This window comes from Triticum aestivum, chromosome 7B, assembly GCF_018294505.1.
Source record: "Triticum aestivum cultivar Chinese Spring chromosome 7B, IWGSC CS RefSeq v2.1, whole genome shotgun sequence".
NCBI classification, from domain to species: domain Eukaryota; kingdom Viridiplantae; phylum Streptophyta; class Magnoliopsida; order Poales; family Poaceae; genus Triticum; species Triticum aestivum.
Genome location: NC_057813.1, coordinates 484,331,078 through 484,402,674, shown reverse-complemented (window position 1 = coordinate 484,402,674; position 71,597 = coordinate 484,331,078). Strand labels below are relative to the sequence as shown.

Genomic DNA, 71,597 nt, shown 5'->3' with positions numbered 1-71,597 from the left:
TTGGACGAGACTTTATGAGGATTTTTTTGAAATATATAAAAAATACAAGCACAAAGAACTATCAATGGGGAACCACCAGGGAGCCACAAGCTCAGGTGGTGCCCCCCGGGGGTGCGCCGTGTGAGCTTGTGGGCTCCGCAAACCTTTGTTTTGATCTGAACCCAAGTCCATAAGTACCATTTTCTCGAAAAAAAATTAGAGAGAAAGTTTCATCGCGTTTCACGACACGAAGCTGCCGTCGCACCTCCTGTTCTTCGTCGGGAGGCTTGATCGAGAGTCTGTTCGAGGCTTCGAGGAGGGGAATTCATCACCGTCATCATCAACAACCCTTCTTCATCAACAACCTCATGTTTCTTAGCACCGGGAGTCAGTAATTTCATTGTAGGCATATTTGTCATGGTGGGCGCACCGCAGATGCCAAGGGATGGCTAAAGAGAGGAGGAGGCTCGAGGGCGCAGGTGGGATCCAGAGGCGAGGTTGGCATGAGCGGGCGCGGGAAGCCGGACATACCTAGGTTTGGGGCTCTCCGGAGAGATAATACCCTTAGTCCTGCCGAGTGTAGTTTCATGTTCGATAGTATAATGTCGCTCCTGGAGCTGTATGGAGAGGAAGGGAGCTGGCCAAGGCATGGGCAGCCCCTTCTCTCTGGGGTGGCTATTTCGGTGGCTAGTTGCTTACTTGTTCCTGTTCTCTACATACATCACATGCCCGTATATGTGTGGGCTCCTGGGGGGTTTTATAGACCAACCCCCCTAGGGATACAATGGTAATATTGCGAGTCAGTGGGTCTGGGTTGTCGGTGTCCAGGAACCCGGGCTGGGTCCCGCCGGGGGCCTGTGGTTCGCCGGGTTCCCTAGTTGCGGGCCCCGCATGCCTAGGGGGACTGTGCACCGTCTTGTCGATCGTCAGGGTGAGGCCGAGTCGAGTCGTGTACAGTGATGCCCCGTCAGGTTGCCGCTTGCTGTCGTCAGCAGCGAGGGTGGGAGCACTGTTGCCACGCCAGCCCTGGTTAGCGGGCAGGTGAGGGGCACTGTTGCCACGCTCCGGCTGACCATAGGCATGGGTGGGGGCATTGTTGTCTTGGTCATCGGTGATTGAAGTCTCGTCCCATCGTACGGCCCGGATGAGACGGGAGCTGACCCGTGGCTAGATTGCGGAGCACGCCACGGGTGAGGCCGGCTTGTTGGGGAAGCCTTGGTTACGTTGGGTTTGGCTGTCTCATGCCAGTTGTTGAGGCCGGGTCGACGTGCCTTCACTGGTCGGAGAGCTTGGCCGGGCCGCGGGCCTTGCCGGGTCGAGTGACCCGGCCAGGCACGGGCCAGTTTGAGGGGTGATGCGGGCCCCACTATTTTTGAAAAGGATCCGGGTTCCGTTGCCTGCCAGGGGTTCATCCCCCTGACAGTAGTCCCCGAAGCTGCGAAGGTCCGCTGTCTTCGGATGAGTGGGCCTTCGCAGTTTCCCCCTTGAGCAAGGCAAATTCTACGAGCGCCGGGTCCGGCAACACCCACTGTGTGCTGGTTTTATCGGAATCCGGATCGCGGCACCCCAGCGGTGACGGGAACCGAGGAGTCCGTCGAATCTTGGGGCAGTCTCTCGGTCTTCACGCGGGCGCCACGTGGTGCCCGGGAGTCGGAGGGGCCTGATGGGCCACGTGCATGACGGGACTGGGCGACGGGCTGGGGCCCGCCGCCACGTGCCCTCGGCCCACGCGTGCGGATTTATTGCAGCGTCCGGGGGCCGGTTGCCCTTCCCCAGACAGTTATTGCGTGTGTTCGTGCACACTTATTGCGGGGTAGTGGAAAGGGTGCATGCAAACGATCCCACTCCCCCATGTTCAAACCGAGGGCTATAAGTTGGGGGGACAGGGGCGGCGGACATCATTCTTGCTCGCGCCTTCCTGCCCCTTGCTCTCGCCCTGCTCTTTGCAACCGATGCACTGCGGTGCCTCCTGCCCCAAGTAGAACTTCTCCGTCGTCCATCTTATTTCTTCTTCTTATGCTCATGGCCCTAACGTCGGGCTCTTGGATGGGCTCCAATGTCACTGTCGAGGATATCGCCCATATTCGAGCGTCGCGGCGCCTGCCGCGGGAGACGGATGTCGCCGTTCGTCCGCTGCGCGGCGAGCAGAGGCTGCAGCCCGAGGAGTCGCAGCGCGTGGTCTTCCTCATGCACTTTGAGCGCGGGTTTGGGCTGCCGGCGAGCACCTTCTTCCGCACGTTCCTGGAGTTCTTCGGGCTTCAGCCGCATCATCTTGGCGTTGGCGCCATCGTCTAGCTCTCTAGCTTCATCACCCTCTACAAGGGAAACCTGGGGGTCGAGCCAATGATCGACCTCTAGGCGCGCTTCTTCTCCCTGAAGCAGCAGGGCCCGTCGGCCGGAGAGTTCGCCGACTGCAGCGCCGCCGTCATCTAGAAGCGGTCGGGGGCGGACTTCCCCAAGATCCCGCTTGAGGATTCTACCAAGAATGGCAGAACTACTTCTTCTACGTCCGCAACCTGGGTGCAGACCGCATCAACCTTCCGCCCTTCGCCATCGCACCGCCGCGGGCGAAGATGAACTGGGGCTACTCGCTTAGGTGCCCGTCGCAGGAGATTCTCAATCTCTACAAGCGGGTGACGGTGATGAGGACGCGAGAGGGGCTCTCCGGCAACGACCTCATCACCGCATTCATCATGCGCCGGGTCCTCCCGCTGCAGAGGCGCTCCTGCCTCATCGGCGAGATGGTGGGCCTTCAAGACCCCAACCGCATGGGGTTGGCGCGGATGTCGGCGGAGCAGATCACGCGCTGCGTGAACGACATCTCCAAGGACAACCTTAGGAAGGACTGGTGGTTTGGCAAGGTGTCGTACAGCGAGTCGAACCCGGCGCCGCAGGTGAGTGTCTGGTCGCCTTACTTTGCTGTTGCGCACCTTTCTCGTCCATCCTGACGAGAAGCGGGAGGTGCTTCTGAATGTGAGAGGGCATCCTTACGCCCGGGCTCCATCGCAGGTGGCACCGGTGGCATCAGAGGGGCCCGCGGCACAAGGCGGGGAGGAGGAAGCCGAAGCCGACGCCGGTATTGGGCGTCGCGTGGGTAAGTCTTGTATTTTTCTTCATGTATCTTGAGTTGTTGACCGAGGTACGCTATAGGCTATGTTGACGCTGGTTGTTGGAGCAGTGGCATTGGGCGGGGGAGGCAGCGATGTGGGCGGAGCCGGGTTGTTGCGTGGCACGGGAAGGACAGCGTCGCGCTACGGCCCCGTGCCCCGAAGCACACAGCGGACCCGGCCGAGGCCGAGAGGCCGGCTAAGAGGAGGCGCGGCGGGAGGCCAATTCCGGTCCCGGTCCTGTCGGGGTAAGCTTCATATCTTGTGCACGTCCGGACTTGTCACGCTGGCCTTGTTTCTTTTTGCTCATTCTGTCTTCTTCTTTTTCAGGTCGCCAATCGCGTTGGCGAGGGCGGCGTCGGCCGCCGCGACCGCCGATGGGACCGCTTTTCGCAGGAGCCGGTCCGACCTTGTCGACCAGGGCGAGGTGGAGGGGTGGGCCGACTCGGACCTCGGCCTTGACCCGAACAACACTGAGGGCTTGGCCTGGCGTGACAGGAACAGGGCCGAGGCGGAGCTGGAGGCGGCGTCGATCCGGGCTTGGACCGACGCGGCGGCGGCATGGGCGCGAGGCGACGCAGAGCCGGCCTGGCGCGAGATGCTGGAGGGCATGTTGGTGGCGGCGACGGTCTTCGAGCCATCGTTGGTGAGGGAGCACGACCGCGAGGGCCGGCTGAGGTGGCAGTCCTTGACCGGGAGGTCGTGGACGTGGAGGATGACACCCCACCGCGGGTCGACGTTGTCGAGCGAGCGGGGGCTGATGGTTGTGGAGGCGGCGCCGTCTTGGAGGAGGCGCTGCGGATGGCGGCGCGCGAGGCGCCGCTAGTGCTGGAGGAAACACCGCGAGGCGCCGCCGGATCGGAGGCGGCGACGCAGGGAGTCCCGGCGTCCGAGTCACTGACAGCACCCGAGCGGGCATCGGTGGAGGTGTCGGCCGCGTCGGGAGCGGCCAGCGAGGAGCCCGCCTTGGCGATCTGGCAGGAAGGACGCCGGGCTACCGCGTCAGGAGCGGCCAGCGGGGAGCCCGCCTTGGCGATCTGGCAGGAAGGACGCCGGGCAGCCGCGCCGCAGCCGGCGCGGAGCGGCGGCGCTGCGGTCTTCGGGCCTCAGACCCAGGACGAGGCGGCGATGGACGCCGTTAGCCGCCGCCTGCGCGGCCGAACGGACTGGCTCGAGGCCTTTGCCCAGGCCGAGGTGGAGCGGACGCGCGACCTGGAGCACGCCGTTCTGGTAAGCTTCTTCTTTTTCGTGATTTCTCCTTTGTGGGGGCGCGCTAGCGCACCCATTGGGTGTAGCCTCCCAGATTCGGGCCAACTACGCAGTAGTTGGGTCGAATATTTCGAGCGTTGACCTTGTATTGATTTCTGCTCTCTTCAGCAACTCAATGCCTACCGGGTCGGCGCCTTCAACCGTCTCCTGGGCAATTACCATGCGCTCAAGGAGTAGCTTGCCGCCAAGGAGGAGGAGCTTCGCGTTGCCGTAGGTATCTTCGTGCTCTCTTCTAGTGGGCGCGTGCTAGCTCACCCACTGGGTGTAGGTCCCGAGATTTGGGCCAACTGTGTAACAGTTGGGCCAAATCTTAAGTCTTGCTTTCTTGTTTGCTGAACTCTTCTTTTTCGCAGCTGAGATGTTGTCCTGGCGGATTCGTCTGCTTCGGGCTGGTCACCACTATGACCGGCTTGTTGTCGACACCGACCGCCTTGGCGTCAAGGTGGCAAAGGCGAGGGCGGAGGTGGCCGCGGCCCGACGGTCTCTTGACGAGGCTAACCAGCTGCACGGGCAGCTGGCGGGTCACAAGAGCCGCCTCGAGGCCGAGGTGGAGCTTCTTAAGGCGGAAGCCGCCAAGGCGATGGAGGCACGGCAGGCCTTGGTCGAGGCAAACAAGCAGCACGGCCGGCTGGCCGACGACAAGGGCCGGCTCTAGGCTGACGTGGGTCGCTTGCGGGAGCAGGCCACCGCAGCTGAGGAGGCCCGGCAGAACAAGGCCCGTCGTCGCGAGGCGGCCGAGAAGGCGGCCGACGACAAGGACGCCGAACTGAAGGCGGCCATTACCAGGGCGGCTGATCTGGAGAAGGCGCTCCAGGAGCGCGACTGCGCCTTTGAACGGGAGCGGCGTGGTACATAGCTCGAAGCGCAGCACCTGGAAGAGACCTTCTCCAGTAAGTGCTTTTCTTGTGTATGGTCGGGTGAGGGTCCGGTCATTCGTCCTTGTTCTTCTTCTTTTGATATGCTTCGTCTTTTGTGTCAGGGACCTTTCCGGAGAGGCAGCGGCTGTCGGAGGAAGCTGTCTGCTTTCAGCGTAACCCGACCGGGGCCGTTGGATCCGGAACGGACCTGCGGGTGGCGTGGACCTTCCCAGAGATCATCGCCGCCACTAAGGTCCGCCTACGGGTCTTGGGGACGCAGATGGAGCGGCTGTCGCAGGCCGGAACCGTGATGACGGCGGCCCTCTGGCCGGACTCTGTTCAGCTGAGCAGCTTTACGCGCCTGGCGCGTTGGTTGGAGATGGGGCCGGACCGTCTTGGCGAGTGGTGCATCTCCGCCGCTCGTGCCAGCGGTGATATGGCGCTCCAGTTCACGCTGTCTTGGCATCCGGGCCTTCAGCTGGACGCGCTGATGGGCCAGCGGGCCGGCTCGGAGCAGTTGCTGCAGGAGCAAGCCGGCCGGATTGCCTCCCGGGCCAACTACATCGCCGAGTTCGCCTTCCATGACGAGTTCCATCCGGAGCGGACGGAAGACGGCAGGGTCATGGATGGCGACGACTACGGCTTGCTTCTCCATGATCCGGAGGGGAGCTCGGAGGAGACGGGCGTCTACCACGACGAGGATGCCGAGGGAGACACCGGTGCCTCGCTGGACCCGGAGGCCGCCAGGGGAGAGCCGTCGACGCTGCGACGTGCTGCTGGAGATGCTTGAGACATTCTTAGTAGAATTTGTTAAGCAGCAGGTCCACCCACCCACTGGGGGTTTTAGGGTGTAATGAACTCGGGTCGTGGGCCTTTTAAATATTTATGTGCAAATGTCATGAGTGTTTTTGCTTTTGCCTTCCGTTTTTTTGACCGTTTTCTTGCGTTTCTCCTTTCTTCAAACCTCCCCCCGACGAGTCAGATGGTCGAGGCTCCGGTGCGTGACAAGGAGTTTGATTCTTCGAGAGGAGCGTGCAGGACTTGGGCCTTTCAAAATGTTGAGCGCGAGCGAAACACCCACTGGGCCGGCTTGCGGCAACCCGGCGAAACCTGTTGGCGAGCAGCCGGTTGTGCACTTGTTTATTTTCTGTGTGACGGGCCGGGTTGATCGACCAGGTGGCCTTTGACTTGGTGTTTGAAGCATGAAGGAGCTTTGGCCCGTTGTGCTTGCCGGCCGACAGCTGAAGCCGGATCTGTGGCTTTTAGGCGAAGTGGGGGACCGCGGCAACCTTACTGTATCAGGAATCACCAAGTGAGGCGGTGGAGTGGCGATCGAGCCGGCTAGCCCCCGGGTCGAGCTGGTCAGACCGGTGGCCGGGTTCAATGGCATGGTGATGCGAGAAAGTAGGGACGCAATAAATTGGTCGACAAAAGGTGCCCCCGAGCCTCATTCGGGACCCCCATAGTTTCATGCGTTTACAAAAGGCGATGATACATAGACTCGTGTGGATAATTGTAAAACGGACGGAGGAGTTCCGCGTTCCATGGCCGAGTCGTTTCTTCGCCGGCGGTGTCTCTCTTGCGCTTCTTTGATCTTCGTGCATCGATGAGGTAGTAGGTGTTGCGATCGCGCAAGGCTCTGCTCACGATGAATAAGCCATCCCATGAAGGGGACAGCTTGTGCTGGCGTGCTTGCTCTTGGACGAGTCGGAGGACGAGGTCGCCCTTGCGGAATGCGAGGGGCTTGATGTTCTTGTTGTGGTAGTGCATCAGGCCTTGCTGGTAGATGGCCGAACGGCTGAGCGCCACGAGGCGTGCTTCTTCGAGCAGGTCGGCGCCATCTTCGCAGGCTTCTCTGGCTTCGGCTTCGGTGTACATCACGACGCGCGGTGAGTCGAACTCGACATCGGTCGGGATGACGGATTCGGCTCCATAAACAAGGAAGAACGGGGTGAACCCAGTCGACCGATTCGGCGTGGTGCGGAGACTCCAGAGGACGGCCGGCAACTCGTCGAGCCAGCTGCCGGGCGATCGGATAAGTGGCTCGACGAGTCGCGGCTTGACGCCGGACAGGATGAGTCCATTGGCCCACTCGACTTGCCCGTTGGACTGCAGATGCACAATGGAGGCCAGGTCGAGGCGGATGCCGGAGACGGAGCAGTATTGCTCGAGCGCGCTGATACGTCTCCAACGTATCTATAATTTATGAAGCATTCATGCTATTTTATTATCTGTTTTGCATGATTACGGGCTTTATTATACACTTTTATATTACTTTTGGGACTAACCTATTAACCGGAGGCCCAACCCATATTGTTGTTTTATTGCTTTTTTCAGTATTTCGAAGAAAAGGAATATCAAATGGAGTCCAAATGGAATGAAACCTTCGGCAACGTGATTTTTTAGAAGATTATCATCCTCGAGACTTGGAGTGCACGTCAGAAGATACTAGGAGCCCAAGAGATAGGGGGCGCGCCCCCCGTCTCGTGGACCCCTCGAGCACCTCCCGACCGACTTCTTTCGCCTATATATTCCCTCGTACCCTAAAAACATCGAATATCAAGATAGATCAGGAGTTCAGCCGCCGCAAGCCTCTGTAGCCACCAAAAACCTCTCGGGAGTACGTTCCGGCACCCTGCCGGAGGGGGAACCCATCACCGGTGGCCATCTTCATCATCCTGGCGCTATCCAAGTAGTTCACCCTCGGGGCTGAGGGTAGGTAGCAGTAGCTATGTGTTTGATCTCTCTCTCTCTCTCTCTCTCGTGTTCTCGACTCCACACGATCTTGATGTATCGCGAGCTTTGCTATTATAGTTGGATCTTATGATGTTTCTTCCCCTCTACTCTCTTGTGATGAATTGAGTTTCCCTCTTGAAGTTATCTTATCGGACTGAGTCTTTATTTGAGAACACTTGATGTATGTATTGTCGTGTTTATCTGTGGTGACAATGGGATATCACGCGCCACTTGATGTATGTTTTGGTGACCAACTTGCGGGTTCCGCCCATGAACCTATGCATAGGGGTTGGCACATGTTTTCTTGACTCTCTGGTAGAAACTTTTGGGCACTCTTTGAAGTACTTTGTGTTGGTTGGATGAACCTGAGATTGTGTGATGCATATTATATAATCATGCCCACGGATACTTGAGGTGACAATGGAGTATCTAGGTGACATTAGGGTTTTGGTTGATTTGTGTCTTAAGGTGTTATTCTAGTACGAACTCTTTAATAGATTGATCCGAAAGAATAACTTTGAGGTGGTTTCGTACCCTACCATCATCTCTACGTTTGTTCTCCGCTATTAGTGGCTTTGGAGTGACTCTTTGTTGCATGTTGAGGGATTGTTATATGATCTATCTATGTTATTATTGTTGAGAGAACTTGCACTAGTGAAAGTATGAACCCTAGGTCTTGTTTGCTATCATTGCAATACCGTTTATGCTCACGTTTATCATTAGTTACCTTGCTGTTTTTATAATTTCAGATTACAAATACCTTTATCTACTATCCATTTTTCACTTGTATCACCATCTCTTCGCCGAACTAGTGCACCTATACAATTTGCCATTGTATTGGGTGTGTTGGGGACTGAAGAGACTCTTTGTTATTTGGTTGCAGGGTTGTTTGAGAGAGACCATCTTCATCCTACGCCTCCTACGGATTGATAAACCTTAGGTCATCCACTTGAGGGAAATTTGCTACTGTCCTACAAACATGTGCACTTGCAGGCCCAACAATGTCTACAAGAAGAAGGTTGTGTAGTAGACATCAAGCTCTTTTCTGCCGCCGTTGCCGGGGAGGTTAGGCTTGAAGGTATATCTTTAGATCTTGCAATCGAATCTTTTTGTTTCTTGTTTTATCACTAGTTTAGTTTATAAAAGAAAAATACAAAAAAATGGAGTTAAGTTTGTCTCATACGCTTCGTCTTTTTAATATCTTTCGTGAGAATGATGAAAAGGAAAATTGTGCTCAAGTGCTAGAAGAAGAAATCTATAAAATGCTTGATACTAAATCTTTGAATGATGAGCATGATTGCAATGTTGTTAGTATGAACTCTTTGAATATCCATAGTACTAATGATGATTGCTCTAGTCATGATGAAAATATATCTTATGAGCATGTCAACTTTTGTGGAGTGCATGTTTGCATGAACACACCAAATAGAGAAGATATATATTGCAAGAAGCATAAGTATTTAGAAACTAAGAGGTTGCAAGAAAAGCTAGATAAGAGTGCGAAGAATTTAAGATATCTTTCCCGATGTGAATTTTGCAATGAACAAGATCATTTACATCTCCAATTCAAATTGTTTCATGATCGGATCGTGTCCAAAAATTGTGATGATTTGATCTCCCTTTCTCATTACAATGAACTTAGATTGCTTTTGGGTTATGAAGAATTGAAACGTGCAACTAAGCTTATTCCAAAATTTAATCTTGAGCATTTCCTTGATATTGATCTAGAGAAGATTTATCTGTATTGTATGGTGAATTGCATTGAAAATACTTATATTGCCAAGTACATAAAGAAAAGAAAGCAAATAGAAGATGATGAGAATACTAATGAAAGTGAAGAGACTTCCCAATATCCTCCTATTATTTCTTATGATGAATCAGGTAATGAGGAGGAGCTTTCTATTGAACCAATCTCATCAATAAGGAGCTCAAAGAGGAAGGTTGAACCCACACATAATGTGAAGAAGAAAAAGAAAAGAAGGAGCAACAAAGGTAGAAAGGTATCCCTCCCAAATGATGTTGCTCCTACTACTCATTGTGATGATGATAATTGTTTTACTATTGGTGCTATCCATATTTTTAACGATGAGAGTGATTATGCTTATGATATGAAAGGGCCCAGGCTTGGGGAAGCTATGCTTTATGAGAATGACATATTTGAGAATATATTTGCTGAAATTAATGTGTGTCCCAAGCTTGGGGATGCTACGTTTAGTGAAGATTATATTTTTAGCATCCCAAGTTTTGATATGCAAAGTTGTTATGATGATAGCATGCCTCCTACCTATGATGATTATATTGATGAAAGTGGGTTCGGAAGAGTATCAACTTTAGGAAGTAGTGATCCCACTATTTTGGAGGATGTTGAATTTTATTGTGATGAATATGAAAGTGGATTTGGAAGAGTGTCAACTTTATTTAGTGATTCCACTATCTTGGGAGAGGTTTCAATCGATTATGATGAGAACAAAGTTGCTACTTATGATGATTATTGTGATGAAACTTATGCTATAAAAAGTAGTGATGATTATATTTACAAATCTTGTCATGGTTATGATTACCCTTTTTCTGAACATTACTCTTTTAATGTGGAAACAATTTTTAGTGTTCAAGTCTCTTATGATACTCCCACTATTCCGAATGAGAAGAATTTTGCTTATGAGGAGAGTAGTAAATTTTCTATGCTATTAGATCATGAAAATAATGCTTTAGGTGCTGGTTATATTGTTGAATTCATTCATGATGCTACTGAAAATTATTATGAGGGAGGAACATATGCTTGTAGAAGTTGCAATAATGTCAAGTTTCCTCTCTATGTGCTTCAATTTTTGAACTTATGCTTGTTTTACCTTCCTATGCTAGTTGATCTTTGTTCCCATAAGTGGTTTTCTCACAATCCCTATGCATAGGAAGTGGGTTAGACTTAAATGTTCTAGTCATATGCTTCATGATGCTCCCGTTATGTTTCAATTCTTATCTTTTATGTGAGCATCATTGCCATCATCATGCCTAGCTAGAAAGGCATTAAAGAAAAGCGCTTGTTGGGAGACAACCCAATATTTACCATTACTGTTTTTATGTGTCCACATGATTATGCTACTGTAGTAATCATGTTTTATTGCTTTTGTTTCAATAAAGTGCCAATTAGAACCTTTGGGAAGACTTGGGTGAAGTTTATGTGATCTTGCTGTAAAAAACAGAAACTTTAGCACTCATGAGATTAGCTGCCATTTTTTACTGGAGAGTGCTTTTAGGTTGATTCTTTTTGAAGGTTATTAATAGACTAATTACTCAGGTCTACAAATTTATTTCAGAATTGTTTGAGTTCCATAAGTATACGTTTGATACAGATTACTATAGACTGTTCTGTTTTTGACGGATTCTGTTTTCATTGTGTTATTTGCTTATTTTGATGCATCTATGGCTAGTATTAGGTGGTATGAAACATAGAGAAGTTGGAATACAGTAGGTTTTACACTAATATTAATTTAGAATGAGTTCATTACAGTACCTAAGTGGTGGTTTTATTTTCTTATACTAACGGAGCTTACGAGTTTTGTTTTGAGTTTTGTGTGGCTGAAGTTTTCAAGTTTTGGGTAAAGATTCGATGGACTATGGAATAAGGAGTGGAAAGAGCCTAAGATTGGATATGCCCAAGGCACCCCAAGGTAATATTCAAGGACAACCAAGAGCCTAAGCTTGGGGATGCCCCGGAAGGCATCCCCTCTTTCGTCTTCGTTCATCGGTAACTTTACTTGGAGCTATATTTTTATTCACCACATGATATGTGTTTTGCTTGGAGCGTCATTTTCTTTTGTTAGTATTTGCTTGCTGTTAGTTACAATAATGTTTTTCATCTTTAGTTTCAATAAAAATGTCAAGGATAGCCTTTGCCATGCTTATTTTGCTAGTATACATGTTGCTGTTTGAAAACATAAAGTTTACCGCTGTTGCAAAAATTCCCTAGAAAAGTCAGAGAACGGTATAATGTTGAATCTTTTTTCATATTGAGCTATGATAAATTTATTACAGTGGTAATTTTCTCTCATAATTTTTGGAGTTAGGGAAGTATTATGAATCTTGCATTCTTTACAGACTATACTGTTTTGACAGATTGCTGTTATGGTTGCATTGTTTGCATATGTTTGCTTGTTTAATGGTTCTATTTCAGGACAGGAGTATTAAATATGCAAAGGCATTTAGTATGTAATGTTGAATAATAATTTAAGTGATCTGTTACAGTAGAAAATGATAAGGTTTTGCATTGGTTTATACTAACCTATCTCACGAGTTCTTGTTGAGTTTGGTGTGGATGAAGCTTTTGATAAAAAGAGAAAACATGATATGAGAGGAATTAAGGAGACACAAAAGCTCAAGCTTGGGGATGCCCAAGGCACCCCAAGATAATATTTCAAGAATTCTCAAGCATCTAAGCTTGGGGATGCCCCGGTAGGCATCCCACCTTTCTTCTTCAACAACTATCGGTTAGTATCGGTTGAGCCTAAGTTTTTGCTTCTTCACATGAGTTGTGCTATCCTTGCAATGTCATTTTATTTTTCTTTGCTTGCTGTTTGAATAAAATACCAAGATATGAATTCTTTAATGAGAGAGAGCCTTCATTTAGTTTCATAATTATTTAGCTACTCATTGGTCTTCACTTATATCTTTTTGATTAGTTTGTCATTTACTCGTGTGCTTCACTTATATCCTATGAGTAAATTGTTGAATGAGTTGATTGTCATAAATCTGAAATTATATATGTTTCATTTGCTATCCCATGGGGAGTAATGACTTCGCATCTAAGAAGTAGAGGTTGTAAATTTATTGATGGTTAGCAAGCATTGTATTAGTCATTTGAACAATTCATGAAAGATTATTGAAGGAAGAGAGATTTCACATATAAACATATTATCATAGACATCTTTTATAATTATGAGCACTCATTAAGTATGACATGCTAAAGAGTTGATGTTGGACAAGGAAGACAACATAATGGGTTATGTTTTCTCACATCTCAGTTAAAGTATATTGTCATGGATCATTCAAACATGTTAAGCTTGCCTTTCCCCCTCATGCTAGCCAAAATTCCTTGCACCAAGTAGAGATACTACTTGTGCTTCCAAATATCCTTAAACCCAGTTTTTGCCATGAGAGTCCACCATACCTACCTATGGATTGAGTAAGATCCTTCAAGTAAGTTGTCATCGGTTCAAGCAATAAAAATTGCTCTCTAAATATGCATGACTTATTAGTGCGGAGAAAATAAGCTTTGTACGAACTTGTTATGGAAGCAATAAAAGTGACGGACTGCATAATAAAGGTCCATATACAAGGGGCAATATAAAGTGACGTTCTTTCGCATTAAGATTTTGTGTATCCAACCCTAAAAGTGCATGGCAACCTCTGCTTCCCTCTGTGAAGGGCCTATCTTTTACTTTATGTCTTTTACTTTTATGCAAGAGTCAAGGTGATCTTCACCTTTCCCTTTTTCATTTTATCCTTTGGCAAGCACTTTCGGTTAGGGTGATCCTGATATATATATCCAATTGGATGTACGTTAGCATGAACTATTACTGTTGACATCACTCAAAGGTGAATACGTTTAGAGGCAACATTATAAGCCCCTATCTTTCTCTGTGTCTGATTAAAACTTCATAACCACAAGTATTGCGTGAGTGTTAGCAATTGTAGGAGACTATATGATAGTTGAGTATGTGAAGTTTGCTAAATCAAAGCTCTGACATAGACTCTTCCTGAAAGTAAGATGGATCGCAATTGTTTGATGACTAAGAATGAAGTTTGCTAGTTTTCAAGAATGTTTATGGTCTATGCTTTGACATGTGAATTGCTTGTTACTTTATCGTGAGAAGTTTTATGAGGTGAACTACTGTTATGACATATTATCATGCTAGAAAAGGTGATTGGAATTATCATTGATCAAACTTGTGCACCTTCTAGCATTCACACTTCATAAATTCTTTCTTTTATCATTTACCTACTTGAGGACGAGTAGGAATTAAGCTTGGGGATGCTGATACGTCTCCAACGTATCTATAATTTATGAAGCATTCATGCTATTTTATTATCTGTTTTGCATGATTACGGGCTTTATTATACACTTTTATATTACTTTTGGGACTAACCTATTAACCGGAGGCCCAACCCATATTGTTGTTTTATTGCCTGTTTCAGTATTTCGAAGAAAAGGAATATCTAACGGAGTCCAAACGGAATGAAACCTTCGGCAACGTGATTTTTTGGGAAGATTATCATCCTGGAGACTTGGAGTCCACGTCAGAAGATACTCGAGGAGCCCAGGAGATAGGGGGCGCGCCCCCTACTGGGCACGCCCCCTGTCTCGTGGACCCCTCGAGCACCTCCCGACTGACTTCTTTCGCCTATATATTCGCTCATACCCTAAAAACATCGAATATCAAGACAGATCGGGAGTTCCGCCGCCGCAAGCCTCTGTAGCCACCAAAAACCTCTCGGGAGTCTGTTCCGGCACCCTGCCGGAGGGGAACCCATCACCGGTGGCCATCTTCATCATCCCGGCACTATCCATGACGAGGAGGGAGTAGTTCACCCTCGGGGGTGAGGGTATGTACCAGTAGCTATGTGTTTGATCTCTCTCTCTCTCTCTCTCTCTCTCGTGTTCTCGACTTCACACGATCTTGATGTATCGCGAGCTTTGTTATTATAGTTGGATCTTATGATGTTTCTTCCCCTCTACTCTCTTGTGATGAATTGAGTTTCCATCTTGAAGTTATCTTATCGGATTGAGTCTTTATTTGAGAACACTTGATGTATGTCTTTCCGTGTTTATCTGTGGTGACAATGGGATATCACGTGCCACTTGATGTATGTTTTCGTGACCAACTTGCGGGTTCCGCCCATGAACCTATGCATAGGGGTTGGCACACGTTTTCTTGACTCTCTGGTAGAAACTTTTGGGCACTCTTTGAAGTACTTTGAGTTGGTTGGATGAATCTGAGATTGTGTGATGCATATCATATAATCATGCCCACGGATACTTGAGGTGACAATGGAGTATCTAGGTGACATTAGGGTTTTGGTTGATTTGTGTCTTAAGGTGTTATTCTAGTACGAACTCTTTAATAGATCGATCCAAAAGAATTACTTTGAGGTGGTTTCGTACCCTACCATAATATCTACGTTTGTTCTCTGCTATTAGTGGCTTTGGAGTGACTCTTTGTTGCATGTTGAGGGATTGTTATATGATCTATCTATGTTATTATTGTTGAGAGAACTTGCACTAGTGAAAGTATGAACCCTAGGCCTTGTTTCCTATCATTGCAATACCGTTTACGCTCACGTTTATCATTAGTTACCTTGCTGTTTTTATAATTTCAGATTACAAATACCTTTATCTACTATCCATTTTGCGCTTGTATCACCATCTCTTCGCCGAACTAGTGCACCTATACAATTTGCCATTGTATTGGGTGTGTTGGGGACACAAGAGACTCTTTGTTATTTGGTTGCAGGATTGTTTGAGAGAGACCATCTTCATCCTACACCTCCTACGGATTGATAAACCTTAGGTCATCCACTTGAGGGAAATTTGCTACTGTCCTACAAACCTGTGCACTTGCAGGCCCAACAACGTCTACAAGAAGAAGGTTGTGTAGTAGACATCACGCGTCCTTGGCGAAGTTGGTGCCGTTGTCCATGATGATGCTGTTCGGCATGCCGTAGAAAACTGCTATGTCCTTGATGAACCGGACGGCTGTTGGCCTGTCCAGTTTCTTAATCGGCCGAGCTTCGATCCACTTGGTGAACTTGTCCACTGCCACCAGCAGGTGTGTCATGTCGCCTCGAGCAGTTTTGAAGGGTCCCACCATGTCGAGTCCCCAGACCATGAAGGTCCAGGCGATCGGTATGGTGTGGAGTGCTGACGCCGACTGATGGCTGCATTTGCTGAAGCGCTGGCACCCCTCACACTTGAGAACGAGTGACTCGGCATCTTCGAGGGCCGTGGGCCAGTAAAAAATCGTGGCAGAACGCCTTGGCCACCAGGGATCGCGACGTGGCGTGGTGCCCGCATTCGCCCTAGTGTATGTCGAGGAGGATGTCGATGCCCTGATCCTGCTCGACGCAGCGCTGGAGCACGCCGGTGGAGCTGCGCTTAACGAGCTCATTGTTGATGATGTTGTAGGCGGACGCCTGGCGCTGCACTTGCCGGGCCTTGGTTTAATCCATGGGGAGAACCTCGTTCTCCAGGAACTCTGATATTGGGAGGTCCCACGAGGAAGCCGTAACCACGGCGAAGACGGTCACCAGGGTGGGTTATGGGTCGGCAGCCCCCGAGCCAGGTTGAGCAGCCCCCGGGTTGGGAACGGCGGCGGTCGGGTCCGGGGTGATGTCGGCCGGATTGAGCTGAGCAGCCCCCGAGACGGGTTCAGCAGTCCCCGGGCCGGGTTGCGGCGCGGTGGGGTTGTCTGGAACATGGGTGGACTTGGAGTCCGGTGACGGCTTGCGCAGGTGCTCGAGGGAGACGCCGGACGGGATGGACTGCCGGGACAATGCGATCTTGGCGAGCGTGTCGGCCGCTTCATTCTCCGCGCGCAGGACGTGGAGGAACTCGCAGCCTTCGAAGGACCCGGTCAGCTTTTGGACGAGGAAGCGGTAGCTTGCCATGTTGGAGTCGCGGGCGTCCCACTCACCGGAGCATTGCTGCACGACAAGGTCCGAGTCGCCGTAGCACAGGATGTGTCGGATGCCGAGTTCCTTGACAAGCCGGAGGCCGTGTACAAGGGCTTCATACTCGGCGACGTTGTTGGAGGCGGTGAAGTGGATCTGGAGCATGTAGCGGAGTCGGTCGCCCTTCGGTGATGATAGCACGATGCCGGCCCCCAGGCCAAGTCGCATCTTGGACCCGTCGAAGTGCATGCACCAATGCGTCGAGTCAGGAGGCGGTGCCAAATACTGGGTCTCGGTCCAGTCGACGAGGAAGTTGGCCAGGGCCTGAGACTTGATCGTGGTGCGGGGCTCGTAGAGGATGGTGTGGCCGGCTAGCTGGAGCGCCCACTTGGCGACCCGGCCAGAGGCATCTCGGCACCCGATGATTTCTCCGATAGGCGTCGTGCTGACGACGGTGACGACGTGCTCTTGGAAGTACTGCTTCAGCTTCTTGGCGGTGAGGTACACGCCGTAACACATCTTCTGGTAGTGCGGGTAGTTCTACTTGGAGATGGAGAGCACCTCGCTCAGGTAGTAGACCGGGCGCTGGACGGCTTGGATCTTGCCCTTCTCTGGTCGCTCGACCACCAGCATCATGCTGACCGCCCGCGAGGTCGCGGCTATGTAGAGGAACAGCGGCTCCTTGTCGATCGACGCGGCCAGGACTGGTGCGGTGGAGAGCATGCACTTGAGGTCTTGGAAGGCCTCGTCTGCCTTGTCGTTCCATTCGAACGGGCTCGTCTTCTTCATCAACTGGTACAGGGCAGCGCCCTCTTGCCCAGCCGGCTTAGGAACCGGCTGACCGAGGCCAAGCATCCGGTGAACTTCTGGACATTGTGCAGCCGAGCCGGCTTGCGCATGCGCTCGATGGCCTTGATCTTCTCCGGGTTCGCCTCGATGCAGCGTTCCGAGACGAGGAAGCCGAGTAGCTTTCCGACCGGGACGCTGAAAACGCATTTTTTCGGGTTAAGCTTGACCTTGTATTCGCGGAGGTTGGCGAATGTTTCCTTCAAGTCATCGAGGAGCGTGAGGTGCTGCTTGGTCTTCACCACGATGTCATCCACGTAAACGTGGATATTGCGTCCGAGTTGCGGCAGCAGGCATTTCTGCATGCAGCGTTGGAAGGTGGTGCCGACATTCTTCAAGCCGAACGACATGGTGATGTAAAAGTATGCCCCAAAGGGTGGGATGAAGGACGTCTTCCGGGCGTCGGCCGGGTCCAGCTTGATTTGTTGGTAGCCGGAGTAAGCATCCAGGAAGGGCAGGAGCTTGCACCCGGCGGTCGAGTCGATGACTTGGTCGATCCGCGGGAGGGTAAACGGATCCTTGGGACAGGCCTTGTTGAGGCTAGTGTAGTCGATACACATGCGCCAGGTCTTGTTCTTCTTCAGGACAAGGACTGGGTTGGCCAGCCACTCGAACTAAAACACTTCCATTATGAAGCCGGCCACTAAAAGCTTGGCGACCTCTTCACCGATGGTTCTTCTCTTCTCTTCGGAAAATCGTCATAGGGGCTGATGGACAGGCTTGGCGTCCTTGCGGACGTGAAGTTTGTGCTCGGCGTACTTCCTAGGGATACCCGGCATGTCCTTGGGGGTCCATGCGAAGATATCCCGATTCTCACGTAGGAAGTCAACGAGCTCGCCTTCCTATTTGCTGTCGAGGCGGGCGCCTACGACGACGTACTTGCTGCAGCTAGGGTCTTCCGGGTTCAGCTTCACCTTCTTGGTTTCCTTGGAGGGCCTGAAGGCGGCTTCGTCGGCCGGGTCCTTAACCGGGATCGATGCGGCCGAGGCTTCGCCTGCCATGGCGATGATCCGGTCGAGCTGGCGTTGCTCCTCGGCTATGACCAGCGACTCGGCCAACTTGGCGCCGTCTCGGGCGCACTCCAGGGACTTGCGGTAGTCGCCGGTAACGGTGATGAGGCCCTTGGGACCCGGCATCTTCATCTTCAGGTACGCATAGTGGGGAACCGCCATGAACTTGGCAAGCGCGGGCCGGCCCAGCAACGCGTGGTACGTGCTAGACAGGTCCACCACCTCGAACCAGATTGGTTCGCGCCGGAAGTGGCCGCTGTCACCGAACAGGACGTCGAGCCGGACCCGGGCAATGGGAGAGCAGGAAAGGCTAGGTACGATGCCATGGAAGATCGTCCGGGTCGGCTCCAGGTCCTCGGCCTTGAGGCCAAGCTTGGTCATCGTGTCGCGGTAGAGGATGTTGATGCTGCTGCCGCCGTCAATGAGGACTCGGGAGAACTTGCACATGCGTCGTGCAACGATGGTTGGGTTGAGGATGAGGGCGTAACCACCCGGATTCGGCATCAGTGTCGGGTGATCCTCGCAGGTCCAGGTGATCGGGCGATCCGACCAGTGCATGAATTCCGGCTTGGCCGGGATGACGGTGTTCACCTCCTGCCGAAGGAGACGCTCGCTGCGCTTGTCATCGCCGAGGCTGGTGAAGACGACGTAGGCCGCGTTCTAGTCCGGGAAGGCATCGTCGCGCATCGCGCCGCCAGCTGGAGGCGGCAGTGGAGGCGGAGGCAGCCGCCCCGCGCCTGGAGCCGGAGCCGAAGGAGGCGGGACATCACCCCTCATGATGCGCTTGGTGATGGCGCACTGCCAATGCGTGTGCGTGGACGGTCTTGTGCCGTTGTGCTGCTTGCAGGGAGCGTCGAGCATCTCTTTGAAACTCATGGCGGGCTGCCACGCCATCTTGCCGATCTGCCGACGCTTCGCCGCCGGGTCTGCCGCGGGCTCGGCGGCCGCGACGAGTCGGTTGTCGTGACGCTGCGCCGGCCGGTCGGCCTTGCGCTTGTTATTCTGGTGATGCTGTTGCCGGCTGTTTTCGCCGGCCGGCTTTGGAGGGGGAACCGGCTTCGCCTTGCCGACTTCATCCAGCGCCACCTAGATCTTCATGGCGGAGTCGGTGTTGGCGTATTTGTCCGCCGTTACCATGAGCGTGGCCATGGTGACCGGCTCGGAGCGCAAGAGCTTGTGCTTGAGGAGGGTGCCGTCTCGGCACCCGTTGACGAAGTACTGGATCGCTTGGACTTCATGGACGCCCTCACAGCTGTTTCGGAGCTCGGTCCAGCGTGCGAGGTACTCACGACCGGTCTCCGTTGGCCCCCGTATGCACATGGCGAGCTAGCTGGGGCGGCCGGGTCACTTGTAGGTCCCCGTGAAGTTGCGGACGAAGGCCTCCTCGAAATCGACCCACGTGTTGATGCTGCCCATCGGCAGACTGTTCAACCACGTGCGGGCCGACCCCTGGAGCATGAGCTGTGCGTAGCGCACGGCGAGACAGTGATTGGCACCGATGATGCCAATGGCCGTGGTGTAGTCGGTGAACCAGTCTTCTGGCTTCACTGTCCCATTGTACTTGGGGGTGTCGCGGGGGAGCATGAATCCTTTGGGGAAGGGCTCGTCCCGGACGCGTGGGCCGAAGCACATCAGACCGATAGCACCGCTCTCCTCCACCTCCAGGGAGCGAGCGAGCTGATCGAGGCGGTGGCGAGCGTCAGCGTCGTCGATGGCGCGTGGGCCAAGTCGACTGGCAGGCCAGGCCCTGGGGGCCGGGTCGGTCGGAGCCGGACGTTGGCCATGCTGGCCGGGTCCGCGCTGGGTCTCCAGGGCGGGCTCGTCGCCCAGGACGCCGGCGGCTGTGGCGGCCGGGTCGCGCCGAGTCTGGGCTTGGCCGGAGTGTGCCTCGCATGGAAGCAAGGAAGCCGTGTGCAGAAGTTCGCCGGGTCCGCCAAGGCGGGCGAAGCCGGATCCGGCCGGCTTGGCGAGCTGGTTGACGCGGTCCTGCTGGGTGTTGGCTGTGTTGAGGAGCTCACGCATCCGCCCGATGCGCTCTTGTAGCTCTTCACCCGTGAGCCGGTCCAGGCCGACTGCGGCTGCCTGGGCAGCGCGCATGTTCTTCACTGGGGTCTCGTAGACGGTCCGGACGGCGCCGAGGGCCCGGCCGATCACTCCTCCCCGGGTACGCACAGCGGCGACCCGGCTTGGCTCGGCCGTGGCGGGCGCGAATCCGTGGGCGGCGTCGTGCTCCAGCTGAGCGGCTTCCAGGCGACGCTTGGTGGCGGCGAGCGTCTCGGACAGGTCCAGCATCTGCTGGCGCCTTTCCTCAAGCTGAGTTCGGGCCTCAGCGACTTCGGTGGCGTCGGCACCGGTGCCGATGGGGATGCGGAGGCCTTGTATCGCAGCGCGCAATGGATCGAACGGCTCGGTCTGTTCCGCTGCGGCCCTGGCTTCTGCGGCCTTCCTCGACTTGCTCGATGAGGAGGAGGCGCCATCGCCGGTGACGAAAACCTCCACATGGATGTCCATTGCCCCGGCAGAAATGCCACCGCCGAGGGAGAGGGGGGAGTCGGAGTAGCTGAGCACCTTGCTGGGGTACTCGTCGGCCGCGAATGCATCGGAGATGCGCATCGCGGCGAAGGAGGCGGCGAGCGCGCCGATGATGTCGTCCGCCAGCGCGACAGACTCGTCGGAGTAGGAGAAGGGCCCCGTCTGAAGCATGCTCCCGGCCAGCTCCTCGAGCTGCCCCACGATGGGCGCCAACTGTCGTGGTGGGCGGACGGCAGATGCCAAGAGATGGCTAAAGAGAGGAGGAGGCTCGAGGGCGCTGGTGGGCTCCAGAGGCGAGGTTGGCATGAGCGGGCGCGGGATGCCGGACATACCCAGGTTTGGGGCTCTCAGGAGAGATAATACCCTTAATCTTGCCGAGTGTAGTTTGATGTTCGACAGTACAATGTCGCTCCTGGAGCTGTATGGGAGAGGAAGGGAGCTGGCCAAGGCTTGGGCTGCCCCTTCTCTCTGGGGTGGCTATTTCGGTGGCTAGTTGCTTACTTGTTCTTGTTCTCTACATACATCACATGCCCGTATATGCGTGGGCTCCTGGGGGGTTTTATAGACCAACCCCCAGGGATACAATGGTAATATTGCGAGTCGGTGGGTCAGGGTTGTCGGCGTCCGGGAACCTGGGTTGGGTCCCGCGGGGGCCTGTGGTTCGCCGGGTTCCCCTAGGCGTGGGCCCCGCATGCCTAGGGGGACTGTGCGCCGTCTTGTCGATCGTCAGGGTGAGGCCGAGTCGAGTCGTGTACAGTGACGCCCCGTCAGGTCGCCGCTTGTTGTCGTCAGCGGCGAGGGCGGGAGCACTGTTGCCACGCCAGCCCTAGTCAGCGGGCAGGTGAGGGGCACTGTTGCCACGCTCCGGCTGACCATAGGCATGGGTGGGGGCACTGTTGTCTTGGTCATCGGTGATTGAAGTCTCGTCCCATCATACGGCCTGGATGGGACGGAGCTGACCCGTGACTGGATTGCGGAGCACGCCACAGGTGAGGCCGGCTTGTTGGGGAAGCCTTGGTCGCGCCGGGTTTGGCTGTCTCATGCCACTTGTTGAGGCCGGGTCGACGTGCCTTGCCGGGTCGGAGAGCTTGGCCGGGCTGCGGGCCTTGCCGGGTCGAGCGACCCGGCCAGGCGCGTGCCGGTTTGAGGGGCGATGCAGGCCCCGCTGTTTTTGAAAAGGATCCAGGTTCCGTTGCCTGCCCGGGGTTCATCCCCCCGAAAATATTGGAGGTAGATGGATATGGATGAGATTCTTCATGTAATCGAGTCAATTTGTTAGGGTTTGATCCCTAGTATCCACTATGGTCTGGGATTTATGGTTCTATGACTTTGTTATGCTTAATGCTTGTCACTATGTCCCAAATGCCATGATTTTAGATCTGAACCCTTTATGTCTTTATGAATATAATTAATTGACACATAGACCCCAAAGTGACAATAATTGGGATACTCTCCGGGAATGACTGTAATTTGAGGAGTTCGTATATTTAATACTCCCTCCGTTCCTAAATACTTGTCTTTCTAGGCATTTCAACAAGAGACTACATATGGAGCAAAATGAGTGAATCTACACTCTAAAATATGTCTACATACATCTGTATGTAGTAGTCATTTGAAATGTCTAGAAAGACAAATATTTAGGAACGGAGGGAGTATGTGTTAATTCTTTGTTCTGGTTCTCTATTAAAAGTAGTGTCTTAATTACTTTTAGTTTTCATTAGGACCTCGCTCCCATAAGAGGGTAGGACAAAAGTTGCCATGCAAGTTCTTACCGCAAGCATGTATGACTATATACGGAATACATGCCTATGAAGAATTGATGAATTGGAGCTTGTGTGTACCGCTCTAGGTTGTGACTGTTACATAATAAATTTCATCCAAGTATCCACCGCTACTCCATGCCTACGTTTTTACAATATTTTGTTTGCTCAAGTTACTATTACTACTATTGCTGCTACAAACTGCTATTGTTACTGTTACTACTGTTTCCACTGTTATCATATTATTGTGTTACTAATAATTGTTGCGCGGACATGATTTATCAGGTGCTGTTAAATTGACAACTCAATTGCTAAGGATTATAAATATTTTTTGACTCTCTTTGTGTCGAATCAATAAATTTGGATGAAATACTACCCGCATATATTGTTGTGGTCTCTTATACTCGTGGGTCATCATTTTCTTGTAAATAATTATTATGATGTGCATGCAAGTTAATGGTGGTCTGAAGCAAAACGAATAATTTTATTTAACATATGGCCCTAGGCCCTTTAGCAATAATAAAAACAGAAAAAAAAAATAAGACAGTTAACAAAGGATCCTGAAGTACAAAGCCCAGACTTGATTTGTCCAACGTCTCTATTATTAGACGGGGTTGTGCACGTAGTCCATGTTGCGATGCAACCATTAATACAAACATACGAATTAATTTGGAAATCAAGCTATTAACGCAATTTATTATTAGACAAATAATTACATTTGCAATTACTAACTAGGTCCATTTAAATAGGTATTTTTTGCACATAATCAATTTGAAACTGAGTCACTAATAAAATTAATTAATTAGATGATAATTAATTATGCCTGCAGATAGTTAGCAATAGTGACTTTTTAATTAGAAACACAGTTAATTAGGCTTGCAGATAATAATGATTAATTATTTCTCCAAAATTCATTAATTAGATAGACAATTAGTCTCACCGAATCAATTTTAAAACGCTCGCAGGCGAGGATGGCCAATAAGCTCTCGGTGACATAGCCAACCAGTGCCTGGCAACATGGACCACGACTACCATGCGCTCGTGATATGGGCGACCAAGCGGTCCTCAAGATAGATGGCGACCATACTCACAGGATATCCACACACTGACGATTGCCGAAGTGTTCTCGGGGGAGGACAACAAGCGCTCGAGGACGAGGTCAATGGGCGTGCGCTCGAGGACGACCAAGCGCTAGCGGTTGAGGGCTCGACAACGCTTTCATGAACGACGATGACAATCGAGGCCAGTCGGTCACATGCCATCACTCTTCAAATAATTTTTATCCCGTAGCAACGCACGAGTATTTAGGTGGTAGGCCTAGTTAAGCAATTATATATCTAATTATTAGCTGCAAATTGCAATCAGGGCAGCTAATTATTAAGTGGCAAATAGCATCATGTCGCACATCGAATACCAACAACTCTATGGGAATTAACTCCACCCAACCGTTAAATAGTGTGCCAAATCGAATAAGATCTGGCATTGCATACTAGAGAGTAGGCTCCTAGCGTGAGTAGACCGATAATATATACTAGAGTACGTGCATTCATTTAGCGTATTTGTAGTCTAGCACCACGATGACACCATACATCTCACGGGTTGTGCAGCGCCAAGGGGACGATCGGACGGAGCTGTTACGCGCGTTAGCAGCTGAGAGATGTGTGCTGGCCGCGCGGATGGCTACGGGCAGGTAACGATTCACTTTTCCTTATATAAACAAAGAGCAACCCCTCGCCATTGTCTTCACTCCACGGTCCACTCTCCACACACATCCACTCCGCTAGAGCCGACACCGGTCTCAGTCCGAGAGAAGAGGGCAAGAGGCCATGGCGAGCGAGCGCAATGGCGACGGGGGCAAGGAGCGCGCCGGGGAGAACGGCAACGGCGGCGGCGTGTCCTTGGAGCTGCCGGAGATCAGGTACACAAAGCTCTTCATCAACGGGGCCTTCGTCGACGCCGTCTCCGGTACGTGCCTGCGCATCTCTTCTCTCCTTTGTCGTGCGTAGACATCAAGTACTTGATTGAACTTAGTTTTTAGGATTGGTGCGGATTTGTCCATTCTAAATGGACCATTCACCTTCATAGTTTGGGCTTAGTTCGAATTGAGCAGGCTTTGCTCGTGGTTGGCTGAACTTGGAATCCTGAAAAATGAGTACTCTATCAAGTATTTGAGGTCAGCTCTGGCGCGGAGCCGCATGTTGTTGACCCTGTTCACGACGCACAGCTCTTGGGGACACATGGCATGACAAAGACCAACAAGCGATAAGATTCATTTTGTCTAAGCGGAATTCACGGAAGTAACATGGTTAACTTGTTGTAAACTACTCCGGAGTATAAGAGAGAAGAAGCCACAAGCTAGCTAGCGTGACGGGGTGCTTAGCTTAGCTAAAAATAATGTCCCCTAGTTTTACAAAGCATAATGGAGGGTGGGAAGTACGACAAAGCATAGCTAAGACAGCGATGAGCATGTAGGCGATCTGATCTCCATACCCAGATGCATGGGACTGATGAACTTGTAGGAGCGCATTGCGTGGGGTAGAGAGAGGCACCGATGAAATTCTCCGGATGGCGAGAGCAACACATGTGTTCTTCTAGAAGCGGCCTGGGGGAATCTGCTTGGCACTGCTGTGCTACACGTCCTTGTTGTCAGGTCCTCCCGTGCCCCCCACGGCCACTCCCGCGTGTGTCCTTCCTTTCCTCCTCCTTGTCATCTGGTCCCGGTCTGAGACGGCCGTTTCTCGTTTGTACGAGCATGCCCGCCCGTGAGATGCCACTGAAATCAGATTCGAATGACCGTAGCGCCTGTCGCCGTCTAAGCCCGTCCGTCACCTTCTAGAAGCGAGCGGATGGCTACGTCCACCCACTGTTTTAAATAGCCCGCTATACCTCCGCTATAGCACGCTATAGCATTTACAGAAAGTCTTGCGCTAGAGACTTTGATCCAAACAAATGAATAAACATGTTAAATAGCTCGCTATAGCTTCGCTATAGCACGCTATAGCATTTAGAAAAGGTCCGCTGCTAAGAAGCTTAGCGCGCTATTTAAAACTTTGCGTCCACGTCGCTGGCTCCCATGCTTGCCTGCATGCTCCAGCCTTCCAGGCTGCTCGGCCGGATGCCAGTGCCGACGAACGTTACCAGACGCAATAGGCCCTTCCCAGTGCTTCACCGTGGACAGATGCTAAGCATGTCATATAAGTAAAAAAAATGACACGGCACAACATTTAAGGAGTCTAGAGAGTACTTTGGTGATCCTAGAAAGAACCAATGCCAAGCACGAGAACCTAGCAAACCACATAAATGAAACAATTTGACCAATGCATGAAAGACTTTAGGTGCTAACTCATTAAATAAAGTGTGCTTAGCAACAACAAGTTAAGCACCTATGCATTGGGGACTTGAGTTGCTAAGGTATTTAATGCACTTAGCACCTCATCTAAGCACATTTGCATTGAGAGAGGTCTAATCTGACAAGGACACAAGGTTGCTTGCCGTGAGGACTGAGCTCGGAACAAAAGCATGGTCCACGCATGGGTTGTAAGGCCGACTCCAACGGGCGATCCTATTTGGTTTGGTAATTTTTTTGGATCCAAACAGACAAATGGTACAGCCCAACGCAAGAGAGCGAGACCAAATCTTGTCCGTATCGTGTCCGTCTCAACCCAAATCCGAAGCAAATCTGGGTCGGATTTGCATCAAACAAAACAATTGACGGACACGCACGCGGATCTCGTCGTCCGCCTCGGTCCCGCATGCCGACCCCCAAACCACTTCCCACCGCCCATATTTAAGCTGCACGCGTGGGACGGGCCCGCCTGTCAACCACCGAGTCGGCCCCAAAACGTCCCTTTTAATGCCGAAGCTATGGACCGGCCGTCCACATCCTCTTCCCCACTTCATTTTCGTCGCTTCCACACTCTTCTCTTCCCCCTCGAGCCCCAACCAACCCTAGAGCACGCTTTCAGCCACCATCGCCAAGTCCGGGAAGTACGACCGCGATGACGGGTCTTCTTCAGGCCCGCGCGCCGCCGCCGGCTTCACCATTGCCCAACGCGCCGCCACGACTCGGACCTGCCCGTGCATGAAGGTGGACGTGTGCTAGCACTACTAGTACACCCCCACCCCGCTGCCGTGCTCGGATGCCCACCTACCGACCGGGTGGCATATGAGCCTAGATCGGGTGCCAGTGCCGGCCATTTCGCTGAGCGGCCACGCGTGGCTTCTCGAGATCAACCCCGCGCGGGCCTCGTCGATGATCCCAGGTACGCCTCACATGCTCGCTTTGGGACACTTGGTTCCGGGATGAGCACGATGTGCGCCGGCAAACATTTTCTGCTGATCATGCTAGCCCAGCAACCGCGCGCTCTAGAACACCTCATCTTCCCAGCCCTCCACGTTCGCGCTCTAGGGCACGAGTGAGCGGACATACACCCTTGTCGTCCCCGCCACCACCAGATTCACATCAGTCCATGACGGCCAAAGAGGAGGGAGCTGGTGAGGAATGTGATCGCAGACTCATAGATCGAGTTTGAGAACACCAAGTGGGACGGTCTGGAGGTGCGGATGGCACTTTTGGCCGCCGAGGACGATGACATCCCCGAGCTCAAGGAGATGGAGGAGCCAGACGACGCAGAGCCTCGGTGGAACCCTGTGGCGGTGGGCCAGTCGTGGTCGTGGACTTCGACCCTGTCGTGTGTGTCAGTGTTGGTGTCTGTGTTGGCCGTGTGGTTTGGCGCCGATACATGGTCACCGCCCCGAGTGCCATGCTGCCCCTTGCGATGCAGACGCCACAAGCCCACCCGTGGCAACCGCCTTCCTTCGTCGACCTTAGCACCGGCGAGGAAGATGGGGACTACGACATGCAGTGTAGACGGCGGCGAAGGCTTGTTTTCTTTTTTGAAGTTTCAAGTTTAAGTTTAATGCATGTCGAACAGTTTGGCGGCGACTTTTGAACGTTTAATGTAATATGTAGTCATCTTTTTACATTACTTTTGATGCCTTTTTTATTCTAAATTGTAGTTAAAAGCCGGACGCTCTTGCCAATTGCGTCGGGCTGTTGGGTGCAATCATGCACGGACGACCGCAAATGGATACTCGTGTCTGCTTTGTCGACCCAAACATACAAAATTTGAACAAAACGAACGTTTGTTTACGGTTGTGCGTTGGAATTGGCCAAATAAAAGGGTAAAAAGATGCCTTTTTCAATTGTAAAAGAACTTCCCTCTTGTATTTTTTTTCGAAGAGGGCCCTAGATTTATATTCAAGGCCTCTAATAATACAAGTACATCCAAGAAATAACGAAATTAAACCCAATCTCAGAGAGTCAAGCAAACTCAGTTTAGAAACATACATATGCAAGTTGTACTTAATTTTCTTCAGCAAATATCAAAGAACAAGCAGTACAAATTCCCATCAATTTTGAACGATAAGTACACAATATACTTGACACATGCGAGTACTTTTAATGATTATCCAGTTACACATGATGTTTTAATCAAATAATACATCCTCATTACATCTATTTTCGTCTATAAGAGATGAAATCTCCATCCAAGATGGACAGGTGCGGCAATGCGTGCCATAATAATATAGTGTGTTAACAACTGGCACGGAAGTATGCTTAAACTTGGAGGCGGTCATTCCTTTCAGATTTTACTGATTAGTACTAGTAGTTTAGGTAAAAAAAATATCTATTGGTAAAAAAACTATTAGCTGGATTTATACAAGTTTGTGTCACTTAGATTGTAAACCTGGCAAGTATTCTTTTTGCGGGATCAAGCCAAGGCAAGCTGATCTTTAATTTTCAGTAGGAAGGAATTTAGCTTCACGCGAACACTTGATGACATGACACCGTATTTTGCATGTGAAACAACACAAATAGTTGCGTAAAATAAAAAAATAAAAATAATGAAAACAAATAATTTTTGAGGCAGTCAAAAAGACGAAAGAATTCGGAACACGACTTTTTTTACTAGAACGAATCTAGAAAAGCTGACACAAAAGTGCAAAATTTATATTTTTATTATGAAATTCATAATATTTTATTTTTTTGATAAAGGGCGATTTTATTAACTCAAAATGTAGTATCAAGTGGATACGAAGCATTATGAGCAACACCCAGCCTTTGCATAATTAAGATGCACACAGCCGAACATCAAAAGTCTGACAACCAGAAGAAAACAAAAACCGATAAATCGGCAATAGTAGAGTCCTATAGACCGACTATGTCCTATGTCGAAAGGTGAGATGGATGGATCCGGAGGTTATGCTGCCACCCATGTTGGGTAAAAACTACCGTAGCCACCTGCTCCAACCGCGTACACACCGTCTTGAACAACGGTTGGACCTCCGGTCGTTGTAGCATAGACCACATACAAAACGAGTGCGTACAATCGAAAATAGCCTGCAAAGAAGAAGCATTTTTGTCACTAAAAACAAAATCATTTCTACATAGCGAAAGCGACCATAGTAAGGCATACACTCCCACCCTTAATAGCGTTTTGAACCTATTTGAAATACCGTCCAACCAATGATCAAAAATATTGGCAACACTTGTGGGCGGATATAAACTTGACGCTATTTGGATGACTGGCCACGTAGAACGTGCAAAGTTGCATTGGAAAAAGAGGTGTCTGATTGTCTCATCATGAGTACAAAAACAACACTTCTTACTCCCTTGCCAATTGCGCCGTGCAAGGTTGTCTTTGGTTAGAACAACTCCCATACGAAGATACCACATGAAGACTTTAACTTTTAGTGGTATCTTCGACCTCCAAATTTTCTTATGATTACTCACCGGTACCTCAAAATGCGTGAGCGCATAATACATAGAGTCTACGGTGAAAGACCTTGATGTAGTAAGGTTCCAGCGAAACACATACCGGCCTTCTGTCAGGCTAATCGCATCTAGACGGGACAAAAGATTATGCCATGACATTAGTCGGGGGCCGGTCAAATCCCGCCTGAATGAAATATTCGGGAGGGGGGGGGAGGGGGGATGAACTGAGCACCCGCGCAATAGTATTATTCTTATCGCGAGCAATGTTGTACAAGGCTGGATATTGTTCTCGGAGAGTGGCACTGCCTAGCCAGATGTCTTCCCAAAAACGAATCTCCGACCCGTCCTTTATCGTGAAAGACCCAAAGCGAAAGAGATATTTCTTTGCCGCCATTAGGCCAGCCCAAAAGTGCGAGTTGCCAGGTTTCCAATGTGCCTGAGACACCGCCTTGTGACCTAAATACTTGTTGCGCAGTATGATTTGCCAAACATCATCCTCAGTAAGAGGTTTGAACAACCATTTACTAAAGAGAGCCTCATTCTTGACTTGCAGGTCATGAATTCCAAGGCCACCTTGGTCTTTCGGCCTACAAACCACACTCCACTTGGCTAGTCTGTATTTTTTATTTTCCCCGTCTCCTTGCCAAAAGAATCTGGATCTGAAATAGTCCAGCCTTTGCAGGACCCCTTTTGGGAGTTGGAAGAAAGAAAGCATATAGAGAACCATATTTATGAGGACAGAGTTACTATTAATGTGAAAACTGTAAAACTGGATTTTTAATACTCCCTCCGTCCCAAAATGTAAGACGGTTTTTAACACTATATTAGAGTCAAAAAACGCCGTATATTATGGGACGGAGGGAATACAAAAACATAGGAAAATAGAATGGCTCATAATTATTTTCGAAAAATCAAAAATGATTTGTGGCATTCATAAAAATCACCATAGTTCTATATCTTTTGTAATGCTCACGATTTTGTCTCTCTTTCTAATAAAATTTCTGGTTCGTTTCATTTTAACACTGGTTGGATTTTCTATACTTCTCGCGAAATATTTCTTGTTTTGTCAATATTCAGATATTTGGAAGAACTCCTCTTAGATATTTTAAACAGTTATGATCTTCTTTCCAACATTCTCCCCTGATGGTGGTGCTGTATTCAGTAGTTTTTCTCCCCTTCTGATCTGAACTTCACGGCCGTTATGTTGGTTTTCTGCTTGATCAGGTAAGACATTCGAGACCAGGGATCCGCGGACCGGGGATGTGATCGCCAGTATCGCCGAAGGTGACAAGGAGGATGTGGACCTGGCCGTCAAAGCCGCAAGAGAAGCCTTCGATCATGGCAAATGGCCTCGCATGCCCGGATCCGTACGATTCTTTCCTCTATCAATTCTTCATCATACACACAAAAATGAAAGAATTACAGTTCAATCTGAAAAAGCAACTGCCGCGCAGGAAAGAGGAAGGATTATGATGAAGTACGCGGACCTGGTGGAGCAGCACGCGGAGGAGCTGACCCTGCTGGAGAGCCTGGACGCCGGCAAGCCGCGCACGGTGACCAGGGTGGTCGACATTGGGACCTCCGCCACGTCCCTGCGCTACTTCGCCGGAGCGGCCGACAAGATCCACGGCGAGACGCTCAAGATGTCGACGCAGTTCCAGGGGCACACCTTGCGCGAACCCATGGGCGTCGCCGGGCTCATCATCCCCTGGAACTTCCCCGCCATCATGTTCTTCTGCAAGGTCGCCCCCGCGCTTGCCGCCGGCTGCACCATGGTCGTCAAGCCTGCCGAGCAGACCCCCCTCAGCGCGCTCTACTTTGCTCACTTGGCCAAGCAGGTCAGGATGTCAGATCGGTCACCTGACTGGAGACACACACTGCCTCCGCAGTTCTGAACTTTTGGCGTTGTGTTCTTGTGCAGGCAGGAGTCCCAGATGGGGTGATCAATGTGATCACCGGCTTCGGCCCAACAGCGGGAGCAGCGATCGCGTGTCACATGGACGTCGACATGGTAATCTCACAACATCCATCATTTAGTACATGAGCAAATAGTTACCGTATCATTTCTTGCTCGTCCAGGTCAGTTTCACGGGATCAACAGCAGTTGGGCGGCTCATAATGGAGGCCTCGGCGAGGAGCAACCTGAAGCCGGTGTCCCTCGAGCTGGGCGGCAAATCTCCGCTCATCATCTTCGACGACGCGGACGTGGACCTGGCCGTGGATCTCTCCATCAGCGCCAACTTCTTCAACAAGGTGAACACCATCTTGATTAGAGATGGCATAGCCATAGGAGTTAGAGTAGCTGAGATCAGCCATCGATGTTGCAGGGAGAAGCTTGCCTCGCGGCGAGCCGTGTCTACCTGCAAGAGGGTATCTACGGTCGATTCGTGAAGAAGTTGGCGGAGCGCATGGAGAGTTGGGTTGTCGGGGATCCTTTCGATCCGCGCGTCAATCAAGGGCCGCAGGTAAAGAACAATCGATCATTCCCATTGTTTCTGCGACACAGATTGATTTCTATTGAATCTGAAAGTTGGACGTTATTACTCGTGCCCAGGTGGACAAGGAACAATATGAGAAGGTGCTGAGCTACATCGACCTTGGCAAGCGAGAAGGGGCCAACGTACTGACAGGAGGAAAGCCCTGTGGACAGAGAGGTTACTACATCGAGCCCACGGTTTTCACCGATGTTAAGGTCGAAATTCATCGACAGAACAGTAAATATAATGCCGTTACATGATCACTTCACTCTCGGTCCAGTATATCTGACATCGTGGTAGGGAATCCCTGAACAGGATGACATGATCATAGCGAAGGAGGAGATCTTCGGACCCGTCATGTGCCTGATGAAGTTCAGGTAAGTGACCGACAGAGATACAACTAGTGCACTCTCAAATCTCAATCTGTGATGACAAGAATCTTTTCATGGTTCTAGGACGGTGGAGGAGGTGATCGCCAAGGCCAACGACACGAGGTACGGGCTGGCGGCGGGGGTGGTGACTAAGGACATCGACGTGGCCAACAGGATGACGCGGTCGATCCGCGCCGGGGTGGTGTGGGTCAACTGCTACTTCGCCATGGACGCCGACTGCCCGTTTGGGGGCCGCAAGATGAGCGGGTTCGGTAAGGACGCCAGCATGCACGCGCTCGACAAGTTCCTCGCCGTCAAGGCCGTCGTCACCCCTGTGTACGACTCGCCCTGGCTCTAGGCTAGCTCTCCACTCTTTAGTTGCTTGCTTCTCTTGTCTCGCATGGTCGTTTACGAGGAGAAGCAGCAAAAGGAAGAGAAACATTGTTCATTCAGAGACAACGTATTATTTTTTCTTTTGTTCGAAAGAGTCAACATTGTTTGTCGATGCTGTGGTAATATTGTTTTTTCGACAAAGGTGGATTTTATTGGCTCAAATGGAGCATCAAGAGGATACAATACAAGGGCATCTCCAACCGCGATCCGCAAATCGCCTGCATCCGTTCGGACCGCGAAAGACATCCAACGCGGGCCTATATCGGTTCGCGGCACGGTCCGGGCATGTTTTAGCCCGCGCTTTTGTAGCATCCCGCAATGTTTCGGCGCCAAAATCCTCCACTCTCTCCTTCCACCCCCGCCGCTCTGCGTCCAATTTCCGCTCTTTTATCCCACCCTCTCATTCCTTCCGCCCCAATGCAAAGAACCGTCGGAGAACATGTCGGAGATGGAGGCGGCGGCGGTGCCGAAGGATCCGAGCATCACGCTCGCCCGGAAGATCAACTCGGCTACGCGGTAAACTCGTTGTACCAAAGCGAAGGCCATAAAGGAGGAGAAGCTCAAGAAGTGCTTAGCCGCCATAGGGCCTGGTGGTGGCATTGGGTGTGGTCGTCACGGACGCCGCAGCCCCACATGTCCAGAAACCGCCGTGGCCGGAGCAGTGTATACACTGCGAGGTGCCGAAGGAAAACTCCCCACGCCACGTCAGAAATAGATCATGGGGATGGAGGAGCGCGCCTTAGTCTGGTCACAATGGGGAGGAACTTAGGAGTAACATCACACACTCCAATACAACTTTGCTTATGTGACACATATTTAATGAAGAGAGAGGTGCTTGTGGTAACTAGCTAAGTTATCGAAACATCACACACTCGAAGAAAAAGTGAGTCTATAACCTAATAAATACATCGTTGCATGACACTACATAGATGTTCCTACCCACTATGAAGGTAGTAACATAGTCTAGGAAAGTGTGTAAATTACTAGTTTATATTCTTACCCATTGTAACCAGCCTTAGCCAAAGGCCACGCAGCACGGAGGGCCAGGACGATCGCACCCAGCACCGCGACGGCCGCTGTTGGCAGCAACCAATTGTATATCATTTCCTTTCTATCCTACTTTAAGGAAAACATAAGGTTCTATATTTGCGCTCGCCTTGAACAGTAAATTAAAAAAATGTAAACGAATTAAAACAATACTGAAATTTTTTGTGGCAAACTTAACAAATATTTTGAGAGCTTATAAATTTTCAATTTGAAATGACATTGGTGGAAATCACGATAGAAAAAAAAACAAAATCAGCACTCGAAATGCTTTTGCAAATGGTATTTTTGGAGCATCGATTTTGATTGTTTTTGCCATAACTTCCACGAACGTGATTTAATGATGAAATTTTGCAAGCACTCAGAACATTTGTCAATGTTTCGCACAATTTCTTTTAGAATTTTCTGATTATTCTTGTCAATTTTTTTACGATAAATTGTTCATCCGGGCTCGAGCTAAGTATAGTAGTCTCTGTTCTGTTGTCCATTCTTTCTTGTGTCATCCCCCACGCACCCATCTTCGTTGTTTCTAGTTTTATTACTATTATTCTCACTAGTTTTCTAAAGATTCGCCTCAACTTACTCACGTCTTATTGGAAAATAAATAAAATCACATTTTTATAAGTCAATAAGTATTGAATTTCGTGCGCAGAAAAGTAAGTATGGATTTTAAGAAAAATCCGACGTCATATTTTTAAGCATGGCAAATCTGACGTCTTTTTTTTAGCATCAGTACAGACACAAGCGCTCTTCTCCCACTGAAAGCGCATCGCCGGAAATCCTGAAATAAATCCAGGAATAATGCAAGCACCAGGATTTGAACCCTGATGGGTTGGGGATACCACTGTCCACCTAACCAACTCAACCACAGGTTGATTCACGGCAAATCTGACATCTGGGATGGTGAATTATGTTGTCGCAAGCATGACAATTTCCTTCAGTAAGCATGACAAATCCTTGCCAATTTCCATTGGCAAACATGATGAATCTTTGCCATGGTAGCGACAATATAATTTTTCATCGCAGATTTCAGATTTGGCATCTCCAAAAATCCAGACGTTAGATTTTTAACATTTACGGTAAGCATTGATTTAATTGTCATTTTTAGTATGCAATCATATTAACAATAAAATGGCTAATAAATTACCATGATTGTCTACAACATTTTATGCACTCGTTACAACGCACAAACAAGTATTTAGTCCATTTAAGATATTGCACATCAAATGCCAACTAGAGTGCCAAACTCCACCCAACAGTTAAATAGTATAGGAGAATAAAATAAGGTCACTTAGGCCTAGGCTTCACATATATCATATATACCGAAGGTGAAGGAGTGGAAGAAGACGGCGTGTCTAGTCACTCCCGGCTCGACGTAGCAGACGTCGTGGACGTTGGTGAACTCCCCGGACATGTTGGCGACGACGTAAGAGGAAGATAGTCACAACGGCGCCCTGAGCGAACTCTCGGGTGCTCTCGGGCATCGTCAATTGCGCTCGACCTAGGTTTTTCAAGGTTTCGTGGGAGATGTGAAAGAATGTGGATGGTGACGTCGTGTGGTTGGCGAGCCCTGTGGTGGAGATAAGGTTGGAGGGGAGCATGGGCGAGCAGCGCGCTCACGACCGTGCGCTGATGGAGGTCCCCCTGTTGCTTTTGCGAGAGGAAGGAGAAGGTGGGTGCGGGCTACAACCCCAGCCGCTGACTGTTGGGACCTGCAGGCCAGTTCTTTTGGACGATTCTCCCAGAATCGCCCCTCTCCCCAGCTTCTCTCAGAATCATCACTTCATATTTTTTTACAATCCTAGCTAATTAGACCTTAACTAGATAGGATTGTAAAAAATATATGAAGTGACGATTCTGGGAGAAGCTGGGGAGGGGGGCGATTCTGGGAGAATCGCCCAAAAGAACTGGGCCGCAGTGCCACGCGGGGTGAGAGAGAGAGAGAGAGAGAGAGAGAGAGAGTAGGCGGGCGAGCGGGCGAGAAAAGAATCAGAGGAGGGGGTTTAGGTGGGCCGCGGTTGTGGGCTTCTCTCTCCCCAATTTTCTTTATTTTACTCCTTTCTTTTTAAGTGGAAACTTGGAGCGAAATAAAGGGAGGGCTAGAGAGGGAATTTTGGCATGGGAGATATTTCTCTGGACTCGGAGAAATATGGGGAATTTAATACAAAAGGTTGAGTATTAGAAAATATAAGTTCAAGCAAGTTCAAATTAAAGTCAAACTGTTTTGATTTAGAAACCCATTCAAATGAATTCCAAATGGGTTGAGATTTAATATGTTTTCCCCTACACAATAAATGTGATTTATAGGCAAAAATGGAACATTTATAGTGGAAGTAGAATTGCACCTAAAATCACCAAAATTTAGTGAAGAAAGAAGATGAAAGTGATCATGAAGTGGAATTGGGCATGTGCCTTTTGAAAATGATCATGAAGTGGAATTGAAGTTGAAACACAAGTTTTCACGAACAAAATAACAAGAAAACACTCATGCACAAACAAAAATAACTTAAACACAAATTAAAAATAGGTCCTTAGATAGTGTTTTGGGTTGGGGTTGTTACAAGGGGCATCTTCGTGCAGCTTATTAAAAAGAAGTATTTACACGGCTGGCCCCTTCTTTCTTGTGAGCGTATGGAGGGGTCCATTTCTGGAAGTCGATTTAGTTAGTCAAGCATCAGATTCGGATAGGGCGTCAAATCCGACTAGGGATCTAGCATTAAGATCTTTGCGTTAAGTTTCCGGACTTGTTTGCTATCTGCTCAGGCCCGTTTTGTTGGTTTCCTTGGCCGTCCACAGTGGGAATTGGAACTCCTCGTTCCGACGAATGGTTGGGCCCGAGGAAACCATTTCTTGCACCAGCCTTCGGCTGATGCTTTCAGATGATCCAGACACCCTATCTTGGTGTTTTCCCCTTGAAGGTTCTTCTTTGTTGGCTTGCCATATCGCGCCCTATGAAGGCAACCGACTCTCTCTTTTACCACTCCTTTATGGAATGCGCCCTAGCCACTGAAAATCAAGATCATCGTGTGGCAGCTTCTGTGTGATCACCTCCTGACAAGGACAGAGGTGCTCAATCATAATGGGCACGGGTTATGCCCTCTTTGTGTTGTCTCGGAGACCGGGGTGCACATCTTCTTCGCATGTCCTACTACCCATTTCCTTTGGTGCTTTGGCTGTGTGATTGGGAGGCCCTGGACTTGGATGAGTTTCTTGAAACTGAAGCCAACCAGATCGGAAGGATGAGACGCCTCTTCTGATTGACGTTCTCGGCAATGACCTGGTCTTTCTTGACTACGCGTAAAAAATGATTATTGAGGGGACATTTTTACGACGGGCTACTAGTTATGTATTCAAATTGAGAAAAGTATATTTTTCGTCCCTCAACTCTTCGCTGAGTTTAGTTTTCGTCCCTCAACTCTAAAATCGGACAGATTGCATCCTTAACTTACGAAACCGGACAAAATTCGTCCCTTCTCTCGGCGGACCCGGTTTGGATGCTGACTAGGCGCGGTTTTGACCAGTCCACGCCAACGTGGCAAGACGTCCCCACAAAACAGATGGCCTGCTCCCTCACTCTGCATCTCTCTCGCGCTCTCCCCACCCTCCCTCTGGAACCCTAGTTCTTGCGGCGGCTGTGCTGCGATTCATCAAAGGCGCCGGGGGTTGAGCGGCGGTCGGCGGCGGCCGGTCCGCGGAGGCGCGGCGGCGGTTCCCCAAACTTGTCCCTGTACGTACGGGCTCGGAGAAGCCACACAGAGGCGCTCAGCGGCGGGCGCACTGACCTGGTAAGTTCATGATTTCCCCAACTCCAGTAGTGGTCCTTGATGTAGATTAAATGTCAATTAGGCTATCAGAGTCATTGTAGCAGATGTTAATTTGTCGATCTGCGATCTGTAGGATGAAATGGATTCTCTAGATGTTTTGGCCATTCGGTTTCATTATGGAGGGGAGTTTGTGAAGAACAACGATTTGCTGCAGTACATTGGTGGTCATGTGGCTTTGTCTGAAGTTAATCTGGATCTGTTGTCTCGGCCAGAGATTGATGGTCATTTGGAAGATCATTGGAAAGGTTTTGACAAAGATAATGTGCAGCTGCACTGGCTTATCCCTGGAAAAGAACTATACAATGGACTTGGACTACTGCATGATGATGTAGCTGTTCAAAGGATGGCAAGCAACATATGTGAGGGAGGGGTAGCTGACATATATGTGGAGTCGATTTCTAGACAAACTGTAACACATCAGGATCATATGCAGGTGGACAACAGTTTTGAAGAGGATTTGTACATGCTGACAAGTGCATCAGAGGAAGGATGTAGAGGTGTTTTTACTATAAGAAGTCCAGTGAAGTGCAAGCCAAGAAGAGCAGCAAGTACTAGTGGGGATCTAGAAACTGTTCCTGTAGGAGAACAAATGCCTGTAGCTGTGAGTGAAGAAACAGAATTTCAAGCATCGGCGGCTGTAGAAGATACACATATGTTTGACTCTGGTTCAGACGAAGAAGATAGTGATTACTGTCCTGATGAGGAAGATGCATCTGAAGAAGATGAAGAAGCAGAACAGATAAAGAAGACGTACGCAGAGTACAAGAAAAAAAATCAGAAAAGGGGAGATACAGATTCTAGATCATCTATTTTTTGAGCAACCTAGAGTAGGATCATCAAAGACAGTGGAAGATGACAATTCAGAGAAAGATGACAATGACACTGACTATGATGACTCTTCTCAGTTTGATGATTCTTATGATGAAGAAGGTGAAACCAGGGAAGACAGACGCTTCAAAAGATTCAGAGAAAGTGAAGAAACCCCACAATTTGTTTTAGGGATGAAGTTTGGTTCAAGGGAAGAGTTTAGGCGTGCAGTTATAAGTTATGGCATTAAGCAGAAAAAACTCATAAGATTTAGGAAGAATGATAATAATAGGTGTAGGGCCACTTGTGATTGGCAAACATGCAAATGGTATTGCCTTGCTAGTCTGACAAGTAAGTCAAACAGCTGGCAGATAACAAGTTTCAACGATGCACACTGTTGTCCACCTAGGAAAGACAACAAGTTGGTAAATTCAACAAGGATTGCAGCCAAATATGAGAAGGTCATCAGTTCTAACCCAATGTGGCAGATTGCACATCTGAGAAAACACATCCAGGAAGATATGTGTGTGAATGTCAGTACATCCCAGGTTAAGAGAGCAAAGAGAATGGTTATCAAGAAAATATATGATGCCATTAAAGAGCAATATACCAGGATTTTTGACTACCAGCTGGAGTTACTAAGGAGCAATCCTGGAAGTACTGTAGTGGTCAAGTTAGATCCAAAAAGTAGCATTCCAACCTTTGAAAGGATTTACATCTGTTTGTCTGCTCTGAAGGAGGGTTTCAAGGCTGGATGTAGAAAAGTAATTGGACTAGATGGGTGTTTCTTCAAAGGTGCAACTAATGGAGAGCTATTATGTGCATTGGGAAGAGATGCCAATAGCCAGATGTACCCCATCGCCTGGGCGGTGGTTGAGAAAGAGACCAATGAGTCTTGGGATTGGTTTTGCTCTTTGCTTTTCAAAGATGTTGATGTGTATGATGGTAATGGTTGGGTCATTATATCAGACCAACAAAAGGGCATCATCAACGCTGTCCAGAATTGGGCTCCCCTTGCTGAACATAGGAATTGTGCAAGACATGTTTATGCTAACTGGAGGAAAGAGTATAGAATTAAAGATTGGCAGAAACTATTCTGGAATTGTGCAAAGGCTCCATGTGTGAGTTTGTTCAACTACGCAAGGGCAAAGCTTGCAAGAGAAACTGTTGAAGGTGCAAGGGCAATAACAAGGCTAGATCCCAAGCATTGATCTAGAGCATGGTTCAGGTTAGGATCTAACTGTGACTCTGTCGACAATAACATCTGTGAAAGTTTCAACAAATGGATAATAGATGCTAGATTCTTGCCGATCATCTCAATGCTAGAGGCTATCAGACAAAAGGTGATGGTTAGAATCCAGGAAATGATTGCAAAATGCCTTAAATGGACATGAGATATAGTTTGCCCTACAATCAACAAAAAAACTGAACAAATACATAGAATATTCTGCCCAATGTGAACCTTTATGCAATGGTCAAGATATATTTGAAGTTACACAGAACAAAAATCACAGGTTTACTGTGGATTTGAATAGACTGAATTGCACATGTGGGTACTGGCAGCTTGCTGGGTTACCTTGTGTACATGCCATTTCAGCAATCCACACAAAAACAAGTGATTTGTCTCCTTACATAGCTAGTTGCTTCTATGTGGCTGCTTTCAAGAAAATATATGCCTACTGCCTGCAACCTGTCGATGGAATGGCTAGCTGGCCCATATCTCACAGGCCAAGACCTGTAGCTCCAGGATATGTGAAAATGCCTGGTAGGCCTAAGACTCAGAGGAACAAAGAGAAGGGTGAGAAGAAAGTTTCTAAAACAAAGTTACCAAAGACAGGCACGGTGATCAGATGTTCGAAGTGCAAAGGGACGGGGCATAATAAAACAACTTGTCATATAAAAGAAAGCAGCCAACCAGCTCAAACTGTGAGGCAGGTTAGTAAAAAATCTCTTCACTTTATATGTATGTACTTATTTTTCTTTATCTGTACATATTTTTAACTTGTGATCTCTTCTAATTTCTGTACATATTTTATTTCAGCCCATGGCTTCACAACAAAGCAGCAGTGCACCCAAGACTTCAAAAGGGACAAAGAGGTCTGCTTCTAACATGTTGGCGTCTACTGTAGACAAGGGAAAAGGAGTGCAGAAACAGAAAGGGCCATCTAAAGCTTCTATCAAAGGGGTGCATGTTAATGTCAGTTCAAGCTCAGCTGTGACAGTGAATGTGAGCTCTGGTGCTGCTAATTCTCAGTGCAATTCAAAAAGGCCAAAAAACTACCAAAGAAGCTACTTGATTAGTTCCAGAATGTGTTTGCTAGCATTGCAAACCGTTTGATTGTCTTATTATCTAGACTATGTGTTTGTTTCTATTTCTAGAACGTGTTTGTTTGAATTTCCAATATGTATGAATCATAATGTCATTTGTGGAACATAATGCCCAGTATGTATGGATCTTAATGTCATTTCCAGTGTGCATGGATCAGAATGTGTTTCTTTCAATTTCCAGTGTGCATGGATCAGAATGTGCAATAGAAACAGTGATCATACACGAATGTTTGTGCAACAAAAACTGTGATCATATATGTTCAAAATTCAGACAAAAATACTGCTGAAATTCAGACAAAATACTGCTGAAATCCATAGCATACAGTGATACAAATTCAACACATAATTACTGTTACATTACAAACTGCAAACTACTTTAAGAAAGCAGCTTCATTGCAAACAGACAAATTACTACAGCCACAACAGTTACATTGCAGCTAACTGACATCAGTAGCCACTTCTCCTTGCACTGAAGCTCTCTTTTCATTCTTTTCATCTTCCTCTGGTACTTCTCCTTCATATCAGCCACATCTAATTCTAGTTGCATCTTCTTCTGTACAACCTCATTCTTCTCCTGAGTGACAGAAGCGTTTGCAGCTGCAAATGTCATTTTCTCCAACATCATCTGGTTGACAAGGGCCTCGGACTCCTCCTTTTTCTTCTGGTTTGTCTGAACCATGCCCCACAACTGTTGTAGAGCTCGTTGCAAAGTTGCAGGCCACTCTGGCTCATACCAAATTCGAAATTTACAAGGTTTTGCATTCTTACAAGCGATGAATCTTCTTCCTGTGTCCACACCCTCAAATGCAACCTTTTTAATTGGATCATCCCCATGGAAACATTTTATCTTGCTATCGACCTCAATTCCACAATGCTCAATGTCTTGAATCTCCATTGGAACATCCCCAGACACAAGATCTCGGTACTCAGCATCCTGCAAATTACAGAAAATTCTCAATATTCATCTATCATCCTCAAACCCTTGTTCCTAAATCAGGCATGCTAAAAATCAAGATGCACATGGACAAGCTTACCATGTATGCATCTGCATGGCCGTCCTCGGTCGGGGGGCCCCAAAACATGCTGGCCTCATCACTGGAAGCCATAGGTTGCGTGTGCATCGCCGCCGCCGCCGACGGCGCGCCGCCACGTTGGATGGCTGCAGGACCGAGAGAAAATGAGGGGGATTTGAGAGGGGACCGCAGTACGTGCACCGCCGCGTCGGATCCCTAACCTCAGCCACCGCCGGCGAGCCTCCGGTGCGTCCGCCGCCTGCTGTCTTTGCCTGTCGTCGCCGCTTCAGAGAGGGAGGGTGGGGAGAACGCGAGAGAGATGCAGAGTGAGGGAGCGGGCCATCTGTTTTGTGGGGACGTCTTGCCACGTTGGCGTGGACTGGTCAAAACCGCACCTAGTCAGCACCCAAATCGGGTCCGCCGAAAGAAGGGACGAATTTTGTCCGGTTTCGTAAGTTAAGGATGCAATCTGTCCGGTTTTAGAGTTGAGGGACGAAAACTAAACTCAGCGAAGAGTTGAGGAACGAAAAATATACTTTTCTCATTCAAATTTCTTGCCCTTTTACAACTCCAGCATCCACTCTCTAATCAGCGGGGTCGGAAGCGACTTGGTAGCATGATGGATGCAATCACTGTGACACCACACAGCTTGGCCCCATCACATAGCCACTAATCTACCGACTGTTTGATGGCTTTTTCTTCTTTTCTTTTCAAGGCATGTTTGTATTATTGTCCCAGCAAACTTAATTTGTTTTTCTGCACTTGAACTTGTTGCCTGGATATGATGATTACTTTATCTACTAGATGGGACCAATGCCTATTTTGAGTGAGAGAAAATGACATGATTGAGGATGTACTAGCGAGAGCATCAAAACCTTAACAGGAGGGAAAATTAGCAAAAACAAAATGTCATTTTTTGTCTGGAAACAAAATGACTTTTAATAAGAGGGAAAAAGTAACAATAAAGGCAGGGCCAAATTATCTAGTCCATTTAAGATGTCATGCATCAATAATTAGAGTGCCAAACACCACCCAAAAGTTAAATAACATGCCAAGCAAATAATATCTCTTCTCCCGGACGTGACAACAATGGTATGAGGACGTTTATCCCTTCTTGAAGGTGTTGCTATAGAAGAAGTCGACTTAGTCATAGGTATTCTTTTTCATATCTTATAACGTCTCGGCCCTGGTTAGCTTTGTTATGTACTTTGCTTAATAACTAATAAAAATGATCGTGTGCATCATAGTGATGTAGAGGCCGAGGTTTCGGCCTTCAAAGAAAAAAATATAAGATCTCACGGGCCGGTGCAGGCTAGAGAGACTAGGCTTCTGGCTTAATTTTCCATCTTTCACTTTACCAAAGAGTGATGATAGGGCATCTCCAACACGAGCCCTCAAACCGCCCACAACCGTTTGGAATGTGTGGTCTGTGTTGGGAAATATAGTACAAACCAAAAAAATTGCATCTTCGAACACCCAAGATCAATATGAAGATGCATAATGGGTTGGGATCACGATCGTTACCATCACCGAGTTGCAGCGGAAGAAAAGCGTGTCAGTGTAAATCATACGTGGAGTCCTTCGAACCGGCAATTAAAGATCCCTCGTACTCTCCACGACTGGTCCCTCAAACCGAAGACCGAAAGCATGGCCTCTCTACTTGGTAGCAAGCGTGCAGCCTTCACGATCCGGTAGCGCTTCGCGGTCCAGAGCTAATCGTCGCAGGAGAATTAGAGCGAGGAGATTAGAACCACACAGGGCTTCTAATTATGCGGACAAGAGTATTAGCCATGCTCTAATCAGTCAACTAGGACCAACTAGAACATGAACTAGAAGAACTAGAGGAGGCTCCAAAAACTGTGTATCCAATACAGCAAAAACCCTAGTATATCTAGGTTGGAGGAGGAGGAGGAGAGGGTAGCCACCAAGGGGGGAAAGTTCCCCTTGGGGCGCCATCCATGGGGAGGACTCCCTTCCCTTATTCAACCCCCCCCCCCCCACACACACACACAAGGAAAGGGGGTGCCAACTCCACTTGGGCCTTTGTGGCCAAAATTGCCTTCAACCTCTTAGCCTTTTTAGACCCGTTGATATTTAAATTAAATAAAAAATGTTCTAAATACCTATAGACCATTTTATATATATTTTAACATCTCCGGAAACATTTTCTACCTATATATAATTTATCGGTAATACCCGGTATCACACGATACTCTCTGAAACACTTTCGGTGACCCCGAAACGCTTCCGGGTCCTGTGGGAACTATTCCGAATATTCATGAAATAATTCCACGAGTATATTCTCACGAATCCCTGGTACGTCTCCAACGATATCACGGAGGGGTTCACCACTTCCATTGGTGCCTCTCCGATGATCCGTGAGTAGTTCTTTGTAGACCTATGGGTCCATAGTTAGTAGCTAGATGGCTTCCTCTCTCTCTCTCTTGATTATCAATACAATGGTCTCTTCGAGATCCATATGATGTAAGTCTTTTGGCGTTATGTTTGTTGGGATCAAATGAACTTTGAGTTTATGATCAGATCTATGTTTTTATCCATGGAAGTTATTTGAGTCTTCTTTGATCTCTGATATGCATGATTGCTTATAGCCTTGTATTTCTTCTCCGATATTTGGGTTTTGTTTGGCCAACTTGATCTATTTATCTTGTAATGGGAAGAGGTGCTTTGTAGTGGGTTCGATCTTACGTGCTTGATCCCAGTGACAAGAAGGGAACCGACACGTATGTATCGTTGCTAGTAAGGATAACAAGATGAGATCTATATCTGCCGCAATAGATAAAGGGATCTTGTCTACATCATGTCATCGCTCTTATTGCATTATCCGTTTTTCCATGAACTTAATACACTAGATGCATGCTGGATAGCGGTCGATGTGTGGAGTGATAGTAGTAGATGCAGGAAGGAGTCGGTCTACTAATCTTGGACGTGATGCCTATATAATGATCATTGCCTGGATATCGTCATGATTATTTGAAGTTCTATCAATTGCCCAACAGTAATTGTTTTCCCACCGTTTGCTATTTTTCTCGAGAGAAGTCACTAGTGAAACCTACGGCCCCCGGGTCTCTTTTCATCATATTTGCCTTTGCAATCTATTTTCTCTTGCATTTATTTTCAGACCTATTAAACCAAAAATACAAAAATACCTTGCTGCAATTTATTTATTCCGCGATCTATTTATCCTATCTACAAATTTACCTCACGTCTTGGCCTATCTTGAGGTGTCGTACCCCAAAAGGGATTGACAACCCCTTTAACACGTCGGGTTGAGAGGTGTTGTTCTTTGTGTGTAGGGGCTATTTACGTTGTGTTGCTTGGTTCTCCTACTGATTCGATAACCTTGGTTTCATATCTGAGGGAAATACCTACCGCCGCTGTGCTGCATCATCCCTTCCTCTTTGGGGAAATACCGACGTAGTTTCAAGCGACATCAAAAGGAATTTCTGGCGCCGTTGCCGGGGAGGATCTTCAACATCAACCAGGTTCCTAATCACAAATTTCATCTCCTCGCAATTTACATTATTTGCCATTTGCCTCTCGTTTTCCTCTCCCCCACTTCACAAAAATTTGCCGTTTTATTCGCCCTCCTTTTCATTCGCCGTTTTTCTCGCCATGGCCAACCCTAAAAGGGCTAAAGGTTTTCTTCCGAGTTTTAGTGCTTTGGATAGCCCCTCTATTCTCTCTAAGCTCATAAACAATTATGCTATGGAAGGATCTACCGGGGTTGTTCAGGAAAATCTTAACAATTGTGATGAAGATGATCCTGGAATTTTTTGCTATTTGCTTGATGAATCTTTGAAGGAGGCTTGTGATAGGCTGTTGAGAATTCGAGCTAGCTATGTGCCCCAATACCAGATAGAGATATACTTGAAGAGTTTTTATGTTGGTTTACCTTCCTTTAAGCAAGTTTTGGATTCTTTTTTTGAAGCAGTTTTATTGAAGGGGATGCCATTGATACTTATGAAAAGATGAAAACTATATTTGGGTACCCCAAAGGAGAAAATGTCGAATCAAATACCCTTATGTGTTTTTATCAAAATGAAATAATTAAAGAGATGAAGGCCAGTTTAGATACGAATTTTCGCAATGAGCTTAATCTTTCCTCCGCTATCAATGGCCATGTGCTTTCACAAAATAGAAAATTAAATTCCATTGATAGGAAATTTTCCCTTTGCTTTCAAAAGAACAAAGATGACAAAACTTAGATCCTACGTGTTATGCCTAGCTAGGGGCGTAAAACGATAGCGCTTGTTGGGAGGCAACTCAATGAATAAAATTTATTTTTGCTTTTTGCTTTCTGTTCTTGAGTGTTAGCACAGTTATGATACTGTTATGGTTTTGTTTTTTGTATTTTAGTTAGTGTTTGTGCCAAGCAATGCCTTTGGGAAGACTTGGGTGAAAGTTTATTTGATCTTGCTGAAAAGCAGAAACTTTTGCACTCACGAGATTCATTGTCATTTTTACAGAAGAGTGATTCGAAGCTGATTCTTTTTGCAGAGGATTAATAGACAAATTCCTCACGTCTACCAAATTCATTTCATAATTTTTGGAGTTACATAAGTATTCTAAATTTTCAGATTGCTACAGACTGTTCTGTTTTTGACAGATTCTATTTTCTTTGTGTTGTGTGCTTGTTTTGATGATTCTATGGTTTTCTTTAATGAGTTTTTGCCATAGAAAAGTTGGAATACAGTAGATATAATGCAAAAAAAATAAGAATAGGTTTTCTACAGTACTTATAGTAGTGGTTTGCTTTCTTATACTAACGGATCTCACGAAGGTTTTGTTTGAGTTTTGTGTGATTGAAGTTTTCAAGTTTTGGGTTATCTTACGATGGATGAAGGAATAAGGATAAGCAAAAGGCTAAGCTTGGGAATTCCCGAGTCACCCCAAGATAATATTCAAAGAAGTAGCAAGCAACTAAGCTTGGGGATGCCCCCGAGTGGCATCGCCGCTTTCTTCTGACAACCATCGGTATTTTACTTGAAACTATATTTTTATTCGTCACATGATATGAGTTTTGCTTGGAGCGTCTTGTATGATATGAGACTTTGCTTGTTTTGCTTTGTGTTTTAAGTGTTGAATCCTTGCTGGACACACCTTTTTAGAGAGCCAAAAATTATGCTGTGCTTGCTCCTATGCTTCACTTAAATTTTTAGAGCCATGGACTTGCTCTAGTACTTCACTTATATCTTTTTGAGCATGGTGTGCTTTGTTAATTTTGAAGAAATGATTCACTTAGATTTATTTGGGAGTTAGTAAATTTTTAATAATTTCTCTCTTGCTTCACTTAGATTATTTGAGAGAGAAAAAATATGCTCATGATCTTCACTTATATTTGTTTGAGCTTATCAAAAGAAACATATGAAAATAGTCCCAAAGGGATAGATATCCAAGGAGGATATAATAAAAACTTTCATGAAGATCATTGGACAAAATAAACTTGACTCTTAGTAGTGGTTTTGAGATATGACGATATGATATGTGAGTCATGTTGATGAGTAATTATGCTTTAGTAAGAATATTGATGTTAAGGTTTGTGATTCCCTATGCAAGCACGAAAGTCCATAGTTATGCAATGAAATTTATATCCTACTTATGGTGCATTATTCGGTGTTACTTATGCTTAATGCTTGGGTACAAGATTTTTCGCTTTTTGGTTGGTCGATTCTCAATCTTTTTGCTAACCTTCATTTTGCACTAAATATGATCACTACTTGTGCATCCAAAACCCTTTAAACCAGTTTTGCCATATGAGTCCACTATACCTACCTATATGTGGTATTTTTCTATGTCGTTCTAAGCAAATTTGCATGTGCCATCTCTAATGTTCAAAATAAATTTGTCTTTTGTGTGCTCTACTACTCGTGAGGCGGTAAAGGGTAGCCAATATTTTCCATGCTAGATGTGTTATTCTCACGATGGGTGTTTATTTTCATTGCACGAGAGTACGACAAAGGTATTAGCAATGCCCAGTCCCGAAATGAAAAATGAATTTACTTTATGTTGTCAAATAATAAATACTTGGAAAGTGTTGGTATGGAAGGCACCCGTGGATACGGCTAGCATGGAAAGTGAAAGTTATGGTGAAAAAGGGATAAACTTTATTTTCTGTTTGGGAACCGCCTATGATGTATCTAGCATGGAAAGTGTTGGGATGCTCCAAGTCGTTTTCGTTGGTAGGAAAAGTATGCCTCTCAAAAATAATTTTATCTCTCAATTTAAGCTTTGAGCTCTGGCACCTCTACAAATCACTACTTTCCTCCGCAAAGGGCCTTTCTTTTACTTATGCAATTTTTATTTCGAATTCGAGTCTCCATCTTCTCTTATAAAGTATCAACTAAGGGGCACTATGATCGTATTTGAGCATTGGGTGTAGCTAATATTCGAGTGTGTTTCATGAATGGATCAATGATTGAGCATGATGGGCTAGGGATACCTTGCTTTAGTGTTGATATTTTGAAAGACATGGTTGCTTGTTGGTATGCTTGAGTATTAAAGTCTTCATGTCAAAACTAGACTATTGTTGATACCTTCCTTTGATATTTTGAAACATGTGCAGTTGCTGAGGACCTTTCTCCGGCACCACTCGTCTGTCCTTCTGCCACCCACCATTAACCACCTCACCGCTTGCCCTGCCATCCACTCGCTATTTAAACCCAGACAATGCCATACGCATCCAACCTCCTCCACTCCCTTTGTCCTATCAGCACCACACCCTCCATGGCCTCCTCGAGCTCCAAAGCAATCAGGGACAACTTATCGTCTGAGCAGAAGAAGGATATCGCTGCCATTGCTGCCGGCTGGCAGGCTGACAGACAGACGAGCTCACTGGAGGCTAGAGGCGGCCAATGACAAGCTGGCACCCCCGTCCTCATAGGTTCAATGTGGCATCATGATGGGCGAGGCCCGCGATCACTACACCGACATGGTGTTAGCAAAGCGGGAGGCTGCATTCCGGCAAGCACAGACCGAGCAGGAGTACATCCACCGCCTCCTTGACGAGTACCGGCGCGCAGAGGAGCAACTCGCCCCGTTGGCATGGGGCATCGAGTCAGGCATGTACTTGGGCGAGCAAGAGGCACTTCTCGAGTCCTACCTCTCCGTCTGCAACATCCGTCGTGATCGCTGGCGGTACCACCTTCATTAGGCGAATTTAGAAGTCGTCTTCAAGGAGATCGACGAGGAGGCACATGAAGTTTATGACAAGGACGAGGACAACATTGCCAGCCTAGCATCGGTCGCACCGTGCTGCTACGATGACAAAGTCAACGCGTTCACGGGTGCTGCCGCCAGCGAGGAAGAGTAGACTATGGGAGAACACCGATGCTCTAGTCCCCGTAAGGCCACCACTCTTTCCTTCGTGGACTCATCATCATCGGCCGATTAGCCGCTTGCAGGCTACAGAGGCGGAGTTTCATTTTTTGGGGCTAATGGCCGGCAAGACATGGGGAATGGGCGCCGACATCCATTTAGATTAGGTTTAAAATACGATTTAGTTGAAATATGTCGAAATGTACTGAATTTGCTCCCATTACATGAAAAGCAATCTGTTTTGTATAAAATTATCCAAGTATGAATAAATATCATCCGGTTTGTTCAAATATACATCTAATTTGCTCACTTGCATTAAATTTCTGCTGAAATGTAATCTAATATTTGCGGGTACAATTGGATGTCTAGCTGTTGCATTAGTGTCTGTGGGCTGGTTCCGGCCCGCGGACCGATGTGGTGTCCGATTTGAGGTCTTGGAGATGCCTTACCTTATTTGACTAATTGCAGTCTAGCCAGTGGCACCTACAGCCGCATGTTGCAAATTTGGGCCCTCAAATGTTGGCGGACGCGGCCACAGACAGTGACCGGGCGCATGTCAAATTTTACCATTTGCAACCATGTAGTCTATCTCCAAAACATCTATTACATGCAGGCCATGCATGACGATCATCTCGTCAGTATTGGGTTGGCTGGGCTGTGAAAATACACCGAAAATTGCTCATACTTAAGATTTCCACATCCTAATTAGTCGCGCTTCGTCGCATGACGAGCTAGTCGACCGATTTAAATAGTCGGATCGTCCAGAGGAGCTTCTGACATCATTGCATGTTTTGTTAACAAGATAGACCGTCATATCTTCTATGTTTATCATATAGAAGATTTATAGTCCTTATCTATCTCCTTGACAAGAGAAACATTCATGTCAGTATTGCTTTTTATAAACCTCTCTAAATAAAAAGGATTGGATACAGAAACGAGCCCCGAGCCCCGTGTCGCTCCCCCGCGGGGCGGCCTGGGCGCGAAACCCTAGCCGCCGCAGGCCGCACACCCACCACCGGACCTCTCTCCGCCGCCGCTGGCGAGGACCGGCGGGCAAAGCCCGCGCGGCGTCGGCGGCGGGCCTTCTCTTCCATCCCGCTTGGACCTGGAGCTGTGTGGGGCTGCTCCCCTGGGCGAAGGAGGCGCTTGGCGGTGTGAGCGCGGCCTGGCGTGCGCTAGAGGAGGGGCGTCATGGCCTGGCTAGCTGGAGGTTGGGTAGTGCGTGCACAGACTTGGGGGCGCTGTCGTCGGGCGCACGTGGATCTGGCTTGCCGCAGTCGTGATGGCGGGTATGGCGGGCGGCTGGGAATGGGACGGGGTGCCAGAGCTGCGCGGAGGTGCGTGGGCATCATGGGAGCATCAAGCTCCTCGGCGTGGTTAGCAAGGGCTGAGCCCGATCTGGGCGGATCTGCTTATGCGGTGTGCATTTGGCTTCCCCGGTCCAGATCCGTCCGGGTAGCTGGCCGGCGACCACCTGGGCGCGGCCCAAGGGCGAGATGTGAAACAGTGCTTGTGCGCCATGGAATTGGTATGCAGGAAGAGCTGGCTGGGTCACAGGTTTGGGTGGGTGAGGCTGTCGGTGAAAGCCGCACTCCAGTTGTGGCCGGAGCATCGATGGCGGCGCCTATGGGCACTGCCCCCTTGTTGTAGGCATCGATTTCATAGTCCCTTCCTTCCCTTGCCTGACATTCTTCGGGGGAAACCCTAGATCCGGTCTCCCGGGTCTGACGATGACGACGCCTTCGGCTTTGCTCGGTGTCGTGTCTCCTCTTGAGGACAACGTCTTGAAGATAGACCCAGTCAGAGGGATTCAGTGCTTGTGTAGGTGGTTGGCGACGGCTCGTGTAGCATCTTCATGAGAGCAGCAAAAGCACCCTCCACATGCAAAGTGCGTCAGGCGAGTTATGTCAGCCAAGCTCGCGGGATTGAAGCAACATATGTTTGCTCTATTGGACATAGCGTTCCTCTTTGATGTCGTCGAGTTTTGAGGATATGCTAGTGGCAGCCTGGATTGATACAACGGTTTGCGGTGTGCACTTTGGTACCGGCGAAAGCACTCAAGTGCCGGGCCGGGTGTGTTGTGGGGTGTTGGCCTTCTGACGTGTTGTATGTGTTGTGGTGCTTTAGGCCTAGCCTTGTTAGGCGTTGTTTAGGTTTTTGCCCGGTTTTCCTTGATAAACTGAGCAACCCCTCTTTATTTCTTATTTTTTAGCACTCGCCCCATGCGGTGCATTCCTCCATGGAGGTGTTACTTGTAATGCCTCTTTCTGATTAACGAATTTGGTAGGTCTCCTGCCAACATTCCAAAAAAAGTATTGCTTTTTATGAATCACAATGTTTTGATAAATTGCTTATTATGAATCACAATAATGTGTCGATAAAAACCGATGAACAAAGAAAAATCTATTGTTATTCTAGTAAGGGTATCAACGTACATGAACGAGGCGAACTTGACACTCGATGAACAATAATCGGTCGATGAAATGCAATCTAGTGTCAAGTTATCACGCTCATACAACGAGAATTGGTAGACCTACACAACAATAGAGAAGCTTGTCCCCATCTGCCGGCGCGGCTATTTAAGCCGGTCGGCGTCTGCCTCGCGCGGCGATGTGGGTCTAAAATTTAGATGCACCGGTGAGAGAGGGAGGAGTTTCTATCACTGCAGGTGGGACCGCTACGACCTGCAGTTGGGTCGATGGATGCGCCCGGTTGCCCTATATCCATCCCTTTGCTTTTATCGAAGTTGATGGTGAGCCCAGACATCTGTTGGAAACATAGGAGGAGGAACTTCAGGTTGGCGATGTCGGACGCGGAGCCCTCCACCATAACTATGGTGTCGTCCGCATATTGGAGGAGGGAGACCCCTCCCCCACCCACTAGGTGGGGGACTATGCCGCGGATATGGCCACAAGCTTTGGCCTTATCAAGAATGACCGCGAGGGCATCGACAACCATGTTGAATAGAAACGGGGAGAACGGGTCACCCTGGTGAACCCCACATAAGGTGGGGAAGTAAGGCCCGATCTCACCGTTGATGTTGACCGCCGTCCGACCGCAGGTGACGAGTTGCATAACACGGGTCACCCAGCGGTCGTCGAAGCCCTTTCAAAGTAAAACTTCCCGAAGGAAGGGCCAATGGACAGTGTCGTAGGCTTTGTGAAAGTCGAGCTTTAGGAAGACCGCGCGGTGGTGCTTGGATCGAACTTCATGGAGGACTTCGTGGAAGGCCAGCACCCCATCCAAAATAAACCGGTCTTGGATGAAGGCGGATTGGTTGGGGTGGGTGACAGAGTCCGCGAGAAGGGTCACCCTATTGGCGTACCCTTTAGCCAAGATCCTAAAGATCACGTTGATCACCGTGATCGGGCAGAATTGGCGAATGTCCGAGGCCCCGGGGACCTTGGGGTTTAGGCGCCCAAGGTCAATGGTCCCAGAGAAGAACTCAGCGAAGAGGGCCATGACTTCCGGTTTGATGGTTTGCCAGAACATTTTGAAAAACGAGACTGGCAATCCATCCAGGCCTGGAGCCGAGGAGGGGTTCATTCCTTTGATCGCCGCTAGGACCTCATCCTCCGAGAAGGGTGCCACCAAGGCGATGTTGGCCTCGTCGGAAACAAGCTGGGCACCCGACCAGGTATCGGGGGCCAGCGCAGCCCCACCCCGAGGGGTGGGGGAGAAAGTGCTTTATAGAAGCCGTTTACGTGAGCTCGGATGTCCGAGGGGCGAACAAGCTGAGTATCGCCGTCCCATAAGGAGTGGATGGAGTTCCGACGACACCGGACATTGGCGATCGCCTGGAAGTAAGCCGTGTTAGCGTCACCATGGAGCACGCACCGTTGGGTGCCGCGCAGCCGCCAGTAAGCCTCCTCGTCTGAGTATGACCGAGAGCTGGTCCTCGAGATCATATCTCAGCATCCACTCGTCCGGAGAGATCCCAGAAGTGTCAGGGCGGGCGTCCAGGATTTGGATGGCACCTAGGAGGGCCTTCTTGCGGTCATGGAGATCACGGCCGAGGTTCGCGCCCTAACCCTTCATAAATTGGCGGGCAAGCTTGGCGAGAACTGCCAGGAGTCAACGGCGGACATGGCACGGTGAGGAGAGTCGCGCGCGTCGGTCCACTTAGCCGCAACGGCCTCGCGGAATCCGGCCTGGTTGAGCCAGAAGAGCTCAGTCCGGCCTGATTTGCTTTATAATATAAAGCGGGGCAAAAGCCTTTTTGGTATATCCATTTTATATTTGAGTTGAACATGAGGAGTGCCGGTTAGTCCGAGCTTTTGAGGACCATTTAAGACGCTTGTTTATGTTTTTTTTTTTTTGACTAATCAGTGACCGCCCCGTTCCTCCAGACGTTTAAAGCGGGTTTCGAGGCGCCCGGTCGTAGATGGTCTGACATCACATTCACGGATCAGCCAACAGCGCCAAGCGGCCGTAGGTGTTATTACGGACGTGAACACTTGAGACGTGTGTCGGCGGGGCACAGTTTTTCGACACGCGCGGATGGCGTGGCCGCCGTGTGGGAGACCCGCCACCGCTTCACAAGCCAACAAAACGGGCAGGCCACAGCCAAGCCGCATCATTAAAACAGGAACCCCCTGCTGTTGTCCTCGCTCCACCGTCCACTCTCCACACACATCACACTGCGCGAGAGCCGACACCGGTCTCAGTCTGGGAGGAGACGCCATGGCGAGCGAGCGCAATGGCGACGGGGGCAAGGAGCGCGCCGGGGAGAACGGCAACGGCGGTGGCGTGTCTCCGGAGATGCCGGAGATCAGGCACACCAAGCTCTTCATCAACGGGGCCTTCGTCGATGCCGTCTCCGGTACGTGCCTACTCGTCTCTTTTTTTTTCCTTTTTGTCTTGCAACGCATCTATCATACTCATGGCCTCCTCTAGCCTGGTTAGATAGGCCGGATCGATGCTGGTTATCCCGGTAAATTGCTTGGTGGTGAACTAAGGCTGTTTGGTGTGAGCTTCCGTCGTGGTTAGCTGAACCTTGAATCCTGGACGGTGAATGCTCTATCTATCGTCAAGCTAAAAAAAGGGCAGGATATGAGGCCAGTTTCTGGCGCCGTGCCGCATGTCCATGACGCGCAGTTCGTGGGGAACATGGCATGTCGGCTCTCCGCAGCCTCGCGTCGCGTCGTTTATCACAGGCCAGCAAAAGCTAGCGGTACCCATAATTTCCCCTTTCCCCTTTCTCAAAAATAAAGCCAGTCATCATAGTATAACACTAACAGCCCGATAGATTTTTTTTTTGCGGCAACATGGTTAGGCTCTTGTAAATTAAGGAGAAGAAGGCACGAGATGACTAGCTAGCGTGACGGGGTGCTTAGCTGAAAAAAAAAAAATGACCCTTCGTCCAATGCAGCCTAAATGTTACTCCTAGAAAGAAAGACCATACAGCAAGCAAAGCACACGCTGGCTAACCTAAATTTGGCAATCAAGCTGTAGCCCATCTGACCTCTACCCAGAAAATGAGACTGATGAACCCGTAGGAGCCATTAATAGGGAATGTTAAAATGGCCAAAACAATGCGCGTGTTCTTCTAGAAGCCTCATGCGCGGTGCAGTCCTTGTAATGTACGGTGCTGTAGTGCGGATGACACGTGGGGCTGAGTCCACACGACAGTGACCCTACAGCATCGTACAGTACTGCAGAGGAATACTACTGACCCGTCCTTGTAGTACTATTTCACGTGCGGCATGCGACGGAGAGGGGCATGGGCTGCACCCCCACAGCCGGCCCACTCCCTCGTGTCGTGCCCTTACTTTCGTTCTCGTAGTATACGCGAGACGGCCGTATCATCTGGTCCCGATTGTTCCCTCTGACGGGGTGGCGCGCGTACGGCGTACCCATGGCCGTTTTCTCGTCTGTAGTACGAGCGTGCGCCCGTGAAGATGCGCTCGTGATGCACCTCGGTGTCCATCGCCAGATGGGATACGGACTGGCGGCATGCAATGGAGGTCACGCTTCTCACTAGCGATGCTACCCACACATCAAAAACTCTCAAAGAACCATGATAAATCATCGTCCTTGTAAATAAAAGTTTTAAAATGTTCCGATTCCAGCGGCCCACGACACGGGACGGATCAGTCGCTGTCGAGGCCCGTCGCCTTCTAGAAGCCATTGCTTACGTTCGCGTCACGGGCTTGGCCGGTTGGCTCCCTTGCTTGTCTGCATGCTCCAGCCTTCCAGGCTGCTCGGCCGGATGCCGGTGCAGATGAGCCCGTGCAGCATTAGGCTTGATGATGCGCAACTCGGTGAGAGAAAGAAATCCCTAGTCCACTGGGAATCGCTATCTAATCAGTTCGTGACTTCCTGTCAATCGGCTCAAAAAGAAAAAACAGTTCGCGTCAAGTACGGCCCCGGGTCACAACTCACAACAGGATAGAATAGTGGAATAAATTTACAGAATCCTGTAAACTTGACCCAACTACCCTCTGGTTTAGGGGAAGTTTTGAACTTTTGGTTCCCGTAAGCTTTTGGCGGGCAAGAAACCGCCTACCGTTCACGCCGGTCCTCCCACGCCACAACCGCCCTGCCTCGCGCCGCTCTCGCCGGAGACGGTCACACATGTCACTGACTGGCGGGCCCTAGGCCATTTATCTAGTTTTGTTTTCTAAAAAGATTAAAAAAAGGTTTAGGAGAAGAAGATTACGATTTACGGAATCTTACAAAAGTAGCACGCAGAAAACTTTTCCTAAAATTTAGAGACGTCCTGGTACGGTGGTACTGTATTTCGTAGTTTTTCACGGCTGCCATGTCGGTTTTCTTCTCGATCAGGTAAGACATTCGTGACGAGGGATCCGCGCACCGGGGATGTGATCGCCAACATCGCTGAAGGCGACAAGGAGGATGTGGACCTGGCGGTGAAAGCGGCAAGAGAGGCCTTCGATCATGGCAAATGGCCTCGCATGCCCGGATCCGTACCATTCTTTCTTCAGTCAATTCCTCATGGCGAATGGCCCGAACCTCGAAGCATGCTTACGTTTTCAATCTGAAAAGAACAACCGATGATTGGCGCGCAGGAAAGAGGGAGGATCATGATGAAGTACGCGGACCTGGTGGAGGAGCATGCGGACGAGCTGGCCCTGTTGGAGAGCCTGGACGCCGGCAAGCCGCGCATGGCGACCAGGGCGGTCGACCTCGGGACCTCCGTCAGGTCCCTACGCTACTTCGCCGGCGCAGCCGACAAGATCCACGGCGAGACGCTCAAGATGTCGAGGCAGTTCCAGGGGCACACCCTGCGCGAGCCCATCGGCGTCGCCGGGCTCATCATCCCCTGGAACTTCCCTGCCATCATGTTCTTCTCCAAGGTCGCCCCGGCGCTGGCCGCCGGCTGCACCATGGTCGTCAAGCCCGCCGAGCAGACCCCGCTGAGCGCCCTGTTCTTCGCTCACTTGGCCAAGCAGGTCAGATCGGTCACTTGACAGAGACACACAATGTATTTATGTATAGCTCTTCTGTTCTGAACATTTGGCGCTCTGTTCTTGAGCAGGCGGGAGTCCCGGATGGGGTGATCAATGTGATCACCGGCTTCGGCCCAACAGCTGGAGCAGCGATCGCGTCTCACATGGACGTCGACATGGTCAGTTTCACGGGATCAACGTCAGTTGGGAGGCTCATAATGGAGGCGTCGGCGAGGAGCAACCTGAAGCCGGTGTCCCTGGAGCTGGGCGGCAAATCTCCGCTCATCGTCTTCGACGACGCGGACGTGGACATGGCCGTGGGTCTCGCCATCAGCGCCAACTTCTTCAACAAGGTGAACAAAACCTTAGCTACAAACAGCGTAGCCGTACGATGGTCCATTCATGCATGGGTCTCTGAAGCCGGAACTTGCAGGGAGAAGCTTGTGTTGCAGCGAGCCGTGTGTACCTGCAAGAGGGCGTCTACGATCGGTTCGTGAAGAAGTTGGCGGAGCGCATGGAGAGTTGGGTTGTCGGGGACCCTTTCGATCCTCGCGTCAATCAAGGGCCTCAGGTTTAAAATTCAGATATCCATCCCCTGTTTTTTGTTGTATCAGAAAACTCAGCAGTGCTGCTCATGTCCTGTGTGTAGGTAGACAAGGCTCAGTATGAGAGGGTGCTCAGCTACATCGAACATGGCAAGAGAGAAGGGGCCACCGTCGTGGCGGGAGGGAAGCCCTGTGGCCAGAAAGGTTACTACATCGAGCCCACTGTTTTCACTGATGTTAAGGTCAAAATTCAGCGCAAAAATTCAAATTGTAGTCGGCGGAAAACTCTTCACTTTATATCTAGCTTCTCTACACGTACAGGATGACATGATCATAGCAAAGGAGGAGATCTTCGGGCCCGTCATGTGCCTGATGAAGTTCACGTAAGCCCATCCCGGTTGATCGACATAGATTAGTTACCGCACCCTGAATCTGTGATGACAGGGAAAAGTTGCATCTAATTTTATGTTTCTACTACTACTAGGACGGTGGAGGAGGCGATCGCGAGGGCCAACGACACGAGGTACGGGCTGGCGGCGGGGGTGGTGACCAAGGACATCGACGTGGCCAACAGGATGACGCGGTCGATCCGCGCCGGGGTGGTGTGGGTCAACTGCTACTTCGCCATGGACGCCGACTGCCCGTTCGGGGGCCGCAAGATGAGCGGGTTCGGCAAGGACGACGGCATGCACGCGCTCGACAAGTTCCTCGCCGTCAAGTCCGTCGTCACCCCCGTCTACGACTCGCCCTGGCTCTAGGCTACATCTCTCTGCCTGGTTTGCTTCTCTTGTGTGTGCACAGTTAGTTACCAGGAGGAGCAGCAAGGAAGAGAAGGTGAGAAGCGTTGTTCGTTGACAGGCAACGTTGTTTGTCGATGCCGTGGTAATAATTTTTTTTTGAAAAGGGGGATCCCCGGCCTCTGCATCAGCACGATGCATACGGCCATCTTATTGAAAATAAAACATCCACAAGGTCTCGAAGTCTCAGTAGTAGCAAACTAAAAAACAAACGACAAGGCTCACACAGAGCCCAAAGGCTAGATACATAAGCTAGCCCAACAAAGGATAAACCACAACCGGTTGGCTGAACAAAAGACAGGTAAACTAATTGCCTATCCTATTACATGACCGCCATCCAAACCGGCTGAAGATATCCCGTGCTACCGTCTCCCATCGGATAGCACCAGTAACCAAACGCTCCCTGGCCTCCGTCGGAGTGAGTAGCGACCAGGAAAGGATAAGTGCCGTGGCTCTGAAGATAACCTGCAAAACATGAGTGTTTGTTGTTCTGTTAAAAACAAGATCATTTCTGCAATTCCAAAGCGCGTAATTTTCATTGGTGTTCATTTCTGGGCGAGCTTAGGGCATATCGAATGCGGACGTTTAAATCACCCGTATATGTCTTTTGCGAGAGTCCCAGGCATATTTTGCCATCTAATGTTATCCCTCGAACTTCTTAAATCACACTCGTATGTGTCTTTTGCGAGAGTCCGGGCATTATGTTATCCCTAGAACGTCCGCATACGTATCCGGACGTTCAAATTATGGCAAACTCAAATTTAGAAGGCTTTGCAGCACGGGCGTTTGCCTGGTCAAGCAAAAGTCACCACATATTCCTCTTCTCCGTCTGGATGAGGCCCTTGCTTTTTTTTTTCTGTTTGATGGAAGATGATTAAGGCATCTTCAACGCCGACCCATAAATCCTATCCCACGTTTTGATCGTGGACAGCGTCGTATTCATCGGAAGGCAACCGACTAGGTCGGAATGCGTCCTGTTTATAGGGAACCAATCGGTTTGAACGGAACAGCCGAAAGGGGTCCTATTTTATCGACTTCCCATCGGCTCGGGGTCTGGCGTACCGCAAAATGAACGAAACGAAGTTCTCATTAATCGCCTACGGTCAAAACGAAGTCCTGTTCATCGGAAGGAATCTGCGTACCGCAAAATGGACAAAACGGACTTCTCTTCAACCGCCTAAGGTCGAAACGGGGTCTGTTCATCGGGAGGGGTCTGGCGCACTTCAAAACGGATAAAACAGACTTATCTTCTACCATCTACGGTCGAAATGGGGCCCTGTTCATTGGGAGGGGTCTGGCGTACCGCAGAACAGGACTCCACAGGCTACTGTTCATCACTGTCTACTTCCTCCAGTCTTCACAGGCCACTGTTCATCTGCAACTGCCTACGGCCTCCACGGGGTCATGTTCATCCATCCCCAACGGACTGGGGTGTGGCGTACCACGGCATGGCCTCCTCGATCAGTTAGGGTCCTGTTCATCCAATGCCAACCGCCTACACACGGCTAAGGTACTATTCATCCACAGCCAACCCACCGGCTAGGGTGGGGCGTACGCGCGGTTGGTAGCAACGGGGATTGTTCATTCACAGCCAACTAACCGGCTAGGTTAACACATCTCGCACAAGGGGTTGGATCGATGCAACCGGCTGCTGGTCTAGACTTGATCTACGTATCGCGCATGCGGCAGATCGATCGCTCGGGTTCAGTTAGTAGCGAAGGGATTGATCGGCTTCAGTTAGCAGTGAAGGAATCACTTGGGTTCTGTTTCAGCGAAGGGATCGATCGGCTTCAGTACAGTGGGATCGACCGCTCGCGTTTAGTACATAACTAGTACGAGGGATCAATCGATCGCTCCGGTTTAGTAATTGAATGCCTCGCTTGGGTTCAGTTAGCGAATACGGCTCGCACACATGCGCGTGTATGAGAGAAACGCGCAAACCGCTACATCTCTTGGCCCCAACCACCCACTGTATACTGGGAACTATCCGAAAATTTCCTCGCCCTCACTTCTACCATGATTTTTTTACGTCATGGACGGGCCAAAGAATGCCATGCAGGTCCGCCTCCTGCCCACCCAAGATGAAAAGCTCATTTCTGTCATATTTTTGTCATAGAAGTAGGATCTCACCACATCTATGATTATACGTATTTTTGTCACAATTATCACCATCGAACAGTCACACCCATGATAGAATAAGTTTTCATTCAGGCCATAATGTCACGGAAGTGTCTTTTTTTTGTAGTGATGGGATAAGTCATGGTATTAGTAATCATGTGAAGTTGATCATCTTCAATGTTTTGGTATTATATTGTGTTGTTCTTTCTCTAGTGGTGTTATGCGAACGTCAACTACATGACACTTGTAGGATCGAAAGTATGTCTAGAGGGGGGGGGGTGATTAGACTACTTGACCAAATAAAAATCTAGCCTTTTTCCAATTTTAAGTCTTGGCAGATTTTTAGCAACTTAGCACAAGTCAAGCAATCAACCTACACATGCAATTCTAAGAGTATAGCAGCGTAATGTAAATCATTGCATATGAAGGTAAAGGGAGGAGTTTGTAGGGAGCAAACGCAATGTTGACATGGAGATTTTTGGCGTGGTTCCGATAGGTGGTGCTATCGTACATCCACGTTGATGGAGACTTCAATCCACGAAGGGTAACAGCTGCGCGAGTCCACGAAGGGCTCCACCCACGAAGGCTCCACGAAGAAGCAACCTTGTCTAACCCACCATGGCCATCGCCCACAAAGGACTTGCCTCACTAGTGTACATCTTCACGAAGTAGGCGATCTCCTTGCCCATACAAACTCCTTGGCTCAACTCCACAATCTTGACGGAGGCTCCCAAGTGACACATAACCAATCTAGGAGACACCACTCTCCAAAAGGTAATAGACGGTGTGTTGATGATGAACTCCTTGCTCTTGTACTTCAAATGATAGTCTCCCCAACACTCAACTCTCTCTCATAGGATTGGATTTGGTGGAAAGATGATTTGAGTGGAAAGCAACTTGGGAAAGGCTAGAAATCAAGATTCATATGGTAGGATTGGAATATCTTGGCCTCAACACATGAGTAGGTGGTTCTCTCTCAGAAAATGAATGATGGAAGTGAAGGCATGTTCTGATGGCTTTCCTCGGGAATGAAGAAAGGGTGGAGGGGTATATATAGCCTCCACACAAAATCTAACCGTTACACACAATTTACCAAACTCGGTGGGACCGAATCAGAAAACTCGGTCAGACCGGTTTAGTTCATAATGTGACCGTTAGGCATTTCGGTGGGACCGACATGTCAACTCGGTGGGACCGATTTCTTTAGGGTTAGGGCATAACGTAATCTCGGTGAGACCGGTTACACAAACTCGGCGAGACCGATTTTGGTAATAATCTAACCAGAGAGTTGGTCAGGCAAACTCGGTGGGACCGATTCGCTCATCTCGGTGGGACCGAAACTTTATGAAAGGGAAACAGGGAGTTTGCATTGCTAACTCGGTGGGACTGATCGCTCATCTCGGTTAGACCGAAACATTACGAAGGGAAATAGAGAGTTTGCAATCCCATCTCGGTGAGATCGAGATCCCTATTGGTGAGACCGAAGTGACTAGGGTTTCTGGCAATGGCTATGTCAAATGAACTCGGTGGCGCCGAATGGATCAATTCGGTGGGGCCGAGTTTGACTTTTGGTTTGGGACATATGTGGATATGAGAAAGTGGTTGAGGGTTTTTGGAGCATATCACTAAGCATTTCGAGCAAGCAAGCCATTAAGCAACACATCATCCCCTTTTAATAGTATTGGCTTTCCTATGGACTCAATGTGATCTTGGATCACTAAAAGTAAAATGTAGAGTCTTGAGCTTTTAGAGCTTGAGCCAATTCTTTGTCCTTAGCATTTTGAGGGGTCCACATTTCTAATCCATGCCATGCCAATCATTGAACTTCCCTTAAATGTTTATCTTGAAATAGCATTAGTACAATGAGCTATATGTTGTTAATCATTACCAAAACCACCCAGGGATAGTTGCAGTTTCAATCTACCCCTTTTTGGTAATTGATGACAACATATAGATCAAAGCTTCGACAAATGATAATAAAATTGAAATACATCGTCTCTTTGAGAAGTATGTGATAAGCAAGAGCTCCCCCTAAATTTGTGCATTGTTTAATTTGCTTTTGAATGCAAATGCACAATCGATAGTATCATGGGTTACTCTTCCATGTCACATACATCTTGGTGGAGCCCTCAAAATGATAGCAATTAAAAGCATGCACTCATCACCAAGCAAAGTGAATGATCATATATGGATATAAGAGATAATATCATCCAAACACACATTAATGTAGCATATGATCAAACACATGATCAATCAAGTATCTCACACAAGGACATAAGGTATCAAACAAGCACACAGTAAAGTTCAACCAAATAAAGTGCAAGAGAGACAAAAAGCAACACTCTCTCTCGAAGCCTATGATCTATACATATTTCTCCCCCTTTGGCAGCAAGTTACCAAAAAGTTCAAATATGCATAGTGTTATGCGTCTCTCAGGCTTGGTCTTCATGAGGTGGTGTAGAGATGACTCCAAGGACGAAGGCTTCTGTTGATGTAGCTGGAGCTGCTAGAGGTGGCACTGAAGCTGTAGCTGCTGGTGCTGATGTAGTAGCTCTAGTATCTGGAACTGGCACTGCAGCTGACCTCTGACTTGTTGGCACACGCTGAAAAGCTTCTGTAGTTGTCTTTCCTTTCTTCTCCTCTGCATCATCCTGAAGCTGCTCAACTACTGTTTGTATCTCAGTGACTTTCAGTTCAAGATCATAGAATTTTTGTTCAATGATCCTCTCCAAGCTCTCCTGATTTTGAGTCAGGGTGGCCAAGCTTTCTCAATCCTCAAAGTTGCTTGGATCAGATATTCAAGTTGATCTTGATGTCTCTTCAAGAACACTTGAGATGCATCTTCAGCACTTGGCATCCTTGCAGCTTTTTCTGCCTTTGCCTTTGCTCTATTCTCATGTACTTGCACTGATGAAGGACCATTCTCATCCATGACAACTATGTTGTCTTCAAATTCTAGCTTGAAAGGTAAGTGCTCCTTGTCCAACAAATAAGTGCCTGTGCCCATCTTTGAGTTGATGAGCACCTGAATGTGTGGAGCATACCCACAAGACCTTTTCTGATCAGCAGCTGTCCTCTTGATTGTCTCTACAATCAGACTCATGACCTTGAATTTTTGAGGGACATAAAAAATGTGCAGCAAGTTGATTGAATGTCCTCTTATCATCCTATGATCTCCAGATTTGGGCAATAGAGTATGCCTCAAGATGGTGTTGATAGTAGGCAGACTAGACAACAGATATTTCATAGAGCCCAACTTATGAGTTTCCAGGGCTTCATCGGGAATTTCCTTATACATACTTGCCATGGAGTTGTGGTATTTCTTCTTCTTCGCATACACATCCAAATCATCCTCATGGTCTTCTGGAGCATTGATCAACTTTGCCCATTCTTCAATAGTTGACTGGTACCTTGTACCTTCAGACATCCATACTATCCTTCTATCTGGATAGAAATGATCAGTGGAGTAGAATTGCATAATTAGATCATCATTCCATTTGGTGAGCTTCTGTCCAACAAACTTGTCAACTCCACAAGCTTTGAAACTGTCATATACACCTGGGAAGTGATCTTCATTCTCTTTGATGTATTCCCAGTCAACTCATCTCATATCACAGACAATTGGCTTCTTGTCAAGAAGAATGGTCTCATAGAAGTCTTGTTGTTCTTTAGTGTGGAATCTATAGTCCACAGCAGTTCTCCTTCTCACAGCATAAGGATCATTCTTCCTCCAAAGTCTCAGACATGCATCCTTCCTGATGTTCATGTCCTCTGCCACTGGATGAGTTTCATTGTGGTCTGGAATCTTTGGTTTGAGCTTTCTCAGCACTTGGGCTTTAGCATCTTATTCAACCTCAAGCGCTGGGGCCTTGTTCTTCTCTTCAGCTGGGGTGTTTCCGGTACTTCTCTTGGGTGCAGACTTCGTGGTTTGAGCAGCAGCTTTGGGAGCAGTTTTGGGCTTAGAAGCAGCCCCTGACTTGATTGCATCTCCCATAAGCTTCGGTGACTTGGGTGCTGGTGCAACATCCTCTTCCTCTTCCTCTTCAGAATCTCTCACCATAGTTGACTTTCCAAGAACTTTTGCAGTTGTGGTTCTTGCCCTCTTCTTCTTGTGGCCATCTCCAACTGCTTCACCATCATCTGATTCTAATGTGAATTTCATGGTTTCTCCTGTTGCAACTTTCTTTGTCTTAGATGTTGGCACTCTCCTTGCTGGTGCCTTCTTGTTCATACCAGGCTTTGTGGTAGCAGCAGTGCCATACTCTTTCTTCATCACTTTCTTCTTTGAGGTGGCCTCATCCTCAACAACAACATAATCCTCATCCTCAGAGTCTGAGGTTCTCTTCTTCCTTGCTCTAGTGGCTGCCTTGGGCAAGTTACTTGGTGTGCTCCTGCTGCCCTCATCATAGCTGCTTGAGGTACTAGTGCCCTCACTCATTTGTACTTGCTCTTCAGACTTATTCTGACTATCGCTCTGGTCATACATCTTGGCAGGCAAACTGACAACAAACCCTGTGAATAGATATAGATGCGGTAGAGTAGATGAGCATCACAAAGTGCAGAGATTTTTGCAAAATAAATGAGTCAAAAAACTTAGTTTTAGTTCTCTACTGAAATGATTTTGGAGCTACCGAATTGATAAACTCGGTGATACCGAAGCAACATTTGGAACCTAAACTAGTGAACTTGGTCAGACCGAGTCACAGTTTGGTGGCACCAAGATTGCTAGGGTTTCACAGAGAATTGAACTCGGTCACACCAATTTGCAGTTTTTGGTCAGACCGAAAAGCGCATGTGCAATGGCCCAAGCCAAATCGGTGAGACCGATTTCTACGATTCGGTCGGTCCGAGATGAGTTCAGTGCAAAGCTAACCCTAAATTTTCGAATCAAACTTAACCTAAGGAAGTTTTCTCTTGATAGATTGATTTCATATGTGGCAAGAATCATGGCATTGACCTTGTGCTTCGAATCGGAGGTAAAAAGACAGCACAAGGGGTCGAACACTGATACGTCTCCAACGTATCTATAATTTTTGATTGCTCCATGCTACTTTATCTACTGTTTTGGACTATATTGGGCTTTATTTCCCACTTTTATATTATTTTTGGGACTAACCTATTAACCGAAGGACCAGCCCAGAATTGTTGTTTTTTGCCTATTTCAGTGTTTCGAAGAAACGGAATATCAAACGGAGTCCAAACGGAATGAAACCTTCGGGAACGTGATTTTCTCACCGAACGTGATCCAGGAGACTTGGACCCTGCTCCAAGGAACAAAAGAGGCGGTTACGAGGGTGGAGGGCGCCCCCCCGGGCATGCCCCCTACCTCGTGGGCCCCCTGCTGCTCCATCGACGTACTCCTTCCTCCTATATATACCTACATATCCCCAAATGATCAGAATAGGAGCCAAAAACCTAATTCCACCACCGCAACCTTCCGTATCCACGAGATCCCATCTTGGGGCCTGTTCCGGAGCTCCGCCGGAGGGGGCATCCACCATGGAGGGCTTCTACATCAACACCATAGCCCCTCCGATGAAGTGTGAGTAGTTTACTTCAGACCTTCGGGTCCATAGCTAGTAGCTAGATGGCTTCTTCTCTCTTTTTGGATCTCAATACAATGTTCTCCCCCTCTCTCGTGGAGATCTATTCGATGTAATCTTCTTTTTGCGGTGTGTTTGTTGAGACCGATGAATTGTGTTTATGATCCAACTTATCTATGGAAAATATTTGAATCTTCTTTGAATTATTTTATGTATGATTGAGTTATCTTTGCAAGTCTCTTCGAATTATCCTTTTTGGTTTGGCCAACTAGATTGGTAGTTCTTGCAATGGGAGAAGTGCTTAGCTTTGGGTTCAATATTGCGGTGTCCTTTCCCAGTGACAGCAGGGGCACCAAGGCACGTATTGTATTGTTGCCATCGAGGATAACAAGATGTTTTTTTATCATATTGCATGAATTTATCCCTCTACATCATGTCATCTTGCTTAAGTCGTTACTCTGTTTTTAACTTAATACTCTAGTTGCATGCTGGATAGCGGTCGATGAGTGGAGTAATAGTAGTAGATGCGGAATCGTTTTGATCTACTTGTCTCGGACGTGATGCCTATATACATGATCATTACCTAGATATGCTGATAACTATGCTCAATTATGTCAATTGCTCAACAGTAATTTGTTCACCCACCATAGAATATCTATGCTCTTGAGAGAAGCCACTAGTGAAACCTATGGCCCCCGGGTCTATTCTCATCATATCAATCTCCATTACTTTATTACTTGCTTTGTTTTTACTTTGTCTTTTACTTTTTACTTTGCATCTCTATACCAAAAATACCAAAAATATTATTTATCATCTCTATCAGATCTCACTCTCGTAAGTGACCGTGAAGGGATTGACAACCCCTAATCGCGTTGGTTGCGAGTAGCTATCGTTTTGTGTAGGTACGAGGGACTTGTGCATGGTCTCCTACTGGATTGATACCTTGGTTCTCAAAAACTGAGGGAAATACTTACGCTACTTTGCTGCATCATCCTCTTCTCTTCGGAGAAATCCAATGCAGTGCTCAAGAGGTTGCAAGAAGAATTTCTGGCGCCGTAGCCGAGGAGGCTCACGCAAGCAAGTCAACCATACCAAGTACCCATCGCAATCCCTATCTCTCGCATTACATTATTTGCCATTTGCCTCTCGTTTTCCTCTCCCCCACTTCACCCTTGCTGTTTTATTCGCCTTCTCTTTCCCAATCTCCTTCTCTCTTCCCCGTTTGCCTTTTTCCCTTTGCCTTTCTATTTGCTTGTGTGTTGGATTACTTGTTGCCATGGCGCAAGATAATACCAAATTGTGTGACTTCTCGAATACCAATAATAATGATTTCCTTACTACTCCGATTGCTCCTCTTAATAATGATGAGTCTTGTGAAATCAATACCGCTTTGTTGAATCTTGTTATGAAAGATCAATTTGCCGGCCTTCCTAGTGAAGATGCCGCTACTCATCTAAACAATTTTGTTGATTTGTGTGATATGCAAAAGAAGAAAGATACGGATAACAATATTGTCAAATTGAAGTTATTTCCGTTTTCACTTAGAGATCGTGCTAAAGTTTGGTTTTCGTCTTTGCCTAAAAATAGTATTGATTCTTGGAACAAGTGCAAAGATGATTTTATCTCTAAGTATTTTCCTCCCGCTAAGATCATCACTATTAGGAACGATATTATGAATTTTAAACAACTTGATCATGAGCATGTTGCCCAATCTTGGGAAAGAATGAAATTGATGCTTCGCAATTGCCCTACTCATGGTTTGAATTTATGGATGATCATACAAAAATTTTATGCCGAATTGAATTTTGCTTCTAGAAATCTTTTAGATTCGGCCGCGGGAGGCACGTTTATGGAAATTACGTTAGGAGATGCTATAAAATTATTTGATAATATTATGGCTAATTATTCTCAATGGCACACTGAAAGATCTTCTAGTAAAAAAGTGCATGCTATAGAAGAAATCAATGTTTTGAGTGAAAAGATGGATGAACTTATGAAGATGTTTGCTGCTAAAAATACTCCTCTTGATCCCAATGATATGCCTTTATCTACTTTGCTTGAGAATAATAATGAATCTATAGATGTGAATTTTGTTGGTAGGAATAGTTTTGGAAACAACGCGTATAGAGGGAATTTTAATCCTAGGCCCTATCCTAGTAATCCTTCTAATAATTATGGAAATCCCTACAAAAACTCTTATGGAAATTTTAATAAGATGCCCTCTGAATTTGAGAGTAGTGTTAAAGATTTTATGAATTCACAAAAGAATTTTAATGCTTTGCTTGAAGAGAAATTGCTTAAAGTTGATGATTTGGCTAGGAACGTTGATAGAATTTCTCTTGAAATTGATTCTTTAAAGCTTAGATCTATTCCTCCTAAGCATGATATCAATGAGTCTCTCAAAGCCATGAGAATTTCCATTAATGAGTGCAAGGAAAGAACCGCTAGGATGCGTGCTTTCAAAGATGCCTTTATTAAAGCGTGTTCTTCCAATTCCTATGAAAATCGAGATGAAGATCTAAAAGTTATTGATGTGCCCCCATTAAATCTTTCTTTTGCAATATGAATCTTGATGAAACTGAATATGATCTTCCTTTACCTAGAAGGCGTTCTAAGAATTCAGAGTTTCTAGATCTTGATGATGAAATTGATGAAAGTGGGATTGAAAGGAATAAAAACCTAGATGTTGCTAAACCCACTATTTTGGATCTCAAGGAATTTAATTATGAAAATTGCTCTTTGATTGGTTGTATTTACTTATTGCAATCCGTGCTAGATTCTCCTCATGCTTATAGTCAAAATAAGGCCTTTACCGAACACATTGTTGATGCCTTGATGCAATCTTATGAAGAAAAACTTGAGTTGAAAATTTCTATCCCTAGAAAACTCTATGATGAGTGGGAACCTACTATTAAAATTAAAATTAAAGATTATGAGTTTCATGCTTTGTGTGATTTGGGTGCTAGTGTCTCTACTATTCCCAAAACTTTATGTGATTTGCTAGATTTCCGTGATTTTGATGATTGCTCTCTAAACTTGCATCTTGCGGATTCCACTATTAAAAAGCCTATGGGAAGAATTAATGATGTTATTATTGTTGCAAATAGGAATTTTGTGCCCGTAGATTTTATCGTTCTTTATATAGATTGCAATCCTTCATGCCCTATTATTCTTGGTAGACCTTTCCTTAGAACGATTGGTGCAATTATTGATATGAAGGAAGGGAATATTAGATTCCAATTTCCCTTAAAGAAGGTCATGGAACACTTCCCTAGAAAGAAAATAAAATTACCATATGAATCTATCATGAGAGCCACTTATGGATTGCCTACCAAAGATGGCAATACCTAGATCTATCCGTGCTTTTATGCCTAGCTAGGGGCGTTAAACGATAGCGCTTGTTGGGAGGCAACCCAATTTTATTTTGTGTTTTTTTGTTTTTGCTTATGTTTAGGAATAAATCCATCTATCCTCTATTTGGATGTGGTTTTACCTTTTAATTAGTGTTTGTTCCAAGTAGAACCTATAGGATAACCTACGATTATAGTTGATTTGATTCTGCTGAAAATCAGAAACTTTGTGCGCACGAATATAATTTTGTTAAATCACAGGAACGTGATTTTGCGTTGATTCTTTTTGCTGCTGTTCAATAAACCAATTTTACATGACTTCGTAGTTTGGTAGAATTTTTAGAGTTCCAGAAGTTTGCGTTAGTTACAGATTGCTACAGACTGTTCTGTTTTTGACAGATTCTGTTTTGCGTGTGTTGTTTGCTTATTTTGATGAATCTATGGCTAGTAAAATAGTTTATAATCCATAGAGAAGTTGGAATACAGTAGGTTTAACACCAATATAAATAAATAATGAGTTCATTACAGTACCTTGAAGTAGTCTTTTGTTTTCTTTCTCTAACGGAGCTCACGAGATTTCTGTTGAGTTTTGTGTTGTGAAGTTTTCAAGTTTTGGGTGAATTCTTTTGATGGATTATGGAACAAGGAGTGTCAAGAGCCTAAGCTTGGGGATTCCCATGGCACCCCCAAGAAAATCCAAGGACACCAAAAATTCAAAGCTTGGGGATGCCCCAGAAGGCATCCCCTCTTTCGTCCACTTCCATCGGTAATTTACTTGGAGCTATATTTTTATTCGCCACATGATATGTGTTTTGCTTGGAGCGTCTTGTATTATTTGCGTCTTTGCTTGTTAGTTTACCACAGTCACCCTTGCTGTACACACCTTTTGAGAGAGCCATACATGAATTGGAATTTGTTAGAATAGTCTATGTGCTTCACTTATATCTGTTGAGCTTGATAGTTTTGCTCATAGTGCTTCACTTATATCTTTTGAGCATGATAATTTTGCTCTAGTGCTTCACTTAGATCTTTTAGAGCACGGTGGTGGATTTGTTTTAAAGAAACTATTGATCTCTCATGCTTCACTTAGATTATTTTGAGAGCCATTAATAGCATGGTAATTTGCTTAATGTTAATATACTTGGTGTTCAAGATATGTGAAACTTTCTTTTGAGTGAATTGAATACTAAGATAAGTTTGATGCTTGATAATTGTTTTGAGATATGGAGGTGATAATATCAAAGTCGTGCTAGTCGGGTGATTATGAATTTGAGAAATGCTTGTGTTGAAGTTTGCAAGTCCCGTAGCATGCACGTATGGTTAAAGTTGTGTAACAAATTTGAAACATGAAGTGTACCTGGCTTGTGAATCCTTATGAGTGGCGGTCGGGGATGAGCGATGGTCTTTTCCTACCAATCTATCCCCCTAGGAGCATGCACGTAGTACTTGATTTTTGATGGCTTCTAAATTTTTGCAATAAGTATATGAGTTCTCTGACTAATGTTGAGTCCATGGATTACGCACTCTCACCTTTCCGCCTTTGCTAGCCTCTTCGGTACCGTGCATTGCCCTTTCTCACCTTGAGAGTTGGTGCAAACATCACCGGTGCATCCAAACCCCGTGATACGATACGCTCTAGCACACATAAACCTCCTTATATCTTCCTCAAAACAGCCACCATACCTACCTATTATGGCATTTCCCTAGCCATTCCGAGATATATTGCCATGCAACTTCCATCATCTTCATCATGACATACATTACTTTTGTCATATTGCCATTGCATGATCATGTAGTTGACATCGTATTTGTGGCAAGGCCACCATGCATTATTTTTCATACATGTCACTCTTGATTCATTGCACCCTCCCGGTACACCGCCAGAGGCATTCATATAGAGTCGTATCTTGTTCTAAGTTTCGAGTTGTAATCCTTATGTTGTAATCAATAGAAGTGTGATGATTATCATTGTTAGAGCATTGCCCAAAAAAAAAAGAAAGGCCAAAAAAAAGAAAGGCCAAAAGAAAAAAAAGAAAGGCCAAAAGAAAAAAAAAGAAAGGCCCAAAAAAAGGAAAGAAAAAGAAAAGAAAAAAGGGCAATGCTACTATCTCTTTTTCCACACTTGTGCTTCAAAGTAGCACCTTGTCCTTCATGTAGTGAGTCTCATATATTGTGCTTCAAAGTAGCACCTTATTCTTCATGTAGCGAGTCTCATAAATTGTCTTTTTATACTAGTGGGAATTTTTCATTATAGAACTTGGCTTGTATATTCCTACGATGGGCTGCCTCAAATGCCCTAGGTCTTCATGAGCAAGCGAGTTGGATGCACACCCACTAGTTTTCTTTTGTTGAGCATTCATAGATCTAGTGCATCCGTTGCATGGCAATCCCTACTCCTCATGTTGACATCAATTGATGGGCATCTCCATAGCCCGTTGATTATCCTTGTCAATGTGAGACTTTCTCCTTTTTTGTCTTCTCCACACAATCCCCATCATCATATTCTATTCCACCCATAGTGCTATATCCATGGCTCACGCTCATGTATTGTGTGAAGGTTGAAAAAGTTTGAGATTATTTAAGTATGAAACAATTGCTTGGCTTGTCATCAGGGGTATAGAAGTTGGGAACATCTTTGTGTGACGAAAATGAAGCATAGCCTAACTATATGATTTTGTAGGGATGAACTTTCTTTTGCCGTG

General features: G+C 47.7%; 2 protein-coding genes across 3 annotated transcripts; both read left to right on the top strand.

The window, feature by feature from the left end:
* The first annotated feature begins 24,489 nt into the window (after positions 1–24,489).
* On the top strand, positions 24,490–32,920 carry LOC123157456 (aldehyde dehydrogenase family 2 member C4). Its single transcript, XM_044575742.1, has 9 exons — positions 24,490–24,725; positions 30,763–30,905; positions 30,993–31,376; positions 31,460–31,549; positions 31,618–31,791; positions 31,866–32,003; positions 32,093–32,230; positions 32,331–32,392; positions 32,471–32,920. The coding sequence occupies exons 1-9, from the start codon at positions 24,587–24,589 to the stop codon at positions 32,742–32,744; spliced, it is 1,542 nt and encodes a 513-aa protein (XP_044431677.1). The 5' UTR covers positions 24,490–24,586; the 3' UTR covers positions 32,745–32,920.
* Positions 32,921–53,699: 20,779 nt separating this feature from the next.
* On the top strand, positions 53,700–57,949 carry LOC123157455 (aldehyde dehydrogenase family 2 member C4). 2 transcript variants are annotated; one of them, XM_044575740.1, is made up of 8 exons: positions 53,734–53,952; positions 55,917–56,059; positions 56,162–56,545; positions 56,632–56,895; positions 56,976–57,113; positions 57,192–57,329; positions 57,409–57,470; positions 57,572–57,949. In XM_044575740.1, exons 1-8 carry the CDS (start codon positions 53,814–53,816, stop codon positions 57,843–57,845), a joined length of 1,542 nt encoding a protein of 513 aa, XP_044431675.1. In that variant the 5' UTR covers positions 53,734–53,813; the 3' UTR covers positions 57,846–57,949. The 2 variants fall into 2 exon arrangements, with proteins under 2 accessions (XP_044431676.1, XP_044431675.1); XM_044575741.1 differs by lacking the exon at positions 55,917–56,059 and having other exon boundaries at positions 53,700–53,952.
* Positions 57,950–71,597: the final 13,648 nt, after the last annotated feature.

Coding starts and splice junctions, on each gene's coding strand:
- LOC123157455 (XM_044575740.1), top strand. CDS start 53,814: ATGGCGAGCGAGCGCAATGGCGACGGGGGCAAGGAGCGCGCCGGGGAG. Junction 56,896..56,975: donor GCGCCAACTTCTTCAACAAG/GTGAACAAAACC, acceptor CGGAACTTGCAG/GGAGAAGCTTGTGTTGCAGC. Junction 57,471..57,571: donor ATGTGCCTGATGAAGTTCAC/GTAAGCCCATCC, acceptor TACTACTACTAG/GACGGTGGAGGAGGCGATCG.
- LOC123157456 (XM_044575742.1), top strand. CDS start 24,587: ATGGCGAGCGAGCGCAATGGCGACGGGGGCAAGGAGCGCGCCGGGGAG. Junction 31,792..31,865: donor GCGCCAACTTCTTCAACAAG/GTGAACACCATC, acceptor TCGATGTTGCAG/GGAGAAGCTTGCCTCGCGGC. Junction 32,004..32,092: donor GCGTCAATCAAGGGCCGCAG/GTAAAGAACAAT, acceptor ACTCGTGCCCAG/GTGGACAAGGAACAATATGA.